Source organism: Rattus norvegicus, chromosome 2 (genome assembly GCF_036323735.1).
Source record: "Rattus norvegicus strain BN/NHsdMcwi chromosome 2, GRCr8, whole genome shotgun sequence".
Lineage (NCBI taxonomy): Eukaryota > Metazoa > Chordata > Mammalia > Rodentia > Muridae > Rattus > Rattus norvegicus.
In genome coordinates this window covers 150,891,878-150,963,966 of record NC_086020.1, presented here as the reverse complement: position 1 = coordinate 150,963,966, position 72,089 = coordinate 150,891,878, and the positions used below count along the sequence as shown (strand labels likewise).

At 38.5% G+C, this 72,089-nt stretch overlaps 1 protein-coding gene across 1 annotated transcript; it reads left to right on the top strand.

Moving 5' to 3' along the window:
• Positions 1-29,207: 29,207 nt before the first annotated feature.
• LOC120100835 (vomeronasal type-2 receptor 1-like) lies at positions 29,208-60,698 on the top strand. The gene is given in 6 exon segments (XM_039103698.2): positions 29,208-29,443; positions 41,268-41,559; positions 44,583-45,452; positions 48,939-49,169; positions 58,197-58,320; positions 59,680-60,698. Coding segments are annotated over 6 exon segments (2,772 nt in total).
• The last annotated feature ends 11,391 nt before the right edge of the window (positions 60,699-72,089 follow it).

Here is a 72,089-nt window from a genome sequence, read left to right as displayed (position 1 = left end):
TCTATTGGAATTAAGCTTTGAACAGGGCGATAACAATGGTTCGATTTGCATTCTTCTATATGCTGATCTCCAGTTGAACCAGCACCATTTGTTGAGAGTAATATCTTTTTTTTCCATTGGATGGTTTTAGCTCCTTTGCAAAGACCAAGCGACCATAGGTGTGTGGGTTCATTTCTGGGTCTTCAATTCTATTCCACTGATCTACCTGCCTGTCTCTGTACTAATACCATACAGTTTTTATCACTATTGCTCTATAATACTGCTTGAGGTCAGGGATGATGATTTCCCCAGAAGTTCTTTTGTTCGTGGTGGTAGATTTAGCTATACTGGGATTTTTTATTCCAAACGATTTTGCAAAATTCTCTTTCTAACTCTATGAAGAATTGAGTTGGATTTTGATGGGGATTGCATTGAATCTGTAGATTGCTTTGGCACGATGGCTGTTTTTACTACATTTATCCTGACATTCCATGAGCATCAGAGGTCTTTCCATCTTCAATTTCTTTCTTCAGAGACTTGTAGTTCTTGTCATACAGATCTTTCACTTGTTTGGTTAGAGTCACACTGAGGTATTTTATGTTATTTGGGGGTAATGTGAAGGGTGTCATTTCCCTAACTTCTTCCTCAGCCTGTTTATCCCTTGAGTAGAGGAAAGCTACTGATTTGTTTGAGTTAATTTTATACCCAGTCACTTTGCTGAAGTCGTTTATCAGGCTTAGTAGTTCTCTGGTGAAACTTTTGTGGTCACTTAAGTATAGTCTCATATCATCTGTAAATAGGGATATTTTGAATTATTCCTTTCCAATTTGTATCCCTTTGACCTTTTGTTGTCTGATTGCTCTGGCTAGTACTTTGAGTATTATACTGAATAAGTAGGGAGAAAGTGGGCAGCCTTGTCTAGTCCCTGATTTTAGTGGGATTCCTTCAAGTTTCTCTCCATTTAGTTTGATGTTAGCTACCAGTTTGTTGTATGTTGCTTTTACTATGTTTAGATATAGGCCTTGAATTCCTGATCTTTCCAGGACTTTTATCATGAAGGGGTGTTGAAATTTAGCAAATGATTTTGCAGCATCTAATGAAATGATCATGTGGTTTTTCTCTTTAAGTTTGTTTATATACTGAATTACTTCGTGGAATTTCCATATATTGAACCAATCTTACATTCCTGGATGAAGCTCACTTGATCAGGATGGATGATTGTTTTGTTGTGTTCTTGGATTCTGTTTGCAAGAATTTTATTGAGTATTTTGTGCCTATATTGATAAAGTTAATTGGTCTGAAGTTCTCTTTCTTTGTTGGGTCTTTGTGTGATTCAGGTATAAGTGTAATTGTGGCTTCATAGAATGAATTGGGTAATGCTCTGTCTGTTTCTATTTTACGGAATAGTTTGGAGAGTACTTGTATCAGATCTTCTATGAATGTCTGATGGAATTCTGCACTAAACCTCTCTGGTCTCTTTTGTTTGGGAGACTTTTAATAACTGCTTCAATTTCTTTAAGAGTTATGGGGTTGTTTAAATTGTTTATCTAATCCTTATTTAACTTTGGTACATGGTATTTGTCTAGAAAACTGTCCATTTCTTCCAGATTTTCCAGTTTTATTGAATATAGGGTTTTGTAGTAGGATTTGATGAATTTTTGAATTTCCTCAGACTTATTGTTATATTTCTTTTTTCCTTTCTTATTTTGTTACTATGGATTCTGTCTCTGTGCCCTCTGGTTAGTCTGGCTAAGGGTTTATCCTTCTTGATGGATTTCTCAAAGAACAAGGTAGATTCTTTGCATAGTCCTTTTTGCTTCTACTTAGTTGATTTCAGCCCTAAGTTTGATATTTCCTGCGTTCTACTCCTCTTGGGTGTATTTGCTCCTTTTTGTTCTAGAGCTTTTAAGTGTACTGTCAAGCTGCTAATGTATGCTCTCTCCTGTTTCTCTTTGGAGGCACTCAGAGCTATGATTTTTTTCCTCTTATCACTGCTTTCATTGTATTCCAAAAGTTTAGTATGTTTCGTCTTCATTTTCATTAAATTCTAAAAAGTCTTTAATTTCTTTCTTTATTTCTTAATGACCAAGGTATCAGAGTACAGAGTTGTTCAATTTCCACGTATATGTGTGATTTCTGTCATTTTTCTTGTTATTGAAGACCAATCTTAGTCCATGGTGATCTGATAGGATGCACAGGATTATTTCAAATGTCTTATATCTTTTGAGGCCTGTTTTGTGACTGATTATCTCATCAATTTTGGAGAAGGTACTACAAGGTGCAGAGAAAGGTATATTCTTTTTCTTTAGGATGAAATGTTCTATAAATATCTGTTAAATCTATTTGGTTCATAACTTCTGATACTTTCTCTATGCCTCTGTTTAGTTTCTGTTTCCATGATCTTTCTATTGTTGATAGTGTGGTGTTGAAATCTCCTACTATTATTGAGTGAGGTTCAATATGTGCTTTCAGCTTTAGTAAGGTTTCTTTTAGGAATGTAGGTGCCCTTGCCTTTGGAGCATAGATATTTTGGATTGAGAATTCATCTTGGTGGATTTTTCCTTTGATGAATATCAAGTGTACTTCTTTATCTTGTTTGATAACTTTTGGTTGAAAGTCTATTTTATTCAGTATTAGAATGGCTACTCCAGCTTTTTTTCTTTGTGCCATTTGCTTGAAAATTTGTTTTCCAGCCTTTTACTCTCAGATACTCTCTGTCTTTGTCTCTGAGGTGTGTTTCCTGTATGACCCAAAAAATGTTGGGTCCTCTTTATGCTCCCAGGTGTGTAGACACTGTTTCACAGTTTCAGCTCTTGATGCAGGCAGAAATCTAAGCATCCTGCCCCTGACTGATCCTATGTCCCTGTGTCCAGGGGGCACAGATGGCACTAGGCAATTTCCTCTTCAGTCAGGAATGTGGGCAGAAAGTATTTGTTTCCCCTGGGTTCTCAGGAGTGTCTGCACTTCTGAGTGTCCAGCTCTCTCCCCTACAGAATGTGGGTGCAGCGAGTGGTGATTCAGGTTCAGTTCAGTTCCGGGCACAGCCAGAAACCAGCTGGTTCCTGAGGCTGACTGTTCTTATATTCCTATATCCAGAGACACTTTGCAGTTTCCTCTTCGACCGGGAATGTGGGCAGAAGTGGGCAGAAGTGGCAGTCTGTCCCGAGGTCTCAGGATTGTCTGCATTTCTGGGAGTTCAGCTCTCTCTCCCAAGGGATTTGGGTACGGGGAACTGTGGGATAGGTTCAGTTCAGTTCCAGGCACAGCCAGAAACTGGAAGTGTCCTGTCCCAGAGGTCTTCTGCCTTTGTGTATCCTGGGTCCCCCAAGCAGGTCGCTTGGAGCAGAAAAGTTGGTCTTACCTCTGCTCTCAGGTGTGTCTTGGCTCCTGGTGACTGACTTTCAGCTTTTGGTGAAGACAGAAACCTGAAGGGTCCTGCCCCTGACTGCTCCTAGGTCCCTGTGCCCAGGGGGCACTGATGGCACTAGGCAATTTCCTCTTCGGTCAGGTATTTGGGCAGAAATTAGTTGTCTCCTCTGGGTTCTCAGGAGTTTCCATACTTCTGATGGTCCAACTTTCTCTCCCATGGGATTTTAGAAGTTTGTGTTTTAAAATCAGACAAAACTCTATAGCAAGTTCCATAGCAGACAAAAGTCCATATTAAAACCCTGTCTCAGAAACAAAAAGCAAACAAACAACAAATTTGGAAGACTTTGGAACTATGAAAGATCCTCCATGTTCATGAATCACAGAATCATCATTGTAAAAACTGCTATATTACTGAAAATAATCTATAGATTCAATGTAATCCCTTCAAAATTCCAGTGGGATTACTCCCATAATTTGGACAACTTTTAAAATTTACTACCATAAATGATGCCCAATAACCTATATAATGCTTATGAGAAAGATAAATGCTAAAGTTACTTTACTCTAAATGTTAAAACTTGTGTCAAAATCATTTCTAAAAAATGAATGTCACTAGCAGAAAACAGATGGAATTTAAGGGAGGATCCAGAATTAAAGCCTAACCGTTACAGCCACATAATTGTATACCAAGCTGTAAAAAGATGTATGTTGAGGAAAAGACAGACTGTTTAATAGTGGTGCTAAGAAACTTAATATTCACACGCCAAAGAAATCGGCATCAGTGTGTAGATGACTTACTAATATTGCTGCAATTCAGACAAATGTATTCTATATGAAAATACTATTCTAATTCTTCAAAATTTAGTGGCACATAGACATAAGATTTCTTCTTTAAAGGCCCAAATTTCTCAACACAAAGGCCAAGTTCTAAGTACTCATGTGAACCCCATGTGCATTCAACTGGACTAGTCAAGCTTCCAACTCAGGTGACCAGTAAAAATTTGAGAACCACCAAAAAGACCACTGAATCATTTCTCAAATGACAAAAGAAATTAACAAGTAAAACAATTGGCTAACTTCTACTTCAGTCTGCCTTCCTTCAAATTCCCACCCTCCGAAATCTCCACTACATCCCTGAGTGGACTTAACAGACTTTAAACCAGAAATTCACAGCAACATGGAGAGACGGTTTTATACCCCCCTCAAAAAAAACCAACCTGTTACTCCCAGCATCCACCCAATGGACAAGTATGCCATATTTTAAAGTTCAAGGCCATTTAAATATAAGTTTATACTTATACTAGTACCAGAGATCCTCATGTCCCATTTCCAACGGTTCCTCCTCAGAATTCATGTACAGAAAAATGGTTATTCATTCTTTAATATCTGACCCTGAGCCTACATATTTCTATCATTCTAGAACTTGTGAGAAAGGCAAAGTTCCAGGCTCCAACCTAGACTAATTCTGACATACTAGAGTTGGAGCCCATATTCTTCTTAATGATATATTCTGATGATTTTGATATTTGCCACACTTTGAGTATAAACATTGTTGATAGGCATCATGAATGAATTTGACCTGATGACCACATGCCCAAAAAACCAATCCACTGCTATGTTCAAAAGAAATGATTTTCCTTTTCCACTCAGTCGAATTTCACAGCCAGTAGTCAAAAATGGCCTACAGTTTGTTTGTTTATTTTTAAATAATTCTCATTGGAATTTTGCCATACTCAGTAATTTACACATCTATGACAGTTTCTTGCCACAGAGCGGCATTAGAGTTTCACCACAGATCACATGTTGTAGAAGGCTTAAAAGTATATATCAAACAAGACTATTGAACCCTGTTCTCTGCCCTTTATAGATACAGTCTACTTGATTTTTTACGACTAGAGGTTATGGACAAATTATAATTATAATATTATAGGAAATGAGAAACTTGCCTATTTTCTTTAGATATAAGTGATAGTGTCTTTGGAATCATCTTTTCTTTACTAACATATGCACATGGACATTTAGTACCCTAAACATGTAAACATGGACCTAACTGGGATCAGAAGTGTGATTTTGAAGTGCAGAAGCAGTATGTCCTTGGCCAGTTCAGGTCTGAGATCTTGTCAGTTAGTAGTTAACCATATAGGGACAAAGCAAATACATTTATGTACCAGTAATTACCTTAAATACTGTGGTATAGATAGATAGATAGATAGATAGATAGATAGATAGATAGATAATAGATAATAGATGGAGGGAGGGGGGAAAGAGAGAAAGAGAGAGATTTTTCAAATTTTCTTCTTTACTTTCAAAAAAGGTTCTCCCCAAATTTCAGAGAACTATTTTTTTCTATTTTTTATTTGATGGTATCTTCCGTATATTTATCACATGTAGACTTGAATAGGAAAAGATCAAGCAATGCTAATTCAAGAGACAATGGCCAAGCATGGGCCAGCTATGTTTCCAACACCAAATACTATAAAGTTCGTTAAATCATTAACTTTCTTCTCAAACACAGAATACTCTCAGATTATGTACTTCAAATTCTCTCTATAAATATTGAAAACTGATACTACAGGGGTGATTATCATCCTGTAGGGAAGTACTAATTTATGTATATAAAATCAACTATATTCCAATTTTTTTCACATTTATTACACACACCCACACCCACACCCACACCCACACACACACACACACACACACACACACACACACAAACAAACAAACAAACAAGAATTATTCTTAAAATGCCTTTGCTAACTCAATGACTGGGCATTCCCAATTCTTCCTCTCCTACTCCAGGCCACTTGAGGAAATAGCCAAAGGAACTTACCAGGAACTTACCCAGGAACTCACATGGCTGGTGGGCTTTATCTCCTACACTATTACATATCCTTCTCCTCTCTCAAGCCCTGATTCTTTCTGTGTGTCCTACCAACACAACTCTCACTGTCCTTCCCAGTGCTCAGCTATTGACTATTAACATCATTACTGACAAATCAAAATACTATTGGGAAGAAGTGCAGACAATCCTGAAAGCTCAGAGGAGACAACTACTTCTGCCCACATTCCTGACCCAAGAGGAACTGAAAAAGTGCCCTCTGTGCCTTCTGTGCCCTCTGGGCACAGAAACCTAGCAGCAGTCAGGGGCAGGACCCTTACAGTTTCTGCCTGCACTGAGAACAAAAAGCCAGTAGCCAGGAGCACCTACACACCTGAGAGCAGAGGTAAGACCAACTCTTCTGCTCCAAGCAACCCACCTTATGACCTCAGCACACACAAAGGCAGAAGTAATCTGGGACAGGACACTCTGGTGTCTGGCTGTTCCTGGGACTCACATAGAGTCCTCTGTACCCAAATCTCCTGGGGAGAGAGCTGGATTCTCAGAAGTGCAGAAAATCCTGAGAGCTCAGGGGAGACTGCCATTTCTGCTCACATTCTGGGCCCAATAGGAACAAGCCCAGTGGTATCTGGATAGAGGAACATAGGAAGAGTCAGCAGCAGGAATCCTCTAGTTTCTGCCTGACCAAGAACTGAATTGAACCAGTCACATAGCTCTCTGTACACAAATCCATTGGAGGAGAGAGCTTAACCCTCAGAAGTGCTGACAATCCTGAGAGTTCAAAGGAGACAACTACTTCTGCCCACATTCCTGACCCAAGAGGAACTGGAAAGAGCCTTCTGTGCCCTCTCAGCACAGGAACCTAGCAGCAGTCAGGAGTAGCACCCTTCATGTTTCTGCTCTCTCCTCCAATGGATTTGTGTACAGAGAGTACTACTCAGCTATCAAAACCAATGACTTTATGAAATTCATAGGCAAATGGATTGAACTATAAAATATCATCCTGAGTGAGGTAACCCAGTCACAAAAGAACACACATGATACGTACTCGCTGATAAGAGGATATTAGCCCCAAAGCTCGAATTACCCCACGATACAACTGAAACTGAAGAAGGATAACAAAAGTGCGGATGTTTCGCTCCTTCTTAAAGGGGGTTTTATATACATAGGAGAGGTATGGAGACAAAGTTTGGAGCAGAAACTGAAGCAAAGGCCATTAAGAACCTTCCCAACAAAGGATACAGCCCATATATGTACAGCCACAAAATCTAGATAATATTGATGAAGCCAAGATGTGCATGCTGAAAGGAGCCTGATATAGCTGTCTCCTGAGAAGCTCAGCCAGAGCATGGAAAATACAGAGGTGAATGCTAGCATCAAACTATTGAACTGAGAAAAGGGTCCCAGTGGGAGGAATTAGAGAAAGGATTGAAGGAGCTGAAGAGGCTTGCAGCCCCTTAAGAACAACAATACCAACTAACCAGAGATCCCAGGGACTAAACCACTACGCAAAGACTTCACACGAACAACCCATGGTTCCAGCTGCATATGTAACAAAGGATGAGTTTTTCTGGGCACCCATGGGAGGAAAAGCTCTTAGTCCTGCCAAGGCTGGACCTGCAGTGAAGGGGAATGTCAGGAGGGAGCTAAAAGGGAGGTTGGTTGTGGAAGGGGAACATTCTTATAGAAGAAGGGGGGAGGTGATAGGGGCATATGGCCAGGAAACAGGAGAGGGAATAACACTTAAAATGTAAATAAAAATATCCAAAAATAATATTAAAAATTAAAAAATTTAAAATATAGAAAAATTCTATTGGACACAGGAACCTTCAGGATCAATAAACACATATTCCAGATCAGAGCATTACAACCACCCTCTACATCAGGTGCCTTAGATTAGGGAATAACCACATATCAATCAGGTTCAACTTGCCCCATCACAGGTCCAGAGTGAGGGAAGGATGAAGTTGTCAGGTGTGTAGAGCACGGTAGCTGACACTGACAGACTAGGAAGCAGGAGCCACAGCGTTGCTAAGAAGTGCATAGAGAGGGGTAGCCCCAGCCTGGGTCAAGAGCAGATTTTGCCAGTTGAGACTAACCCTGGAGTTAATAACTTTCAGGCTGAGGTCTAAGGGTTTTCCAAACTGTATAGTAATCTATTTGTTCTCTGGGGCTGGAGGACTGAAGTTCCATTGGTATGTATAATACCCACATCTGCATGCTTGCAGAAGGGTTATTGCGAAGTTCTTGATGGTATGAAATCAAATCCTTCATCTGTATCAATCCCAGTAGTGTGGATGCTTCTCAAATTTGCTATACACATTGGGCACGTCTCAGTTCAGTATTTGCCACCCAGAGAATGCAGTATAGTCTCATGGAGGCTTGGGAGAAGGGCCAAAGAACACCTTCACAGTCTATGCCATGTAAAACTGAAAGCAGACAGCTGAGACACCTGTAAGCACACAAGTAATGACAGTGAGGTAAAAACAGTTCTTATGCCATATTACCTCAATTGTCCTGAATTGATCACAACAACATAAACTGTAGAAAAGAAAAAGAGTCTACATGTTTAAGAGACATTTTTGCACTATGCTTAGGGCTGGAATCCTCTAGAAGAAACTACTAACTTCCTCCCTCTGTCTCTCTCACTGTGTCCATTCTCTCTTGATTTTCTTCTTTCCTTTTTATTATACTTTTCTGTACAATACAATTTCATCATTTTTCTTACTTTATTATATTATTCAAATTTGCTCTTTATTATTTCCCTTCAAAATGAATTAAATGGTCTATAAATATTTTCATTCTTGGAAATGTTTGTTGTTTCTTTTCCTTCATGTCCCTTTGTGTATATTTGTATTATTTCTTTTTGGTTTTCTCTTTTCTTTTCTTCTTTGCTTTGTAGATTGGCTAGATGCTGAATTTTCTCATTGTTACTGCTTTTGCCACACCTTCTCTACCTTTAATATTTCCACTTTAACCGACTGTCTTGCAAATGACCTTAGTTTATTATATTCATATATTTAGACTCAATCATTCATTTATAGTATTTTTGAAGTCGTTCTATTATTGGGTTTTGTTGCTAAATTCTGTCTGTATTTTTTATTTTTATTCAAATTAATTCCTATTTCTCTTTTTCTTCTATACATTTTCAACATTTCCCTTTATTTCTTCTAACCTTATTTCTCTAATTGTCACTTTCTATGTCTAAATCTTTTTTTTTAATTTTTCAATTTTATTTTTCTTCAATATTTTAGGTAATTACATCTCAAATATTATCTCCTTTCCCACCTCTTCCATACCCTATCCCCCTCCCCCAGCATCTGTGAGGATGCTCTCTGGTTTTTGTTTGTTTGTTTGTTTTTGTTTTTTAATACAGTATTCTGCCTGCATGTATGCCTGGCAGTCAAAAGAGGCACGAAATTTCATATAAATGATTCTGAGCCACCATGTGTTTGCTAGGAATTGAACTCAGGAAATTTGGGAGAGCAGCAAGTATACTTAAACTCTCAGCTATCTCTCCATGCTCCTACTTATTTTATATAAACTAGCTAGTTACAATTTTTCATACATGCCCGAAATATTACTATTAATTTATAGCATACTTCTTAGTAGCTTTTCTGTATTAAGTTTATTCACTAGTGATGATAGATCAAGGGGCTGCAATCAATGTCATGCATTATCTCTAGACCCGTCCTGGGTTTATTTTATTGCTGTTACAACAGTGTGGATTCTCCTTACTGAGTGGTACTGGGCACAAAGCCTTCATCTGTAGCCCTGTCAATGAAAGGATTTTGAAATAAAATCAGAAGACACATTTGAAACATAACACAAAAACTATGTGAAAGGTCTGTTGGAAGTAGTATGGAATGCTGATGTCTGTGCTCTAAGTAACTACATTTTAACTCACATATTATTTGAACAAAGCTATACTATCCCCTACTTCATAAAAGGGAGAAATGTGCATGTACCCTAATCCCTCCCAGGGTTCTTTATGTAGTTGATGGTTACCAGGAAATGAGGCTTACTCTTCAGGAACGAATCAGTGGTAAGGTGTCCATGCTTCTGTAAAAAAACTCTCACACACGCATATCCTATAAACAGCCCAAATGACCTCTCTCTCTCTCTCTCTCTCTCTCTCTCTCTCTCTCTCTCTCTATCTCTCTCTCTCTCATACACAGAGAGACAGAAAAGATATCAAAATGGAAAGCAGAGAAGAGAGACAAGAGAAGATAAACAGGTAACTGTGATTGGACATGCATAAAAACGTCAAAGTGAAATGTATTATATGTACATAATAGGAACTATATCTGTTTAACTTAAATTGAATGAAATAAAATGTGGTGATACCATAATTTAAATTAACGGAAAAAAGAAATTTGCTGGGCATTGGTAAAACACCTCTTTATCATAATCACTCAGGAAAAGACAAGTGGAAAAATGGAGTATACCAGAAGAAGATTAGATAATACAGTTCACTGACCTACTTCCATGCAAGGGACTCAAATACCTTTCATTCTTTTGAACACCTTCAATGGGTGAGTAGACAAACTCCCCACAAAAATCAAAATACAATCATCAGCTGTACACAAAATATTGTGGTTCAATTTGGAATCCACAGTTACCAAAGTCATATAATAACCCAGTTTTCATTTCTCGCTATGCAGTCCTGACCCCAGAAAGGATTCAATTAGAGAAAAAAGCAAGATTTCCTTTCCAAAAACTGTTTGTGATCTTAGGACCACAAGACCCATCCTCACATCCTATGTACAGAAAAATAGTTATTCATTAATGGTCCTAAATGTGGACTGGGCATGTGGAAATCAAGTCAAATGTTTTCAGAATGCTTATTCAAAATGTTTGTACTGGGATATCAGAATTATCAGGGTATATCCTTAAACAGAATACAGGACTCAAGCTTTACTGTGAGACCCAATAGGTCTTCATTTGGGCCAGGACCTTTGCATTCCTTATAGGTTCTCTGATGAAAGAAAGCTGCAGGTTCAGGTCCAAAATAGCTCACTGTCTGTTCTTTCAAAGAATACTCATTGAAATATGGCCATACCTAATAATTTACACATCTACGGCAGTTTTTTGCCATGTGGTAGCATTAGAGATTCAACACAGACCACATGAGTTAGAAAGCTGAAAGTATACATCAAACAAGACTATTGATCCCTGTCCTTTGCCCCCTATAAATACAACTTAATTAGGAAAAGATACGTGACTTCTTACAAATGGAGTTTAGGGACAAATTATAATTATAATAACATACGTAATGAGCAAATTACCTAATTTTTCTAGTTATAAACAAAAGTGTCTTTGGGATCATCTTTTCCTTACAGACATAAGAACACAAGAATTTAATGCCCCAAGCATGTGAACAAAGTCCCAACAGGGATCAGAGTGTGATTTCAAGTATATAAGCAGTATTTCCCTGGTCAGTTTATGTATGACACTTATATAGTTAGTAAACTTTGCAGGTGCCTAGGAATAGATAGAGACATACTACAAACTAGATTTCCCCCACCCAATGTTATAGCTAGCAATCATAAGGATGGCCCAGTTTGCAGGCATAATGGTAAAGGACTTAACCTAACCTCAGTTTCATTCTATGCACATGTCTGTATGTCTGTCTTTTCGTTCTTCTCTCACCAACACTAGCCAGGGTTCCATGATTCAAGTCATGACAGACAACACACACCAGCCACTCCTTTCATAGACAAAACCCAACTGAGTTATTGTGTACCTAATATTCAATAAAGAAAGGAAAAATAAAATTTCTCCTGATTATATAAATACAGTAAAAAATGAACTATGATTAAAAAAAGACATGTATGAGGAAGGAGGAAGTCAGTTACTTAACTCTACAGGTTAAATCAGGAGCTGGTAAACCATTTAAACAACCCCATAACTCCTAAAGAAATAGAAGCTGTCATTAAAAGTCTCCCAACCAAAAAAAGGGAGGTCCAGATGGGTTAGTGCACAATTCATCAGACCTTCATAGAAGACCTCATACCAATACTATCCAAACTATTCCACAAAATTAAAACAAATGGAGTGCTACTGAATTCCTTCTATGAAGCCACAATTACTCTTATACCTAAACCACAAAAAGACCCAACAAAGAAAGAGAACCTCAGACCAATTTCCCTTATGAATATCGACACAAAAATACTCAATAAAATTCTGGGAAAACTGAATTCAAGAGCACATCGAAACAATTATCCATGATGATCAAGTAGGCTTCATTCCAGGCATGCAGGGATGGCTTAATATTCAGAAAACCATCAACATAATCCACTATACAAACTGAAAGATAAAAACCACATGATCATTTCATTAGATGCTGAGAAAGCATTTGACAATATTCAATACCCCTTCATGATAAAAGTCGTGGACAAAACAAGAATTCAAGGCCCATACCTAAACATAGTAAAAGCCATATTCAGAAAACTAGTAGCTAACATTAAACTGAATGGAGAGTAACTTGAAGCAATCCCACTAAAACCAGGGACTAGACAAAGCTGCCCACTTTCTCCCTACTTATACAAAGTTCTCAAAGTCCTAGCCAGAGATCAAAGGGATACAGATTGGAAAGAGATCAAAGGAGATCAAACGGATACAGATTGGAAAGGAAGAAGTCAAAATATCACTATTTGCAGATGATATGATAGTATATTTAAGTGATCCCAAAAGTTCCACCGGAGGACTACTAAAGCTGATAAACATCTTCAGCAAAGTGGCTGGGTATAAAGTTAACTGAAATAAATCAGTAGCCTTCCTCTACATAAAAGAGAAAAAAGCTGAGAAAGAAATTAGGGAAAAGACACCCTTCATAAAAGTCCCAAATAATATAAAATACCTTGGTGTGACTTTAACCAAGGAAGTGAAAGATATGTATGATAAGAACTTCAAGCCTCTGAAGAAAGAAATTAAGGATCTAAGAAGATGGAAAGATCTCCAATGCTCATGGATTGGCAGGATTAATATAGTAAAAATGTCCATTTTACCAAAAGCGATCCACAGATTCAATGCAATCCCCATCAAAATACCAGTCCAATTCTTCATAGAGTTACACAGAACAATTTGCAAATTCATCTGGAATAACAAAAAACCCGGGATAGCTAAAACTATCCTCAACAATAAAAGGACTTCCAGGGGAATCACTATCTCTGAACTCAAGCAGTATTACAGAGCAATAGTCATAAAAATGTATGGTATTGGTACAGAGACAGGCAGATAGACTAGTGGAATAGAATTGAAGACCAGAAATGAACCCACACACTTATGGTCACTTGATTTTTGACAAAGGAGCCAAAACCATCCAATGGAAAAAAGATAGCATTTTCAGCAAATGGTGCTGGTTCAACTGGAGGTCAACATGTAGAAGAATGCAGATCGATCCATGCTTATCACCCTGTACAAAGCTTAAGTCCAAGTGGATCAAGGACCTGCACATCAAACCAAATACACTCAAACTAATAGAAGAAAAGGTGGGGAAGAATCTCGAACAAATGGGCACTAGAGAAAATTTCCTGTACAAAGCACCAATGACTTATGCTCTAAGATCAAGAATCAACAAATGGGATCTCATAAAACTACAAAGCTTCTGTAAGGCAAAGGACACTTTTGTTAGTTCAAAACGGCAACCAACAGATTAGGAAAAGATCTTTACCATTCCTACAACTGATAGAGGTCTTATATCCAAAATATACCAAGAACTCAAGAAGTTCGACTGCAGGGAGACAAATAACCCTATTTATGAAATGGGATTCAGAGTTAACAAAACGTTCTCAGCTGAGGATTATTGAATGGACACAAAGCACCTAAAGACAGGTTCAACATCCTTAGTACTCAGGGAAATGCAAATGAAAACACTGAGATTCCTGAGATTCCACCTCACACCAGTCAGAATGGCTAAGATCAAAACTCCAGTGACAGCAGATGCTGGCGAGGATGTGGAGAAAGAGGAACACTCCTCCATTGTTGGTGGGATTGCAGACTGGTACAACCACTATGGAAATCAGTCTGGAGGTTCCTCAGAAAATTGGTATACCTGAGGACTCAGCTATACCTCTCTTGGGCCTATACCCAAAAGATGCTCCAACATACACCAAAGACACATGCTCCACTATGTTCATAGCAGCCTTATTTATAATAGCCAGAAGCTGGAAAGATCCCAGATGCCCTTCAACAGAGGAATGGATACAGAAAATGTGGTACATCTACACAATGGAATATTACTCAGCTATCAAAAACAACGAGTTTATGAAATTCGTAGGCAAATGGTTGGAACTGGAAAATATCATCCTGAGTGAGCTAACCCAATCACAGAAAGACATACATGGTATGCACTCATTGATAAGTGGCTATTAGCCCAAATGCTTGAATTACCCTAGATGCACAGAACACATGAAACTCAAGAATGATGACCAAAATGCAGATGTTTCACTCCTTCTTTAAACAAGAATACCCTTAGGAGGGGGTACGGAGTCAAAGTTTAGAACAGAGACTGAAGGAACACCCATGCAGAGCCTGCCCCACATGTGGCCCATAAATATACAGCCACCAAACTAGGTAAGAGGGATGAAGCAAAGAAGTGCAGGCTGACAAGATCTAGATGTAGATCTTTACTGAGAGACACAGCCAGAATGCAGCAAATACATAGGCAAATGCCAGCTGTAAACCACCAAACTGAGAATGGGACCCCCATTGAAGGAATCAGAGAAAGGACTGAAAGAGCTGAAGGGGCTTGACACCACATATGAAAAATAATTCCATCCAACCAGAGCTTCCAGGGAATAAGTCACTACCCAAATATTATACATGGACTGGCCCTGGGCTCCAACTGCATAGGTAGCAATGAATAGCCTAGTAAGGGCACCAGTGGAAGGGGAAGCCCTTGGTCCAGCCAAGACTGGACTCCCAGTTAACGGGATTCTTGGGGGAAGGGCGGTAATTGGGGAATGAAGGGGAGGGGAACACCCATTTAGAAGGGGAGCGAGAGGGGTTTGGGGGATCTTGGCCTAGAAACTGGGAAGGGGAATCGCATTTGAAATGTAAATAAGAAATACCCAGTTTAATAAAGATGGAAAATTTTTAAAAAAAGAAGACTATCACCATCTAGGGAAGTAGTACTTGTGTGTATATAAATAAACATTCCAATCTTGTTCAAATTTATTATTTAAACTGTAAAAACCTTTAAGGGATAAAGAAATTGTGTATCTGTTGGACATCAACTTGTTTTGTGATGATCTTTCTCACATACAGTTTAAATGAGTGAAACAGCGAAGAAAATAATGAAGTACAATTTTAATTACTATGGTTTTCTCACCAACTTTATTATGATGATAAAACTACTTTACATTGGATTTCTTTCCAAAAGGAGTGTTTGGTTGAAGATAATCGTTACACAACATTGTTTAATTCAACACACCCATTGAAGAAACATAAGCATGACTTTGAGATAGACTTCACAGTATAAGAATAGCTTTTTAAGGTAAATGAAGCTGTGCTCTTGAAGATAAGTTCACAGCTTCCACAGTGGCCAGCATCAGAGCTGAATCCTGCAAAACTGAACCATTGGATGAAGTATGAGAATGGACATCTGAGCCTTCCAGAACCAGGAATATTTTTTAATGCTTAATGGCCATGGTTGAAACACAGGTTAGAAGTCACATCTGGAACAAAGAGTATACACCTCTTTCTCCTACATTGTACTAGTGACAGCAAGTATGTGCAATTCCAAAAGCCAAATTAGATGAGAAATAATGATCAGAAAACCCACCCTGACATTATAAATTCCTTCTGAGCCTTGGATTCCTATCAACCAATGATTTCTTGACATCTTTTTCCCTGTAATGAAGATAAGGAATGCCATTACTAGATCCAACTATCAATTCATATACTTTGAGCTCACAGAGGAACACTGATGTGTATAGTTTAACCCCAAACAAATTTTTGTATGTGATTTTGAGACTTACTATATATCATTCTTTTTAAATACATGCTATTCAACAGAATACTTGATCACATATCATCTCCATTCCAGTAGTTTTATTTATTTATTTATTTTTATTTTTAACACCTACGTGATCATTTGGGGGTAAAAACTGCATCTGAGAACAAACAAAATGATACTCTACCAGAGATTCTAATATGATATAAAAACTAGTTCAAGTACTGCGAAAAGGTGAAAAGGGGATGCATATTCAGACAAGTAAAAACACAAGAAAGTCCTTGAAAAGCTGATGAATTAATAATTCATCCTATACTGTGTTCAAAGAATTTAGAGAGAAGTCACTCCTATCGAGTTCTTACAACCCTCAAGCCTTTCTGGGTCATGATGATCCATTATTATTTTTTATTACTTTTTATGCCATTTCTCATTTACTTCCCTAAAATAGCATATCTTTAAGATCATGAAACTGAATAAATATTAGTTTTAAGGTATTTCATTTCCATGATGTACTTTTCTGACTTGGCAAGTGCCTACAAATAAAATTCATACATACTTTTTTAAGGAAAAGAGCAGACACCTTTCTTTCCAGCACTCAGAAGGCAGAAGTGGGAGAATCTGTGAGTTTGTTTTACCAAGTGAGTTCCAGGATAGTCATAGTATACATTGAGACCCAGATTTTAAATGAAAGAGAAGGGGAGGCGTAGCTCAAGGCCAGCCTGAGCCACAGAGTGAGTTCCCGGACACCCAGGACTACACAAAGAAATTCTGTCACAAATACTAAATGGGACCAAACAAACAAAAGGAAAAAAAGGAAAGCAAAAATAAGAAAAGAGTTTGATCAGCAATCATATCCTTGAAACATTTATAATTATCTTCTACTTCAGAATTTCTAGGTTATTTGAGCACTATATTATCATTTTAGGCCATTTGCCATTCATTACTGCCTTATTGATTGCCACTGTAAAACCTTTCATATTTACTTTCTATTTACTTCCTCTGTTATAAATTTAAAAAGCGTAAGTGTATCTCAGCTCCACTGACTTAAGGCAAACCTGCTAGTTGAGCTGTACCCTAGAAGCACTGAGGATTTGCCTCTTTGGCACTTAGTGGCTGGAATCCAAAAAACGACTCATTTCTGCTCATTTAGGTTATGTCCTGTGAAGTAGCCCCACTGCTTTTTTTACCTTGGAATTCAGTCACGTTATTATTTTTATTGGAAATTTTTTTATTTATATTTCAAGTGTTAATCCCTATTCTGATTTCTGAGCCATAGCTCCCTATGAAATCCCCCTGCCCTTCTAATTTCCATAAAAGAATAATTTAGATATTGGTATTTGTACAAAAGATACTGAAATGGAATATAAAAGGAAGCTGGGGGGATTAAAACTGGGTCCACTGCAAGATTAGCCAAATGATTCATTCAATCCACCATACCATGTTGTCCTGTTCTAATTTGGTTCCCTGTTTTAGTAGGGACAGTATGACAAAGGGCAAATGACAGAAAACCATATATTTGGCTTACATGTTACTGGTTGTCATTGAGATAAGCCAAAGTAGCAATATGAAGATACAGAATAAATTAGAAACCACAGGGAATGGCTCCTATTAGTTTGCTCTCCCTAAATTTCTCAGCTACCTATCTTAATCACCCCACATGCACTTGTACAAGGATTGCATCTTCCATGATGTGCTGGACTCTCCTATGTAGATTAACCATTAAGATATGGTCACAAAAAATCTTATGAAGGCAATTTCTTGATTGTAATTCCCTCTTCCAAGGTGAAAATAGTTTGTGGCAAGATAGCAAACATTGCCCAGGATACACCCTGTCTGTTGTGCCCATCATTCTTTTACTGCAAGTATTCCTTGTAGTGAAGCTCTTCCCTTGCTTTTAAAAGGAAGTGTCTCTTTACCTGTAAGGCCTTATTATTATGTCTCAAGCAAAAATTCTCAGTGTGTATTGTTCTTTTCCATCAAGGCCTGATTTGGCAACCAATGATGCAGGACCCTCTCTCTATGCTAAGGGCTTTCTAATTGATAAATTCCTGTTACTTATATTTGCAAATACCAATGGCATACCCTCTTTTTTCTAGCAAAATCAACCCAGGCACATAAACATTTTCCACTGTCAAAAAAAGAATGAAAAGCTGGTGAGGAAGAGAGCGGACCACCCAGGAGTGCAGACATTCTGAGACTGCAGGACACACTGCCACCTCTGCACACCTCTGCCCACATCCCTGGTCCAAGGGAAAACTGCACAGTGCCTTTGGACAGAGGGATATAGGAACAGACAGCCACCAGTACCCGCAGTTCTGGTCTGCACCCAGGACTGAACTGAACAGGCCAAACAGCTCCCTGCATCCACCTCCCATGGGGGAGAGAGCTGGACCCTCAAAAGTGTGGATACTCCTGAGAAGTTAGAGAAGACTACCCTCTTCCCACAGTCCAGACCCAAGGGGGATTCACATAGTGCCAATTGTGCCTGCTGGGTGCAAGGACCTACAAGCAATCAGTGGCAGGACCCTTTGATTCCTGCCCATTCCTAGAGTTGGAAGACAGTCTCGAGAAGTGCTGCCACATCTGAGAGCAGAGGTAAGACCCACTTTTCTGATACCAAGTGACCTTGCTGGTGAATTCAGGATACACAGAGGCAGAAGTCCTCTGGGTCAGGGCACTTCCTGTTACTGACTCTGCCCAGAAGTGAGCTGATACCATTTCATAGTTCCCTGTACCCAAATCCCATGGGGAGAGAGCTGACCACTCAGGAGTGCAGACATCAGGGACCGCAGGACAGACTGCCACTGCTGCACACCTCTGCCCACATCCTGGTCCAAGGGGAAAATACACAGTGTCTCTGGACACAGAGATATAGAAACAGACAGCCACCAGTACCCGTGGTTCTGGTCTGCACCTAGGACTGAACTGAACCGGCCAAACATCTCCCTGCATCCAAATCCCATGGGAGAAAGACCTGGACCCTCAGAAGTGTGGATACTCCTGAGAAGTCAGAGGAGACTACCCTCTGCCCACAGTCCAGTCCCAAGAGGGAATCGCATAGTGCCACCTGTGCCCACTGGGTACAAGGACTTACAAGCAATCAGGGACAGGACCCTTTGATTCCTGCCCATGTCTAGAGCTGGAAGACAGTCTTCAGGAGCACATACACACCTCAAATCAAAGCACCTGTTCTCAGGAAAGACTGAAGGAAAACAGGAAAACAGTTCTACAGGAATGCTGACACACAGGCCCATAGAAGTGTTAAGCCACCATCAGAAACAACAAAACAAGCAAACAACAGAGACAACCCAATGGCTAGAGGCAAGCAGTGGAACTTAAGTAACAGAAACCAAGACTACTTAGCATCATCAAAGCCCAGTTCTCCCGCCAAAGAAAATACTGGATATCGAAACACTCCAAAAAAGCAAGATTTAGATTGAAAATCACATTTTTTTGATAATGGAGGACATTAAGAAAGACATAAAGAAATACCTTAAAGAAATGCAGGAAAACACAAGCAAATAAGTAGAAGTCCTTAGAGAGGAAACACAAAAATCCCCGATAGAATTACAGGAAAACACAACGAAACAGGTAAAGAAATTGAAAATGGAAATAGAAACAATAAAGAAAGCACAAAGGAAGACAACACTAGATATAGAAAACATAAGGAAGACACAAGGAGCTGTAGATACAGGCATCACCAACAGAATACAACAGATAGAAGAGAGAATCTGAAGGGCAGAAGATACCATAGAAAACATTGACACAACTGTCAACAATAATGTAAAACACGAAAAGCTCCTAGCTTAAATGATCCAAGAAATGCAAGACACAATGAGAAGATCAAACCTAAGGATAATAGGTATAGAAGAAAGTAAAGACTCCAAATTAAAGGGCCAGTAACTATATTGAACAACATTATAGAAGAAAACTTCCCTAACCTAAAGAAAGAGATTCCCATAAACATACAAAAAGCCTACAGAACTCTAAATAGATTGGACAAGAAGAGAAATTCATCCTGTCACATAATAGTTAAAAACACCAAATGCACAAAACAAAGAAAGAATATTAAAAGCAGTAAGGGGAAAAGGTCAAGTGACATATAAAGGCAGACCTAAAAGAATTACACCAGACTTTTCACCAAAGACTATGAAAGCGAGAAGATCCTGGACAGATGCCATACAGACAATAAAAGAACACAAATGCCAGCCCAAGTTACTATATCCAGCAAAACTCTCAATTAGCATAGATGGAGAAAATAAGATATTCCATGATAAAACCAAATTTACACAATATCTTTCTACAAATCTAGTTGTACAAAGGATAATAGATGGAAAACTCAAACACAAGGGCAGAAACTATACCACACAGAAAACAAGAAGATAATTTCCTTGCAATGAAACCAAAAGAGAGACAAACAAAAATAATTCCACTTTTACCAACGAAAATAACAGGAAGCGACAATCACTATTCCTTAACATGTCTCAACATCAATGGACTCAATTCCCCAATAAAAAGACATTGACTAACAGACTGGATATGTAAAGAGGACCCAGAATTTTGCTGCATACAGAAAACTCACCTCAGAGACATAGACAGACACTACCTCAGAGTAAAAGGCTGAAAAACAACTTTCCAAGCAAATGGTCAGAAGAAGCAAGCTGGAGGAGCCATTCTAATATCTAATAAAATTGACTTTTCAACCAAAAGTCATCAAAAAAGATAAGGAAGGACACTTCATATTCATCAAAGGAAAAATCCACCAAGACAGACTCTCAATCCTAAATATCTATGCTCCAAATACAAGGGCACCTACATACATAAAAGAAACCTTACTAAAGCTCAAAGCACACATTGCACCTCACACAATAGTAGGAGATTTCAACACCCCACTCTTATCAATGGACAGATCATGGAAACAGAAATTAAAAAAGACATTGAGAAACTGTCAGAAGTTATGAACCAAATGCATTTAACCAATATTTGTAGAACATTCCATCCTAAATCAAAAGGATATACTTTTTTCTCAGCACCTCATGGAACCTTCTCCAAAACTGACCATATAATGAGTCACAAAACAGACCTCAGCAGATACAGGAAGAAAGAAATAATCCCATGCGTACTATCAGACCACCACGTACTAAGACTGGTCTTCAATAACAATAATAATGACGGAAAGCCCATGTACACATGTAAGTTGAACAATACTCTACTCAATGCCAACTTAGTCAAGGAAGAAATAAAGAAAGAAATTAAAGACTTCTTAGAATTTAATGAAAATGAAGATGCAACATTCCCAAACTTATGGGACACAATGAAATCAGTACTGAGGAAAACCCCATAGCTCTGAGTGCCTACAAAAAGAAACAGGAGAGAGCCTATGTCAGCAGCTTGACAGCACACCTAAAACTCTAGAATAAAAAGAATTATATAATCGCAAGAGGAGTAGAATGCAGGAAATAATCAAACTCGGGGCTGAAAGCTACCAAGTAGAGACAAAAAGGACTATACAAAGAATCAACAAAACCAGGAGCTGGTTCTTAGAGAAAATCAACAAGATAGATCAACCCCTAGCCAGACTAACCAGATGTCACAGAGAGTATATCTAAATTAACAAAATCAGAAATGAAAAGGGAGACATAACAATAGAATCTGAAGAAATTAAAAAATCATCAGATAGTACTACAAAAGCCTATATTCAACAAAACTGGAAAATCTGGAGGAAATGGACAATTTTCTAGACAGATACCAGGTACCAAAATTAATTCAGGAACAAATAAACCATCTAAACAACTCTATAACTCCTAAAGAAATTGAAGCAGGTATTAAAAGACTCAAAAACCAAAAAGAGCACAACTCCAGCTGGGTTCAGTGCAGAATTCTATCAAACCTTCATAGAAGACCTCCTACCAATATTATCCAAACTATTCCACAAAATTGAAACAGATGGAGCACTACCAAATTCCTTCTATGAAGCCACAATTACTTTTATACCAGAAGCACACAAAGACCCAACAAAGAAAGAGAACTTGAGACCAATTTCCCTTATGAATATCGATGCAAAAATATTCAATAAAATCCTTGCAGACCAAATCCAAGAACACATCAAAATGATCATCCATCATGATCAAGTAGGCTTCATCTCAAGGATGCAGGGATGATTTAATATATGAAAATCCATCAATGTAATCCACTATATAAACAAACTCAAAGGTGAGAACCACTTGATCATTTCATTAGATGCTGAGAAAGCATTTGACAAAATTCAACACCCCTTCATGATAAAAGTCCTGGAAAAATCAGGAATTCAAGGCCCATATCTAAACATAGTAAAAGCAGTATACAGCAAACCAGTAGCTTATATCAAACTAAATGGAGAGAAACTAGAAGCGATCCCACTAAACTCAGGGACTAGAAAAGGCTGCCCACTCTCTCCCTACTTATTCAATATAGTACTTGAAATCCTAGCCAGAGCAATCGTACAGCAAAAGGAGCTCAAAGGGATATAAATTGGAAGAGAAGAAATCAAAATATCACTATTTGCAGATGATATGATAGTGTACTTAGGTGAGCCCAAAAGTTTCACCAGAGAACTATTTAAACTGATAAACAACTTCAGCAAAGTATCAAGGTATAAAATTAACTCAAACAAATTAGTAACCTTCCTCTACTCAAAGGTAACAGGCTGAGAAAGAAATTAAGGAATTGACACCCTTCACAGTAGTCCCAAATAATACAAAATATCTTGTTGTGACTTTAACCAAGCAAGTGAAACATCTACATGACAAGAACTTCAAGTCTCTGAAGAAAGAAATTGAGGAAGATCTCAAAAGATGGAAAGGTCTTCCATGCTCATAGATTGGCAGGATCAATATAGTAAAGATGTCCATTTTTTCCAAAAGCAATCTACAGATTCAGTGCAATCCCCATCAAAATTCCTACTCAATTCTTTAAAGAGATAGAAAGAACAATTTGTAAACTCATTTGGAATAATAAAAAACCCAGGATAGCTAAAACTATACTCAATAATAAAAGAACTTCTGGGGGAATCACCATCCCTGACTTCAAAGAGTATTACAGAGCAATAGTCATACAAACTGTATGGTATTGGTACAGACAGGCAGATAGATCAGTGGAACAGAATTGAAGACCCAGAAATGAACCCACACAACTATGGTCATTTGATCTTTGACATAGAAGCTAAAATCATCCAATGGAAGAAAGCATGTTCAACACATGGTACTGGTTCAACTGGAGGTCAGCATGTAGAAGAATGCAAATTGATCAATTCTTATAACCATGTACAAAACTTAAGTCCAAGTGGATCAAGGACCTCCATATCAAACCAGATACACTCAAATTAGTTGAAGAAAAAGTCGAAAAGAGTCTTGAACACATGGGCACTGGGGAAATTTTCCTGAACATAATACCAATGGCTTATGCTCTAAGATCAAGAATCAACAAATGGGACCTCATAAAACTGCAAAGTTTCTGTAAGGCAAAAGACATTGTCATTAGGACAAAACGACAACCAACAGATTGGGAAAAGATCTTTACCAATCCTACATCTGATAGAGGGCTAATGTCCAAAATATGCAAAGATCTCAAGAAGTTAGACTCCAGAGACTCAAATAACGTGATTAAAATATGGCGAACAGAGATAAACAAAACATTCTCAGCTGAGGATTATCGAATGGTCAAAAAGCACCTAAAGAAATGTTCAACATCCTTAGTCATCAGGAAAATGCAAATCAAAACAACCCTGAGATTCCACCTCACACCAGTCAGAATGGCTAAGATAAAAAACTAAGATGACAGCAGATGTTGGCAAGGATGTGGAGAAAGAGGAACACTCCTCCATTGTTGGTGGGATTGCAAACTGGTACAACCACTATGGAAATCAGTCTGGACGTTCCTCAGAAAATTGGACATTGCACTACCTGAAGACCCAGCTATACCTTTCCTGGGCATATACCCAAAAGATGTTCCAACATACAACAAAGACACATGCTACACTATGTTCATAGAAGCCTTATTTATAATAGCCAGAAGCTGGAAAGAACCCAGATGTCCTGCAACAGGGTAAAACAGGCAAAAACTGTGGTACATCTACACAATGGAGTATTACTCAACATCAAAAACAATGACTTCATGAAATTCATAGGCAAATGGATGGAACTAGAAAATATAATTCTGAGTGAGGTAACTTAATCACAGAAAAACACACTTGATATGCACTCATTGATATATGGATATTAGCCAAAAAGCTCAAATTACCCAAGATTCAATCCACAGACCACAGGAAGATCAAGAAGGATGAACAAAATATGGATGTTCCAACTCTTTCTTAAAAGGGGAAAAATATCTATAGCAGGGAATATGGAAGCATAGCTTAGAGGAGCAACTCAAAGAATGGCCATTCAGAGCCTGCCCTACATGTGGCCCATGTATATACAGCCACCAAACCTAGATAAGATTGATGAAGCTAAAAATGAATGCTGAAAGGGACCGGATATAGAGCTCTCCTGAGAGACACATCCAGAGCATGTCCAATATAGAGGTCAATGCTAGCAGCAAACCACTGAACTGAGAACAGGACCCCCTTAAGGGAAATTAGAAGAATTGAAAGAGTTGACGGAGCTTACAACCCCACAAAAACAACAATGCCAACTACCCAGAGCTTCCGGGAACTAAACCACTACCAAAAAAACTATACATGGACTGACCCAGGGCTACAACTGCATATGTAGCAGAGAAGAGACCTGTTGGAACACCAGTGGAAGGGAAGCACTTGGTCCTGCCAAGGTTGGACCCCCAGTGCAGTGGAATATAGGGGGGAGTAAGGGAGATGTATGTGGGGGTAATACCCTATGGGGTAAGGGGATGGGAGGGGTTGGCAGTTTATGGATGGGAAATCAGGAAGGGGAATAACATTTGAAATTTAAGTAAATGTATCTAATAATTTTTTTAAAATGAAAAGCTGCTTCTAAAAGGAAGCACCATGCAGGGCACAGCAAAGTCTGAAAGAACATTCTTTTACCGAGTATGGAGTGACTTAGAGCAAAAGGTAACCTGATCTCAAAATCTTCCTAAATAAAAGAGCACCAAGGATACATGAAACCAAGTGCAGTGTTGACTTCCTTTTCAATACAGAAAGTTCTGCATAAAAAAACAAGGCAGTATTTACTGTGTCCATGCATATACTGTCAAAGCACAAGCATTACAACTATTCAAAAATTAACTGGGATTCAAACTGGTTAAAAACCTGCAGAAATTCTATTGGGAAATATAACAGGCATGCGATGTTTGATGACCTGTGGCTGGCCAAAGGCTGTGATGCACAAAGAGTTTACCATGGCAGATGTGATGCTCTGTCTTCTCAGAATCCGAACACCATTCATCAGCAATATACATGGGTTATGATCTTTCACTAAATTCATAAAACCTTTAAATACTCTTTGTATATATTGAGGAGACTATAGTAGGCTCAGGTGTTCTCTATGCTTATTGGCAAAGACAAGTCTGAACAGAATCTCTCCCTATTTATAGAGGACTGACTGATTATTGCCAGAGCTCTTAGAAATATGCAAGGATGAAACCCAGCAAGGGACACTGGAGGAACACACAGTCACATCTCAGACCCAGGAGGCTATGAGTGTTTTTACACAATTAATCACGATGGTTACTTGTATCAACATCCCTATGGCATCATTTGTCTGAGTTCAGGGATTCTTAAAGCTAAGTTCAAAATACTTTGAGAGAAACAATGTCATCTTAATAGGCAATAAAACAAGTTTCTTACTGATAACTCTGAGAGCATTTATGGTAGTACGGCATTGAGTTTGATTCTGGAAAATATACACCCACAGACAGAGATTTTCTGTCACTCAGAGTAAAAACTTGGGAGTGCTGGGATATTGAAGGGAATAAAGAGACAACTAGTGAAGAGACTAGAGCTAGACTCTAAGCTCTCAGATTTCACTCATGCTCTTTCCTTTTATGGGACTAAAAGAGATCACAGGCTTTTGTATCCCTATCCTAGCTTGCATTTGGCAAGGAAACACTTGTCTTCTCATTTATGAAAAGAAAACCAAAACAATCAGCTGTCATGATGTACTTAAAAATGAAGTATTGAGTTCCAATAGTTGGGCATTTCACAAAACTACTCCCAAAGAGAGTAGAGAGGTGGCCTTTTGTCAACTTAGTTGACCTTTGTTGAATTCCATGGCATTAGGATGAAATTACTGTTCCTCTGATAGAAATAAACCAGTATTCTGAAGGGTTTCAAATTGGACACTAAATGCTGCTAAACAAATCAGAAGCCTCTTCAATCTGAATCTAATTCATGATTTGAGAAAGACGAAGTCACGAGGAAACCATTTTAAAGTATAAAATATTCATTTAAAAAACAATATAACTTAATAACATTTCTTAATAATATTATCAACTCAAGAACACCATTTCCTGTGAGGATTAGGACAAGTCACTGTGGGTGATAAACATAATTTGCCAAGAGGTATCCTTGGCAACCAAATGATAATTGTCTCAACACATCTGCCCTCTGTGAAGAAAGAGAGGCCAAGCTTGAGTGAGGCATCCTTCTGAGGTATTCTGGTTAGGTTATGGACTGATCCCAGAAGCTCAGTAAAGATTCTCATATTGGTAACACTGAGGAACTACTGGATAGTGGTTCCCTATCCAGTAAGACATTTGATTAGATGAAGACAAACTCTGAAGAGCATATAGATAGAGAGCCCCTGAGAATCAGGCTATTCACTATATCTGGTCAGCAATACCTTGAAAGTATAAAGGATATTTTGTGAGGCCCACAAACTTTGAAAAATGAAGACTCTAGACATGGCATTCAGATAGCACTTGGTCAAGGCAAAAGCGTCACTGCAGGGTGACTTTTGAGAATTGAGCCAGCATTAGGGAAGCACAGACTCCTAGTAACCTGTAGGTTAGAAAAAAGATCCCCTTTTTGGGAAACTCTGGAGTCAGTGGAAGATGAACTATGCTTAAGCCACAATTAATAAATCTTTCATTGAGGATCAGGTAGAGGTAGTCATGTACTTCATAGTGAGCTATAGCTAGGATGACTGATAATTCTAATGATATCATGTGAAAAACAAATGCATGTTAAGGTTACAGTAAGAAAAGTACTTGTGAAAAAATTGTTTTTAAAATGAGAAAAGATTTCTTTCACTGCTATATTTTTATTCATTGTAGAAATAAAAGTCATATTCTCATATTCAATGAGATAATATAGAGAAATATGAAAAGGTTAAAACTTGCATAACATATATCCCTCTAGTGTGTTGTGTAAGCATTGATTATCATTGAAATGAATATGGAAACACTAAGGTAACTGGTTGTAAAACCATAAGAGAGAGGAAAGCCCAGCTTTTGACTTCTTACTCACAGGGACTGCTTTTTACGAAAGGACTGGAGAAATGGATCAGCAGTGAAGAGGACTGACTGCTCTTCCAAAGGTTCTGAGTTAAATTTTCAGCAACCACCTTGTGGCTCACAACCATCTGTATGGGATCAGATGCCCTCTTATGCTCTATAGGAAACCAGCTACAGTGTACTCACATAAAATAAATAAATCTTCTTTAAAAAAGATATGAGAGAGGAGAAGAAGTAAAAAAGTGTGGGTAAATTTTAGAAATTGGGAGTTTAATTTTAAGTGTTACTTTGCTATCTTTTTTTTTCTTTTACTGTGTTGGGCTTTGCTTTGGTCAGTGAATACATTCAGAAGTAAGATACAGGACCATTATATCCTAGTGTGTAACTAGATTATAGCTGATTTTAATTTCTCTGTGTAGTACTTTCAGTTTAATATTAATTTTAATATTAAAGTAAAACTTATACAACAAGGATTTTTAAAAAAAATTATTCATTCATTTTACATACTAACATCAGCCCCTGCTTCTCATCCCAGTGCCCCCCCCCAACACTGATCTTCCAATTCCCTGCTCCCTTTTTAGAGGAGAAGGGGAAGAACACCCAATATCATCTTCTTATCAGGTTCCTCCCAGGTCCCTTTGCCTCACCCCATTCCCACAATCACACATCAAGTCACTGCAGGATTAGGCATATCCTTTACCACAGAAGCCAGACAAGGTTGTCCAGTTAGGGAAACAAGGTGCAGAGGCTGGTAACAGATTCAAGATCAGACCCAATTCAGATATTGGCTGACTCACTTGAAGACCAAGCTGCACTGGGGCTACATGTGTGCAGGCAACATAGGTCCAAGTCACACTCTCTCTGTAGTTGGTGGTTTAGACTCTGCGAGACCCCACTATTGCCCACAAATATTCCACAAGACTCCCTGAGCTCCATATGATACAGTGCATAAATTCAACCTTCTAAGTAAAATTTATACATCAAGGTTTTTTTTTCTTAGATTTCTACTGGCTCTTTAAAATGTTGTTGGGAGAAAAACCATGTGATCAAATGTTCCACACATTTTTCATGATCCAAAACTTGTACTGAATTTCATTTTGATAACATTCTATGAATTTTATTCTAAGAAGGAGAAGGGAAATGTTTGAAAATGAGCAGAGAGGAAGACTGGGAGACTTGGAATCATGGTACGTTGACCTGGAAACAAGAAATTTGCCTCTGAGTGAGGAAATAGCAAGCAAGGGAGCAGAAATGGCTGGAGATGTGGCTCCACACCGGATTGCCTGCCTAGCATAAGATCATGGAGTTGGCTGCAGTGAGACTTGATGAGGCTGACAAAACCATACAAGTGGGAACAGTCTCTACCACTTAAAGTAACATTCAAACTCAATCCCATGAGTCCGTCCCTACCATTGCAAAGCATACAGGATAACCAGGTAGCTCCTCCCAGAGGATTGCTCAGCTCCTATTCCAGATCCATAAATTGCAACTGATTGTGACATCTGTGTCTACAACATGAAATGATTTCCTCAGGAGCAGCAAGCAGGTCACTAGGTTAGGCACACGCACACTCCAACACTCCGTTACGGTGCTTCCTTAGAACCTGCGTCACTTCAACACTTTCATTATCCTCAGGGTCACCAGATTAAGATGGCTAGCAGAAAGAAGTGCTTGATTCTGGGATTAACTGTATTTTTGTGGCTTGGATTGTATGCTCAAAATGAAAACCAGAATGAGACATGCAGGTTGCTGCGCAAATTTAATTTGACTGGATACGTAGAAGCTGAAAACCATACTGTTGTTATTGGAGGGCTATTTCCTGTTCACTATAGGACCATGCCAACAAGTGACTCTGATGAGGAATTAGAATCACCCATGTGTGAGGGGTAAGTCAATGATAATATTTTTTATTCACATAATTTTTATGGCCAGAAAAGAATGGATAGCTTGAAGTCTATATTTCAGTTTAAGTTCTAACTTTGGCACTACCTGCCTTTATCTCACTTTATATGGGGAGTGGTTTGCTGTGGTTGTTTCTCAGAAATTCGCTCCTTAGAGTTTCTCTTGGACCAGCAGTAGCAGTATCTAAAAGCTTGTTAGACGTATAGAACCAGGAATTGCATACCTCCTTAGCAGAAGAAAAGGTACACATTCAGACCTCTGCTGCTGTGTGTGAACACTGAGATCTGAGGAGCAGAGGTGCTGCAGCTTCACTATTCATTGTTACAAGATAAAGTTCAAGTGCGCAGTCAGGAACTCTGCCTTGTGTCTGAGGAAAGGTTCATGATAGGATTCTGACTTTAGGAAAATCTGTCCCTACTGCTGTGTCGTGAGAGATATCATAACAAAAAACTAGAATTACTAATACTGAAATATAGCAATTACTGTCAGAAAAAGAAAGGTGAGACAGTCCATACGTCTGTTTTATATGTATCTTACAAACATACAAACATACACAGATTAGACATAAAAATAATGCCAGAAATTAAAAGCAAACAAAAGTAATAATATCTGATTCCATGGCCATCACAAAGCATTTTTATTTTTATATCCATTTTTGAGTCTTTTGAGAATAAGTTTATGATTATCAATAGTATGAGGGGACCAGGGGAAGTAATTATATTCAACATTGGACATTATACAGCAGAATTTCCATGATGCTGTGTGATCATTATAGCTGTCACAGTTTCTTACATTGTTATATCTATTTCAGTCACAACTCCCTTACTGTCATACATGTTTCAAATCCAAGTTATTATTGGATGGAGCTATCTTCAATACCACTACTAAAAAATGAGATGTGTGATGAGTCCCTAATGATACTTTGTTAATCTCACTAAAAGATTTCCATTTTACAGTGAAAGAAAGTAGGAGTGAGAGATGATTCTGATATCACAGCAGCAGATCATCCCTTAATCACAGCTGTCTCCTCTTTATCATAATGTCCAACACTAAATTTCCAAGATTTGAATTACTTGGTTTAGTCTCCAATTTTAATAGAACTTTGGAAGATTATTTTCAACAAAAGGTCACATGTGAAATGTAATAATACCTTTTTATTGATATTATTTTTCTTTTTGGTTTGCAGAGATAGATCTTTTTTTTTTATTAACTTGAGTATTTCTTATATACATTTCGAGTGTTATTCCCTTTCCCAGTTTCCGGGCAAACATCCCCCTCCCCCATCCCCTTTCTTATCGGTGTTCCCCTCCCCACCCTCCCCCCATTGTCCCCCTCCCCCCAACAGTCTAGTTCACTGGGGGTTCAATCTTAGCAGGACCCAGGGCTTCCCCTTCCACTGGTGCTCTTACTAGGATATTCATTGCTACCTATGAGGTCAGAGTCCAGGGTCAGTCCATGTATAGTCTTTAGGTAGTGGCTTAGTCCCTGGAAGCTCTGGTTGCTTGGGATTGTTGTACATATGGGGTCTCGAGCCCCTTCAAGCTCTTCCAGTGCAGAGATAGATCTTATCATTAACCCTAGTGTGCCAGTAAATTACAATGTAGGCTAGGCTCGTTTAGAAATTATAAAATTCCTTCTAATTCTACCTTATGCTGTGATTACAAGTATGTACATCATATTCTAGGTTTTCGAGTATTTCAATATAAATTCTTTGCCTATTACAAAGAAATTTATGAATCTGGATAGATGATGGATCAGTAGTTAAGATGACTGGTTGCTCTGCCAGAGGACAAGAGTTCAATTCCCAGTACCCACATGGCAGCTCACAACGCTCTGTAACATCATTATACAGACATAGAGGAAGGCAAAACACCAATGCAAATAAAATAAATCAATTATAAAAAAGAATTAATTCAGCATATTATGAGCGAAATGATGTGAGAATTAAAAATATTCTTTGGAAAAAGTAATTTCATCACTATGGTTTTTAAATATCTGTTTAATATTTAAAATTATGACTTGAGTGGATATTCTTTAGTTTTATATTTTTAACATATATCTTTAAAATTAGTTCCACATAATTCATTTTCACCATTAACATTCCACAGCTCCCCTATTCACACTCAGTTCCAATGTTCTCCAAATATTTTATATATTTTTCATGTAACAAAAAAATCTCCTAATGTAAGAACTCCTGTACATGATTCATTTTATGTAGAATTCAGAAGCTAGAGTGGATCAAAAATACTGCTAATTTCATTGTGTCATCATTTATTTAACAGTAACTGACTGCTTCATAAATACAAGATTGGTTTTGTAGATGTTTGATATGGAAACCAAAACTATTGTAAGAAACGAGTTTCAGGAGACCATAGGTTAAATTATATAAAAAAGGAAGATTTTTATTATTCTGCAAATATTACAACAAAATGATGCAAAGAAGAGGGTTCATATATCTTGCTTTGGTTTAGGCATACACACATTAAATTTATGAAATGTTTGAAGAAAAATGACACATAGTATGTAGTAGTACTGTGGCAATCATAATAGAAACCAAGGAATGAAGAAATCTCCCCCCAAACCTCACCTATTTACTTTGAGATGTTTTCCTTGTTAATCTTTAAGGATGCCCCATCCTTTCTATGTAGTTTTAATCATTGTAGGATAGCTATTGCCTATTTCAATGCCTTTAAGTTCACACTACTGTATCATCTCTCTATTGAAGAATTATTTCAAAGTAGAAAATATTCCCATACAGCTGAGAAGCCACCACACCACTGGATGTTGAAGATTATTCCAGTTTTTCCAATATTGTAAATAACCCATTTTGGGACAGATAGCTTTTTTCATTCTGAAAAAAATAACTTTGACTAATTTAAAGATACAATTATAAGCTCAGGCAGGTGGATATTTTGTAGACCTTGAAATGAAATTAATGTTAATTTTGTGTGTTTGTTATCTATCTATCATCTATCATCTATATATTTATCTATCTATCATCTCTGTATTGACATTACAGGCTGACCACCACACCTCCTTTTCTCACAGAATTCCCCTCATAAAATATCTCCCAACATTAGTAGTAAGATAAGTACTTTTTCACCTGTGAGAATGAGGATGTCACTCCACCTCCTGGGTATTAACCCACCCTGGCACATCAATTCACTGCAGGACTAAAAATATTCTCTTCCCCTGAGGTCAGACAGTACAATCCATTTAAGGGAACTGGACCCACAGGCAGTCAACAGAGTCAGGGTCAGCCCCTAGTCCAAGTCTTGAGAGACTGTCATGAAATCTAAACTATGTCTGCAACATTGTGCAGGAACCCAGGTCTAGACCTCATATGCACTTTGTTTGGGAGTTCAGTCTATAGGACCATCCAAGAGTCAAGATTGGCTGATTAGTTTTAGTGTGAGATGTGACAACCTTTTTGGTTTGGAAAGCATTTAAGAGACATCTGGAATTGTTTCAACTTCTAAATGAATCCAGGAACCTCAAATCACTACAGGACTGTGTACATCCTCTCACACTGAAGCCAGCAGAGAGGAGGCTTTGGTCACATGTCTTGAAGACTGTAAGAGATCACAAATACCAGCACAGACTACTATAACAAGCAAAACTTTCATCATCATAGATGGTGAAATCAAGATATTCTGTGACAAAATCAAATTTAAGCAACGTACATCCTAAAACTCAGCCCTTAATAAGCACTAAAATTGAACTTCACTACAATGAGACTAACTACACACAAGAAATAATTTCACACAAGTAAAACCAAGAGAAGAGAAACCAACACATGCTATGATAACACCAACATCAAAATAACAGAAATTTCTGATTGTTGTTCATTATTATCTCTAAACATCAATGAGCTCAATTCCCCTATTAAAAAAACACTGGCTAACAGAATGCATGTGTAAAGAGGAAAAAACATTCTGCTATATTCATGAAACACACATCAACAAAAAATGGATATTATCTCATAGTAAAAGGTGGAAAAAGTTTTCTAAGCAATGAGAAACAATAACACACTGGAGTAGACATTCTATATTTCTTTTAAAATGTACTGAGCTGGAGCCCAAACCTCGCTGATCCCGGCCCACATCTCCCTGCTCCCAAACCCCATGCGATAGGGAGCTCACAGCCAGGAAAGGTGGGCACTCCTGAGACTGTAAAGCACGAGAGACCACCAATACTGCCCACCCCTGCCCACATCCCTGGCCCAAGAGGAAACTGTATAGGGCCTCTGGAAACAAGAAGATAGGGGCACTCAAGCTGCAGGTCCCCTGCAGTCCAAAGACCGCCCAGATCTGAAGGGACCTAGTCAACAGCTCCCTGGACCCAAATCCCAAGGGAGAGAGAGCTAAACCTTCAGAGGGGCAGATATGCCTGAGAAGCCAGTAGAGACTACACTCTGCCCACATTTCTGATTCCAGAGGAAAACACCTAACGCCATCTGGGACCCCTGTGCACAAGGGCCCAGGAAAAAGCAGGGCAGGCCTTTCTGGTTGCTGCCCTCACAGAGAGCTCAAACGCAGCCCGCCAGGAGCAACTTCAGCCACAGGAACAGAGGTAAGACCAACTTTTCTGCTCCAAGTGACATGCCTGGTAGACTCAGGACACATGCCCATTGGAATAGGTGAAGACCAGTAGACAGGAAAGACGACACGCCTGAGAGAAGAAAACTCTGTTCCCATAACTGGCTGAAAGAAAACAGGAAAACAGGTCTACAGCACTCCTGACACACAGGCCTATAGGACGGTCTAGCCACTGTCAGAAATAACAGAACAAGGTAACACCAGAGACAACCTGATGGCAAGAGGCCAGTGCAGGAACCCAAACAACAGAAACCAAGAATACATGGTATCATCGGAGCCCAATTCTCCCACCAAGGCAAACACTGAATATCCAACCACGACAGAAAAGCAAGATCTTGACTTTAAAACACAAATGACCATGATAATGGAGGACTTCAAGAAAGACATAAAGAACTCACTTAGAGAAACACAGGAAAACATAAATAAAAAAATAGAGGCCTATAGAGAGGAATCACAAAAAAACCTGAAAGAATTACAATAAAAAATAATTAAACAAGTGAAGGAATTAAAAATGGAAATATAAGCAATAAATAAAGCAAAAAGGGAGACAACCCTGAATATAGAAAACCAAAAGAAGACACAAGGAACCGTAGACACAAGCATCACCAACAAAATACAAGAGATAGAAGAGAGAATCTCAGGAGCAGAAGATTCCATAGAAATCATCGACACAAAGGTCAAAGATAATATAAAACAAAAAAGCTACTGGTCCAATCCATACAGGAAATCCAGGATTCAATGAGAAGATCAAACCTGAGGATAATAGGTATAGATGAGAGTGAAGACTCCCAGCTCAAAGGACCAGTAAATATCTTCAACAAAATCATAGAAGAAAACTTCCCTAACCTAAAGAAAGAGATGCCCATAAACATACAAGAAGCCTACAGAAATCCAAAGAGATTGGACCAGAAAAGAAACTCCTCCCATCACATAGTAGTCTAAACACCAAATGCACAAAACAAAGAAAGAATATTGAAAGCAGTAAGGGAAAAATGTCAAGTAACATATAAAGGCAGACCTATCAGAATTATACCAGACTTCTCATCAGAGACTATGAAAGACAGAAGGTCCTGGACAGATGTCTGTCATACGCACCATAGGAGAACATAAATGCCAGCCCAGGATACTTTATCCAGCAAAACTCTCAATTAACATAGATTGGGAAACCAAGATATTACATGACAAAACCAAATTTACACAATATTTTTCTACAAATCCACCCCTACAAAGGATAATAAATGGTAAAGCCCAATAAAAGGAGGCAAACTACACCTTAGAATAAGCAAGAAACTAATCACCTGGGCAACAAAACAAAGAGAGGAAAACCACACAAACATGATCTCACATCCAAATACAAATATAACAGGAAGCAACAATCACTGTTCCTTTTTTTTTTTTAATAACTTGAGTATTTCTTATATACATTTCGAGTGTTATTCCCTTTCCCGGTTTCCGGGCAAACATCCCCGTCCCCCCTCCCCTTCCTTATGGGTGTTCCCCTCCCAACCCTCCCCCCATTGCCGCCCTCCCCCATTGACTAGTTCACCAGAACTAGTAGTTCACCAGGAAGACCTGTGCCGCCCCTTCCGGGAGCTTCAGTGCACCAGGGTTCCAGATGGTCTTTGGCTTTTTCCTCTGGCGTCCGAGATGTGTGTGCAGGGAGCAGTCTCTTCTGGTTTCCCAGGCTTGTATGCCTCTCTGAAGGTTTAGCTCTCCCTCCCACGGGATTTGGGTGCAGAGAACTGTTTATCCGGTCTGTTTCTTTCAGGTTCCAGCGGTGTCTCAGGCAGGGGTCCTGCCGCTCCTGGGCCCTCCCCCATGGGAGCCCAGAGGCCTTATACAGTTTCCTCTTGGGCCAGGGATGTGGGCAGGGGTGAGCAGTGTTGGTGGTCTCTTCTGCTCTGCAGCCTCAGGAGTGCCCACCTGACCAGGCGGTTGGGTCTCTCTCTCACCCGGTCTGGGGGCAGAGCACAATCACTGTTCCTTAATGTCTCTCAACATTAATGAACTCAATTCCCCAATAAGAATACATAGATTAAAAAACTGCATACACAATGAGGACCCTGCATTCTGCTGCCTACAGGAAACACACCTCAGAGACAAAGACAGACACTACCTAAGAGTGAAAGGCTGGAAAACAAATTTCCAAGCAAATGGTCAGAAGAAACAAGCTGGAGTAGCCATTCTAATAGCAACTAAAATCGATTTTCAACCAAAAGTCATCAAAAAAGATAAGGAAAGACACTTCATATTCATCAACAGAAAAATCCACCAAGATGAACTCTCAATCCTAAATATCTATGCTCCAAATACAAGGGCACCTACATATATTAAAGAAAGCTTGTTAAAGCTCAAAGCACACATTGCACCTCACACAATAATAGTAGGAGATTTCAACAACCCCACTCTTATCAATGGACAGATCATGGAAAAAGAAATTAAACAGAGACGTAAACAGACTAAGAGAAGTCATGAACCAAATGGACTTAAGAGATATTTACAGAAGATTCTATCCTAAAACAAAAGGATATTCATTCTTCTCACCACCTCATGATACTTTCTCCAAAATTGACCATATAATTGGTCATAAAACAGGCCTCAACAGACACAAAAAGATAGAAATAATGCCATCAATCCTATCAGACCACCATGGGCAAAAACTGGTATACAATAACAATAAGGGAAGAACACCCATATATACATGGAAGTTGAACAATGCTCTAATCAATGAAAACCTGGTCAAGGAAGAAATAAAGAAAAAAATTAAAGACTGCTAAGAATTTAATGAAAATGAAGGTACAACATACCCAAACTTATGGGACACAATGAAAGCTGTGCAAAGAGGAAAACTCATAGCTCTGAGTGCCTGCAGAGAGAAACAGGAGAGAGCATATATCAGTAGCTTGACATCACACCTAAAAGCTCTAGAAAAAAAGAAGCAGATACACCCAGGAGGAGTAGAAGGCAGGAAATAATCAAACTCAGAAGCTGAAATCAACCAAGTAGAAACAAAAAGGACCATAGAAAGAATCAACAGAACCAAAAGTTGGTTCTTTGAGAAAATCAACAAGATAGATAAACTCTTAGCCAGATTAACGAGAGGACACAGAGAGTGTGTCCAAATTAATAAAATCAGAAATGAAAAGGGAGACATAACTACAGAATCAGAGGAAATTCAAAAAATCATCAGATCCTACTACAAAGGCAATACTCAACAAAACTTGAAAATCTGGAGGAAATGGACAATTTCCTAGACAAATACCAGGTACTGAAGTTAAAACAGGAACAAATAAACCATTTAAACAACCCCATAACTCCTAACGAAATAGAAGCAGTCATTAAAGGTCTCCCAACCAAAAAGAGCCCAGGTCCAGTGGGTTCAGTGCAGAATTCTCACAGACCTTCATAGAAGACCTCATATCAATACTATCCAAACTATTCCACAAAATTGAAACAGACGGAGGGCTACCAAATTCCTTTTATGAAGCCAAATTCACTCTTACACCCAAACCACACAAAGACCCAACAAAGAAAGAGAACTTCAGACCAATTTCCCTTCTGAATATCAACACACAGATACTCAATAAAATTCTTGCAAACCGAATCCAAGACCACATCAAAAAAATCATCCACCATGATTAAGTAGGCTTCATCCCAGGCATGCAGGGATGTTTAATATATGGAAAACCATTAACATAATCCACTATATAAACAAACTGAAAGATTAAAAACGACATGGCCATATCATTGGATGCTGAGAAAGCTTTTGACAAAATTCAACACCCCTTCATGATAAAAGTCCTGGAAAGAACAGGAATTCAAGGCCCATATCTAAACATAGTAAAAGCCACATACGGCAAACCAGTAGCTAATATTAAACCAAATGGGGAGAAACTTGAAGCAATTCCACTAAAATCAGGGACTAGACAAGGCTGCCCACTCTCTCTCTACTTATTCAATATAGTTCTTGAAGTTCTAGCCAGAGCAATCAAACAACAAAAGGAGATGAAAGGGATACAGATTGGAAAGGAAGAAGTCAAAATATAACTATTTGCAGATGATATGATAGTATATTTAAGTGATCCCAAAAGTTCCACCAGAGAACTACTAAAGCTGATAAACAACTTCAGCAAAGTGGCTGGGTATAAAATTAACTCAAATAAATCAATAGCCTTCCTCTACAAAAAAAAGAGAAACAAGCTGAGAAATTAGGGAAACGACACCCTTCATAATAGTCCTAAATAATATAAAATACCTCGGTGTGACTTTAACCAAGCAAGTAGAAGATCTGTATGATAAGAACTTAAAGCCTCTGAGGAAAGAAATTGAGATCTCAGAAGATGGAAACACTCCTCCATTGTTGGTGGAACTGCAGACTGGTAAAACCATTCTGGAAATCAGTCTGGAGGTTCCTCAGAAAATTGGACATTGAACTACCTGAGGATCCAGCTATACCTCTCTTGGGCATATACCCAAAAGATGCCTCAACATATAAAAAAGACTCGTGCACCACTATGTTCATAGCAGCCTTATTTATAATAGCCAGAAGCTGGAAAGAACCCAGATGCCCTTCAATAGAAGAATGGATACAGAAAATGTGGTACATCTACACAATGGAATATTACTCAGCTATAAAAAACAATGACTTTATGAAATTCGTAGGCAAATGGTTGGAACTGGAAAATATCATCCTGAGTGAGGTAACCCAATCACAGAAAAACACACATGGAATGCACTCATTGATAAGTGGATATTAGCCCAAATGCTTGAATTACCCTAGATGCACAGAACACATGAAACTCAAGAAGGATGACCAAAATGTGAATGCTTCACTCCTTCTTTAAAAGGGGAACAAGAATACCCTTGGCAGGGAATAGGGAGGCAAAGTTTAGATCAGAGGCTGAAGGAACACCCATTCAGACCCTGCCCCATATGTGGCCCATACATATACAGCCACCAAACTAGATAAGATGGATGAAGCAAAGAAATGCAGGCTGACAGGAACCGGATGCAGATCTCTCCTGAGAGACACAGCCAGAATACAGCAAACACATAGGCGAATGCCAGCAGCAAGCCACTGAAGTGAGAGCAGGACCCCCGTTGAAGGAATTAGAGAAAGGACTGGAAGAGCTTGAAGGGGCTCGAGACCCCATATGTACAACAATGCCAACCAAACAGAGCTTTCAAGGACTAAGCCACTACCCAAAGACTATACATGGACTGACCCCGTGCTCCAACCTCAAAGGTAGCAATGAATATCCTAGTAAGAGCACCAGTGGAAGGGGAAGCCCTCGGTCCTGCCAAGACTGAACCCACAGTGAATGTGATTGTTGTGGGGAGGGCGGTAATGGGAGGAGGATGAGGAGGAAAACACACATAAAGAAAGGGAGGGAGAAGGGTTAGTAGTGGTATGTTGGCCCAGAAACCGGGAAAGGAATAACAATCGAAATGTAAGTAAGAAATACCCAAGTTAATAAAGATGAAAAATAAAATAAAATAAAATAAAATAAAATGTACTGCAGTACTTATTTAGAAGATGTACAATGTTATCAGTGTGAAGTTGGAAATTAAGTAACAAGATGGTAGAAAATGTTCTGTTCTAGTCTCTTCTGCTTTCTGCTTCTCCTTTATCCTGTTACATCCCTACCTCTGTCTTAAAATTACTGATTTTTTTCTATGCTTGACTGCTTTTTCTACTTGTAGTCTGTCTCTGGTTGTAGTAACTTCTCACCCCTGTCTGCAGTGCTCTCCCAGCTCTCTATCATCCTTCAAGCTCTGTGTAACTGTTATAGTCTAAGATACATGGCTTTTAAATTTCTTTGCTCATACATCTATTCACATCCCAGTTTTGTTTGAGATAAATGCATGCACATATATATACATATATATATATATGTATATATATATATATATATATATATTGATTCTTCTTCCTTAAAGAGATCAACATTTTCTGGATAAAGAGGCAGAGAATAGCTTCTTGGTTACTGTATTTATAGTACACAGCACCAAAGGATCTCAACAGCTGAACACTAAATGAAAACAAAATCTGTACCAAAATAGAAATTCAATAGAAGGGCCTGGGGAGAAGCCTCATCTTGTAAAGATCTTGCCTTGCAATGAAGAGAACCTGAGTTAAAGTCCCACCCGAAACCAGCTTGGCATGGTGGCAATCTGCTACCCAAAGACTCAGTAAGCAGAATCAGGAAGACCACTAGGGCTTCCTGCAAGCCTGGGCTAGCCATGTCAGGATCCAGAATCAGTGAGGAACACTGTCTCCTACATTAAGGTGGAGAGTAATTGAGAAAGACATTTATCATTGCCATCTCTTCTCCACACATAACAGAATATGCACTCACATAGACAGGAAGAAAAATACAAGTTAATAGTAAATATCTGAATTACTTTGATGTATTTAAATTACAGGATGATTTAAAGTAAAGATATAAAATTAAATGGTACAGCTAGCTACAGAGCATAGCAAAAAATCAGTTATTCACATGATTGCTATGTGTTTTTGCTAAATTACGGTTAGAATACAGCTGAGAAGAGGACATGAAGAGAAGGTTTTGGTGTTGTTTCATGTTGAAGGCCTTGAAAGCAATGTGGTGATGAGATGCAGGGGCAGTATGTCCCTTTGTAAAAGACGCCAAACAATAAATCGGAAGCTGATATCTACATTTTTACATGAGAGTAACAGGAAGACAACTTCAGTTAAACATACGTCAGCAGCAAGTTGTATTTTGTAATTGAAGCATAGACTACAGAAATTTAAATTACGACTTTAGTAACGTCTGCTGTAAGGATTTAATGAATTATAATTATTTTATTGATATAATTACTATTCGGAAGGAAAAAGGCCCAAAATGAGAAAATCATTGTTTCCAGTGACAGGCAGTGAAGTGAGGAAGCCTGTTCTGAGAGATTAAGTTTGTTTGCTTAAGAGAATTGTCAATAAAAGAATAATTTTGAAAAGAAATAAGAACAAATTTCAAAATGTAGTAGCATAAAAGAGATATATAAGCCAAGAAAATGTAAGCCAATCACTTATAAAGAATTAAAACTTTGATGTGTACAGAAAATTGAGACACCTGTTGTTCCTTCAGCAAATGCTATAATCACTCACTCAACTGAAGCTTCTTCCGTGACCTGCTTTCTCTTTTCTAGGCCCATTAGTGGTCACTGACTCACCAAGGCTTTTCGTTTCCAGGTTTAATTTCCGGGGTTTCCGCTGGATGAAAACCATGCTCCACACCATCAAGGAGATTAATGAGAGAAAGGACATTTTACCTGAACACACTCTGGGCTACCAGATATTTGACAACTGTTTCTCCACCACCAAAGCAATGGAGTCAGCTTTGGTGTTTCTAACAGGTCAGGAAGAATACAAGCCTAACCTTAGGAACAGCACTGGAAAATACCTCGTTGGAATTATTGGAGCAGGAGGATCAACAATGTCAATTGCAGTTTCGAGAATTCTAGGAGATTATTACATACCTCAGGTATCTTGAAATAGTGTGCTTAAAAAGAAATACAAACACTTACCAGGAGGGGGCTGCACATGCCTTTAATTCAAGAACTTAGGAGGTAGAGTCAGCCTGTTTAACAAAGTGAGTGCCACAAAATTCAGGGATGTTGTACAAGGAAATGCTGTCAAGAAAGAAAGAAAGAAAGAAAGAAAGAAAGAAAGAAAGAAAGAAAGAAAGAAAGAGAGAGAGAGAGAGAGAGGGAGGGAGGGAGGGAGGGAGGGAGGGAGGGAGGGAGGGAGGGAGGGAGGGAGGGAGGGAGAAAGAGAAATACAAAGAGTATATAGAAATTATTGCACATATCTATGAGTCCTTAGATGCTGCCAAAAGATACAGAGAAAAGATTGAATCAGTCCGGGTTCTCCAAGTTACTCTGTTCACCCAAGCTCTGGCAGTGTGAATCACAACCTATTTAGAAGGAGATTGCTCAAACTGCTATAGTATCATGCTCAACTGACAAACATATTGACTGAGATCACTGTGTGGAGCAGGTTAGAGGTCATCCATAAATACTTGGTAGTTGGATGGTGATTGGAATAAAGCACATGGTTTCCTTTGGGTCTCTATTGATGCTTGAAGTCATAAGCAAAATCATACTGACATGCTAAAATGAGATTGGGATTTGACATTAATAGGATATTTTAAACCCAGAGAGATTGATATAAGTAAATACAAGAATAAGTAATGGCAAAGAATTAATTATTAGGAAAATAAAAGTATCTAGAATTATTACAAAGCCTGGGTCAGTAAAGTGTCGGGATGTGTTGACCTGATTGTTGAGCAAAATGATTGGTGAACCTGAAGTTATGGAAGATTCTACACTAACTTTTCCTTCCTCTATCCTACATTCCCTCCTCTTCTCTTCTTCTTTCTTCTTTGTTTCTGTCTTCCTTTATCTCTTTCATTCTTTCTTCGTCCTTCCAATCCCTCATTCCTAATTTCCATTATTCCTTTCTTTCCCTTTTCTTTTGTTACACTCCAGATAAAACCCAGGGACGGTTCCTTGTAGACAAGTGCTGAGTTAATGACCCATAATGTCCATCAACTACAGTATTTAATTTAGAGAACTTGAAATGTGAGTGAGAAGAAGAGAAAACAAAGTACAGTGGAAAAGAATGCAAGGAAAGGCGGGCAACTTGGCACATATCTTTGGGCTGAGTTTCATGCAGCTCATTCAAACTGCAGCTGCTATTGAGTTCTATCTGCCCTAAACTCTAATGAATTCATATATAGACTGGAAACCTTTAGTATATTTCTTCATAATGACTTTTAATCATTCTCAGAAATAAGAAAGTAATAAAACATATGTTTAAAATGTATATATTTAGAAACAAAAATTTTAGGTTATCAAGATATTTTCTTGTGAAAGAAACAAAGACTGAGTTGATCCAAGTAACAAGATTTTATATGATAAATAATTCACTAAACTTCAGAAATCTGATAGCACTCCTTCTTACTGGCATTCATTCCTAAAATATAGCTTCAACAAACCTGCTGTTTGTGTGGTTAGAAAGGAAACTACAAATATCAGAAGGCGGAATAAGAGGATACAAATGACAAGAGAAAAACAACACAGCAGGATTACAGTGTAAATGAACAGATCAATTGGACCTGGGGAGTTATAGAACATCACAATGAAAGTAATATTGTAAGAGAATGAGATTGGATGGTGAGAAGGTAAAATATGTAGGGTACTTGTCCGCACTTATAAGATTTGCTACGCAAAGATACCTGAAGGATTGTCAGGAATGCCTGCTCACCTGATCTCCATACTGAGGTCTCCTTAAATACAAAGAGCAAAGGAGGACTACTGAGGAAATGAGGAAGGCATGCCTTTCGTTTCTCTGACAACGTGCACTAAAAAGATAGTTTCTGGTAACTTTGTAGGACAAGGTGTTCACTCTTCTGATTGGAGTAGTCCATTCTTTCATGTCGCTCAAAACAAGTGTTAGGACCTACATATACAGGAGTCCTGAAAGCAGAAAACTAAACGACAAAAGAAAAAAACAGCATAATTAAGAGATCAAAAGTAAAACAAGAAGAATACCCAGGGACAAAGTCATGTAAGTGTGCAGATTGAAACTTGGAATCAGGCCATCATCTCTGCACAAGAGATGCTACAGATGATGAAGAGATTGGATATCCTGACTCAGTAAGTGAAAAATATCCAGCATGATGGAGGAAACTGCAAGAGAGCATTTTGAAACTGCTGGAGTCCCACCTATGTAAACTAGTGATACTAAGGGTTTTTATCTTTTTTTTTTTCTTTTTTTTTCGGAGCTGGGGACCGAACCCAGGGCCTTGCGCTTGCTAGACAAGCGCTCTACCACTGAGCTAAGTCCCCAACCCCAAGGGTTTTTATCTTAACAATTGGTAGTCCTGAAATCTTTTTGTTGAAGAGATGCCAAAGTGTATTTTTTTCAATTTTTTTTTAATTTATTTAATACTTAATAATAATTCTTTGGTTTCCGGGCAAACATCCCCTCCCCCCTCCCCTTCCTTATGGGTGTTCCCCTCCCAACCCTCCCCCCATTGCCGCCCTCCCCCCAACAGTCTAGTTCACTGGGGGTTCAGTCTTACCGGGACCCAGGGCTTCCCCTTCCACTGGTGCTCTTACTAGGATATTCATTGCTACCTATGAAGTCAGAGTCCAGGGTCAGTCCATGTATAGTCTTTAGGTAGTGGCTTAGTCCCTGGAAGCTCTGGTTGCTTGGCATTGTTGTACATATGGGGTCTCGAGCCCCTTCAAGCTCTTCCAGTTCTTTCTCTGATTCCTTTAACGGGGGTCCTATTCTCAGTTCAGTGGTTTGCTGCTGAAGCCAAAGTGTTATCAGAATTGTCCCCATCCCTACCCAGTAAGTAGAAGATCCAGTAGAAAGTTATTGTCTACATAAGGATATGAGCACAAAGGGATCACTGTTTAGCCCTCTCTCAGATTGTTGTTTTCATTTACTTTTTAGCTCCTGCTTTCCAGTAACTATAAATATTTCCAATTTTAGGTGGGCTATGCTTCATCTTCCCCAATTCTCAGTGACAGGATTCAATTTCCAAACATTTTTCGCACAATACCCAGTGATAAGTTCCAGTCCGAGGCAATCGTGAATCTGATAAGACATTTTGGCTGGGTCTGGGTAGGTGCTATTGCAACTGATGATGATTATGGTAAACACGGAGTAAAATCACTTAGGAAAAAAATGGAGTTGTCCAACCTCTGCATTGCTTTCTCTGAAACTATTCCAAAAGTCTACTCCAATGAGAAAATGCAAATAGCTGTTAATGAAGTAAAGAAATCCACTGCCAAAGTCATTGTGCTTTATGCAACTGACATTCATCTCAGCCCCTTTGTGCTGGAAGTGGTTCATCATAATATAACAGACAGGACATGGATAGCCAGTGAAGCCTGGATTACCTCAGCTCTCATTGCAAAGCCTGGGTATTTTCCCTATTTTGGTGGAACCATTGGATTTGCAATCCCCAGAAGTGTTATACCAGGATTAAAAGAATTTCTTTATGATGTACACCCTAGCAAGGATCCAAATGATATCTTGACCATTGAATTCTGGCAAACTGCTTTTAACTGTACCTGGCCCAACAGCAGTGTGCCTTACAATGTGGACCACAGAGTAAATATGACTGGAAAAGAAGACAGATTGTATGCCATGTCTGATCAGCTCTGCACTGGAGAGGAGAAACTGGAGGATCTGAAAAATACCTATCTGGACACATCTCAGCTGAGAATTACAAACAATGTCAAACAAGCTGTGTATCTTATAGCTTATGCCATGGATCTTTTAAGCAGAGCTGGCATAACAGAAGATTATAGGGAAAATGTAGCATGTCCAATTATACCTGACTTTGAGTCCGGGAAGGTATGTTATTTGATCCTATGATGTAGCATGATGTACAATCAAGACTTTACTCCCATGCTCATACCATTGAAATTGCTGACTTGCTTCCATATGATTTTATACCATCACAACTTATCTGGGTGACTTGATTGCTCAAGTCCACATTTTCTACCAAATTGCTAGGTTTGTTTTCAATGATAACAAACCTGTCTCACAAAAAAATTAATAATGCATTTTACAAAATAATCTGTTATTCTTCACAAAAATGAAATGTAAATGTGTCTAGGAGTAAAGCATGTGGTAGTGACTCTGGTTTCTTCCTTTGGTCTTTTTCCTGTTTCCAGCATGCATCTTGTAATCTAAGATCCCTACTTGGATTCCAAAACATCAGCTTCATGTGAGGCAAAGACTTTTATGTCCCTCCAGGTTAGGATGAGTCCTGGATATTTTACACAATTTTCCTTACACTTCAGAACTTTGTTTTAACAATTTGTCTTATCTATCTAAAAGAAAGACTAGAGAATGAGGTCTTAATACAATATAACATGATCTAGAAAAAAAAGAATGGATATCAGGGGATAAAGAGTATAGCTGGTATCTATGACATCCACATCTACTCTGTCTTCCTCAATCATCTGTCAAACAATTTATGTTGGTAAAACATGAGCAGTCTTGCAAAGACTTGTATCATCCATTTAATTCTTGCTTGTTTGTGTCCATCTCCACCCTCCATACACAAACACACACACACACACACACACACACACACACACACACACACACACATATTTAGAAAAGAAAGGGAACTTGAGCATCCCTGCTTTGTTCTTGCCAGCCCCACAAGAGGCCCACTTAACATCACTAATGTGTTACTTCTTATTCACCTGATCATTACCCCTTTACACTTATATAAAACACTGTTAATTTGCCAGAGGCTGGGACCCTTGCATTTCCATTTAACCTTCATTTTCAGGTTGGCCTGCACTGCATTCAGTGTTGGATGTTCTTAGTCACCCAGGTAACTCTTCATTCTGTGAATCTAAAAAGCTGGTAAATGTATCAATATAGAGTAGTTTTTAACGAAACCAAAGCTTTACGCAGTATTTACTTATGTTTTAAGATTATCCTACCAATAGTCAAGACTAGAAAACCATTGAAATTCTGTTCTTTACTTGAACATTTCTAAATTACACTGTTTTTGTCTCCTTCTTATTTTAACTCTCCTGTTCTTTCTCATCATTCCCCTCACGAGACTAGTTTACACTGTGTGCCCTGAATCAGTCTGGGGGACTAGAGCTATGCCCAATAGCCACCTGGCATTTCTAAATTCTTGAAAATTATTATTATGTTAGAGAAATATGTATGTGCCACTACCCAAAAAATCAAGCCAGTGAAACTGAAGGAAGGCTGATTAAGGCATGGTTCAGACTGTGGAAATCTTTGAACATGTATTTGCTTGATTGTTGATAAGGAGAAGGGAGGACATTTCATGGACTTAGAATATGTGTTTAATTTTCATGATTTTTGACATTGATTTCATACACATTGAGAAAGACAGGAAAACAGATAGAAGGAAACAAGAGGCCAGGTACACAAAGTAGTAAATGGTAACTAAAACACTTTCTTAATATATCCAGTTAGTAAATTTTTTCAGGATATAGCCTTAATCACTAGTATAAAGGTCAGGAAAAATAATAATACTCTTTTTAAAACAAAGGTAAATAATGTTTCATAAATGTATGCCTTGCTGTGGTCACAATATTTAACAGAACCAAAACACTCCAGATCCCAGTCTTGCTGGTCTATGGAGAGGTTTTGACCACAATAAGTCCTTTTTTTTAAAAAAAGAAATCCAAGTACAGCAGGTAGGTTAGATGAAGATCAAGCATATGTCTTGTGTAATTTATTTCCTTTATGCTAAACAAGTATACTCTCACTTACCTAATATTAATGAGGAGAAGAGCTAGTTGGATAGAGTTTGTTTTCTCATTGAGAAGAAAGAATTCTTCTCAAAGTCTCTTTGATCATATAGATTAAATGTCAGTCCCATGAACTATTGTACCTCTCACCAAGGCCATAATGGAAACTAACAATTCAGAAGCATGTTCTCAAGGAAATATTCTGCTAATCTCTTTTATTCCAGCTAAAGTGGAATTTTTCTGAGAAATAAAGAATTTCCAGTTTCCAAAGTCAGTCAACCATTACCTGCTCTGTGCCCTTTTCAACATTCTTTCTACAAAAGCAACTGTGATGTGATACAACTTTTCCTATGGAGATGCAACACACACATCTACTCACCCACATAGGGAGCCCTAAACACACCACAATCAGACACCACCGAAGGCCAACTCACTCAACCAATGAATTTTATTGGGGTAACCTAAAGGAATATGGGTGAAGAGTTAGGTACAGGAACAGAAATGACTCTAAGACAGGTGCAACACCTAGGCCTACCTAGCATGGGTGACAGCTCACAAATCAATCTTTGAACCTTGAGAATAGCTTTCAGGCCGCTCAATGGTGTGTCCTTCCCTAGTTGGTCTAAATAACTTCCAGGTACCTCAGCTGGCTTCTTTTTCTCCCAGCAGATGGACTGATCTCAAAAGTCTTCTCTGCACCTTGTCTTGTCTGATTCTTCTTTGCAATTTAACAGAGGCTGAGAAGGACTTTCAGCTTTCCTTGCTTACTCTGTCAGGAAGCTACCTAGTGAAAGTACTCAGTAACATGGACTTCCTAAAGCTATTTTGAGATGTTTGCCTTACTACTTAAAGAGGCTCCCTGAAAAGATGATATGGTTGAATTTAGGAGGAAACTATGACAAGACAACAACTTAACTTTATTGAATTTAACTTTTAGAGTCTGATTTCCCAGTCTCTCTACTTGACTGAGAGTTTCAAAAGAACAAATCAGTTGTAGACCTTTGCATCTTTACACAAGGAAAGTGGAGTAAGGGAATGAAATTATTCTAAACATTCTCTTGTTCCTTGTCTCTTGATACAGAGATATTATACTGTAAAACTGTCATATACGCTTATTTTCCTCTAGCAAATACATACAATTTTAGTATACATCAGTGGCATATTAAAATTGTCCAGAGACCAAAAGCAAGGAAATATAGGTAAAATTAAATTTCACAAATTGTTTAATCTAGTATGTCTAAAATACTATTTGTTGTGTTGTAATAATTTAATATATTGTGATGGTAATAAAGTATAATGTAAAATTATTTATGAGATAGATTCCATCATTTTTAAAACTTTATAACCCAGTATGCATGCTACATGCACAGTATGTCTCAATTTATCAAATCATTCTGTTTTAATTGTCACCTGTGGCTAAAGAATATCAGAGTGTGTGAACAAAAACGGCATTAGAAAAAAAGAAAATAGTATGAATTATATATGAAATCAATCTACCTTCTTCACAAATCTTTATTTAAGTATTTAAATGTTTACAAATTACTTGTATTTTTACTTTTTTAACTCTTCTCTTACTCCTCATTATTAGCTATGGAATTACTTTAGGAAAATCAAATTCACTACACATGATGAAAGCAAAATAGAGACTGATTTATACGGAGACATAGAAAGTGCATATTATGAGATACTCAGTTGGCACATGGATAATGCTGGAGAAGTTGCCTTTGTCAAGGTTGGAGAATACAAATTCACACCTTCAAAATATGAACTTGTTCTACCAACGAACTCAACACTATTTTGGAAGACTGAATCTTACAGGGTTAGTTGGTCTGACAAATTTTTGTTTTTATATATATAGAAAAGTATTTTTCAGGCACTAAATAAATGCAAAACACCTGAAGCTTTTACCATATTCCAAATCTTTTTACTTAATGTAGCATATGGGTTTTCTGTTTTGTTCTCTGTCTATTTATAATGTAAAGAGTCCATGTTAAACCCAAAAACATAAGAACTTTAACATAATTTAGTAGTATTTTGATATTTTGAGAATGTTTCGATGGAACATCATAATTTTATTTTCTTTTGAAATTGAAAGAGGGTCATATTTTCCTAATATTTACTTTTACTATATTAATATGTATTTATTTAACATATTTGTTTCCTTTTTGTGGTTTTTTTACATCCCAACTGTGGTGTCCCTTCATCCTTCCCCTACCCTAACTCCATCTTGTTTCTACCCCATCCACATCCGCTCCTCCTTTCTTTCTCATCAGAAAAGGACAGGCCTCCCATGTCTATCAACTAAACATGGCATATCAAAGGACAGTCAATGTAGACACCTCCACTTGTATTTTTGCTGGAAAGGCAACTCAGTATGAGACAAAGAATCTTAAAAAGCAACAAAAGATTTAGACTGACCCTGATCCCACCATTAGGACTCCCACAATAAGAGCAAGCAGTACAACTCTTAGATATGTTGAGAGGGCCTAGGTCAGTCCCAGGAAGGCTCCCTGGTTGTTGGTTCAGACTGTTGGAGTTCCTAAGAACCCAGGTTACTCGATTCTTTGAGTTTCATGTGTTGTTCTTGACCCCTCTGGCTCCTAGAATCCTTACTTTCTTCCTCTTCTGCAGGATTCCCTGAGCTCCGCCTAATGTTTGGCTTTTGATTCAAGTGTCTACACCAGTTTCTATCAGTTGCTAGATGCAACCACTCTAATGAAAACTGAACTAGGCACCAACGAGAGTATAGCAGAAGACCAGTACACATCATTTCATTTACCTTTTTATTGTTTATTTTATTTATTTACATTTCAAATGTTATCCTCTTTGCCAGTTTACCCACCACAAATCTGCTATACCACTGCCACAGGCCCTGTTCCTCTTAGGGTCCTCACCCACTCTCATGCCCACCCACTCCTACCTCACAACTCTAGAATTCCCCCACGCTGGAGCATTGAGCATCTACAGGACCAAGTGCCTCACCTACCATTGATGCCAGATAAGACAATCCTCTGCTATATATGCCATATACGGCTGGAGCCATGGGTTCCTCCATGTATACTCTTTTATTGGTGGTTTAGTCCCTGGAAGCTCTGAAGGGTCTGACTGGTTGATATTTTTCTTCTTCCTATGTTCTTCAGTTCCTTCAGTATTTCCCCTAATTCCTCCTATGGGGTCCCTCTTCTCAGTCTGAGGTTGGTTGCAAACATCCACATCTGTATTGGTCTGGCTCTGGCAGTGCCTCTCAGGGGACAACTCTGTCAGGCTCCTGTTAGCATCCACTTGTTGGCATCAACAATAATGTCGGGGATTGGTGTCTGTAGGTGGGATAAAACCCTAGGAAGGGCAGTCTCTGGATGGCCTTCAGTCTCTAGTCTACTCTTTGCCCCTGCATCCTTAAGACAAGAGCAATTCCAGGTTAATATTTTTGAGATGGTTGAGTGGCCCCATCCTTCAAACAGAGGTCATGCCTAACCTCTGGATATGGTCTCTACAGGTTCTTTCTCCCCTGTGTTGGGTATTTCAGCTAATGTCATCCCTGTTGGGTCCTGGGAGCCTCTTAATTTCCTGGAATCTGGAACTTTTTAGTTGCTGCCCCCAGTGCACCATCCCCCACTACTACATACCTCAATTCAATTTCCTGATCCTCTGTATTTCTTCCCCCATTCTCTCCTCCCATACCTGAACCTGCCCCCTTTCCCTCTCCCTCATCTCTCCATCCCAGATCCCTCTCTTACTCTACCTCCTGCGATTACTTTGTTCCCCCTTCTAAGTATAACTGAAGCATCGACACTTTGGTCTTAATTTTCTTCAGTTTCATATGGTCTATGAGTTGTATCATAGTTATTCTGAGATTTTTGTCTGATATCTAATTATTAGTGAGTACATACAATGTGTGGGCTTTTGTGACTAAGTTACTTAATTCAGGATGATATTTTCTAGTTCCATCCATTTGCCTGCAAATTTCATGAAGTCGTTGTTTTTTGTTTTTTGTTTTCAATCATTAACCTACAGCTTTATTTAAAATTGCCGACAGGGTAGTTTTCATTTTGGCACCATTCACCAAATGCAAGGTCAGGTGAGTGAAAGTAGGGCCTGTAGCTTAGACTATGACTAACACATACTTACCACAAAAGAAGTAGGCAGTGTTTTCAAAGCACATTCAAAAATGGCCTATAGGTTTCAAAAAAATTTGGAGAATTTCAAGTGTTAACAAGCAACGGTTATATTGGACAAAGCGTAAAGCTAAGAAATCAGTTTCCCTCACATGTCTCTCCTCTGCAGACCAACTAAACCCCTGGCCTTTTAGTCTTGACCCCTTTAGTGGCCTCCCTGACTTAGACTCATGGTCCCTTGTGAGCTCCTTTGCTGACTATAGCTCATTCTTGATACTATATGAAAAAGAAGGGCCTACTATGTGTCTTCAAGACCACTTTAAATCATTTGAAAGCTAAGTGCCTATCATATGTCTTCAAGTATGAGCTCTTAATAGAGTCATGGCAGATGTGCCTCAATGTGGCCTTGCAGATTAATGTCCCAAATAGGATTTCATTCTGTTTTGATTTTTTTTCTTTTTTTTTGTTTTGTTTTTTTTTTTCATCTTTATTAACTTGGGTACTTATTATTTACATTACAATTGTTATTCCCTTTCCCGGTTTCCAGGCCAACATCCCCCTAACCCCTCACCCGCAACCAGGAGGGCCTGTGCCACCTTTTCTCAAGGCCCCAATGCACTGGGGTCCCAGATGGCCTTAGGTGTTTTCCTCTGGAGTCAGAAATGTGAGCAGAGTGTAGTCTCTTCTGGCCTCCCAGGCATGTCTGCCCCTCTGAAGGTTTAGCTCTCCCTCCCACGGGATTTGGGTGCAGGGAACTGTTGACTGGGTCCCTTCAGGTCCCTTCTGGACCGCAAGGAACCTGATGCTTGAGTGCCCCTATCTTCCGATTCCCAGAGCGAAGTCATTGTTTTTAACAGCTGAGTAGTACTCCATTTCGTAAATGTACCACATTTCCTGTATCCATTCCTCTGTTGAGGAACACCTGGGTTCTTTCCAGCTTCTGGTTAATATAAATAAGGCTGCTATGAATATAGTGGAATATGTGTCCCTGTTGTATATTGAAGCATCTTTTGGGTATATGCCCAGGAGTGGTATAGCTGGGTCCTCGGATAGTACTATGTCTAATTTTCTGAGGAGCTGCCAGACTGATTTCCAGAATGCTTGAACCAGCTTTCTCTCCCACCAGCAATGGAGGAGTGATCCTTGTGAGCATCTTTTCTAATCTAGGTTTTCGATCTAAGACATTGTGATTGGTATGAGATGCACTTTCATGGTCATTTTGAATTGCCTTTCCCTAATGACTAAGAATGTTTAATATTTCTTTAGGTGCTTCTCATTCATTTGAGATTTCTCAGATGAGAATATTTTGTTTAGCTCTGAACTCCATTTTAATAGGGTTATTTGGTTCTCCAGAGGCTAAATTCTTTATTTGTTTCTGTATATTTTATATTTAGCCCTTTAGCAGACATAGGGTTGGTAAAGATCTTTTCCCAAACTGTAGGTTGCTGTTTGTCCTAGTGACAGTATCCTTTGCCTTACGGAAGCTTTGCAATTTTAGGCGATCCAATTTGTCTTAGTTTATCTTAGAACCTGAGCAATTTTTTGGTGTTCTGTTCAGAAATTTTCCTGTGAGCCAATGTGTTTGAGCATCTTTACAGCTTTCTCCTCAATTAAATTTAGAGTATCTGGTTTTATATGGAGGTTCATGATACACTTAGACTTGAGCTTTGTACAAGGAGATCAGAATAGATCAATTTGCATTCTTGTACATTTTTTCAACTAGATGGTATTGGCTTATTTGTCAGAGATCAAGTGACTTTAGGTGTGTGGATTTAATTATGGGTCTTCAGATCTATTCCATGGATCTACCTGTCTATCCTGTTTCAATACTATGTGGCTTTTATCACTACTGCTCTGCAGTATAGCTTTAGGTCAGGGATGGTGTTTTCACTGTTGTAGGTTTTTTGTTATTGCAGATGAATTTGTGAATTCTTCTTTCAGTCTCTATGAGGAAATGAGTTGGAATTTTGATGGTGATTGCATGGAATCTGCATATTGCCCTTGGTAAAATTACCATTTTTACTATGTTAATCCTGCCAATCCATGAGCATAGGAGATCTTTCCAGATTCAGAGGTCTACTTCAATTTCATTCTTCACAGACTTGAAGTTCTCATTGTACAGATCTTTTACTTCCTTGGATAGAGTGACACCAAGATACTTTATATTATTTGTGCCTAGTGTGAAGGGTATCTTTCCTCTAATTTCTTTCTCAGCCTATTTATCCTTTGAGTATTGGAAGGCTGCTGAATTCTTTGTGTTAATTTTATATGAAGCCATTCACTGAAGTTGTTTATCAGCTGTAGGAGTTCATTGGTGGAATACGGGGATCACATAAGTATACTATCATTTCATCTGTAAATAGCTATATCTTGAATCATTCCATTCCAATTTATATCGCTTTGACCTCCTTGTGTTGTCTAATTGCCCTGTCTAGAACTTTCAAGTAGTATAAGGACTTGAAAAGATACAACATATTTTCAAGTGAAAAGTCTTAAAAATCAGGAATTCAAGGCCCATTCCTTAACATTACAAAAGCAATAAACAGCAAACAAAAAGCCAGCATCAAACAAAATGGAGAGAAACTTGAAGCAACCCCTCTAAAATTAGAGAGTAGACAAGGCTGCCCACTCTTTCCCTATCTACTCAATATAGTACTCAAAGTTCTAGCCAGAGCAATTAGACAACAAAGTAGTTCAAAGGGATACAAACGAGAAAGGAAAAAAAATCAAGACTTTTAGGTGGTCAGATGGCAGTCCTTTTGGTTTTTTTCTGGGTTCTATTCTATTCTCTTGGCTATCCACACTCTAGATCCTGGCATTTCAGGCATTATCATGTGTAGGATTCCATTGTGGTATGTGTCTCAGTCGGCACCAGCAATTGGTGGCCACTCCCATTATTTCTGGGCAGCCTTTAATACAGAACATCTTATAGGTAGGACAAATTGTAGGTTGAAGATTATATATCTAGATCAGTGCCCAAATACCTTCACTAATGGCCTCTCCTGATTAAAGGAGGTTGCTAGTTAAGGCTTCACAATCCCAATCTATAGGAGTTCTGGCTATAGTCACTTCTTAGATTTCCAGGAGTTTCCATTGCACTGGGTTTCTAGCTTTTTCCTAAAATAGCACACAATTCCATTTATTTGTCCCTGTATTTTCTCCCTCCTTCCTCACCCAACATAAACAATCAGGTTCCAATTCCCTAGTCTCTTCCACACATCAGGCAGGGGTCTTTTCTATTTCTTCTTCCCACAGAGATTCATAGGGACCCCTTTGAACTATCCTTATGTGGCCTCTCTGTTTCTTTGGATAGTAACATGGTTATCATTTACTTGAAAGCTAACATTCACTAATAAGTGAGTACATAAAATCAGTGTCTTTGGGGCTTGGTTTATCACATTCAGGATTATTTCTTAGAGTTCAACTCATTTGCAAATCTTATTATGTCATTGTATTTTTATTAAATTATTTTATATATTTACATTCCAAATATTGCCCCTTTTATGGTCTGCCCTCCCTGAGTACTTCACCCAATCTCCTATCTATTTTGCTTCTGAAAGAGTTTGCCCATCCATGTAGCAACCCCTACTTCACACCTGTCAGCATCCTCCTTTCCTGGGACATCAAGTTTCTACAGGGTTAACTGTATGCTCTCTCATTCAGACAAGGCAGTCCTCTGCTACAAATGTGCCATAGTTGACCAATACTCACATTATACAGAATTATCACATTTTTAATACATCCTTTGGTTTAGGAATATCTATGTTCTTTCCTGTTTCTGGCTATTTCAAATAAAGCTACTATAAACATAATTGAGCAACGTTCTAGTGTTATGTAGGATTGGAGAATGCCTTTGTAAGGCCATTTTTGCCATATTGATCATCTTCTGATAACTTCTTGTATTTCTTTTTGCACAGACGTCAAATTCTTCTCATATATCTCTTTCATTTGCTTCGTTAGAGTTCTGTGAAAAAATATTACATTATTGTGGCTACTATAAAGGGTATTTTTTCCTGATTTCTTCTTCAGCCCTTTGTCTTTTGTATACAGGAAGGTTACTGATTTTGTTTTTAAGTTAGCCTTCTATCCAGACATTTTGGACAAGCTGTTTATCAGCCTTAGGAGTTCTCTGGGAGAATTTTTCGAGTTACTTAAATATACTATCACATCATCTCCAAAAAAGAATATTTTGACTTCTTTTGAACTTGTGTTCCATTGATCTCTTTTAGTTCTAGTATTGCTTAGGGTAGAACTTTGACTACGACATTAAATACACATGGGCAGACTGTGCAGTCTTGTCTGGCGCCTCATTTTAGAAGAATTGTTTTGAGAATTTTCCATTTAATTTGAGGCTAGGTATCAGTTTCCTGGAGGTATGTCCCTGTATCCTGGATCTCTCCAAGACTTTTATCACGAATGTGTGTTGGACACTTTCAAAGGCGTCTTCAGCATCTAATGAAATGATTGTGTTGTTTTTCCTTTTGTTTGTTTACATGGTGGTTTACATTAAAAGATTTTCACATGTTAAAACATACCTCCGTCCCTGGGATAAAACCTACTTGATCATGTTGAAGGATATATTTGACATACTCTTAAATTTGGTTTGCAAATATTTTAATACATATTTTGGCATGTGTACATGAGGAATATTGATGTGTATTTCTTCGTTGAAGCTTTCTTTGTTTTTTGGTATCAGGGTGATTGTGGCTTCTATTTTTTGTTTTGGGAAACAATTTCAGGAGTAAACATTAGCTCTTTGAAACTCACATAGGATTCTGTGCAAAAACATTTCTATATTGAGGTCATATTCATTCATTTCTCATACTTGGTTGTGTTTTTCTAGATTTCTTTTGATTTATTCACTTATGTACATATTTATTTATTCATTTATTTATTCATTCACTTTACATCCAATTCATAGCATGTCCTCATCTCTTATTCACCCCTTCCTTTAAACACTCCCATTATCCCCCGTTCCTTTCTCTTTTGAAAAGAGGTAACTAAGTACAAACCAACATCTACATCAAGTTTCTACAGAACTATGCACATCCTCACTCACTGAAGCCAGATAAGACAGCCCAGTTAGGGGAATAGAATCCAGAGGCAATCAACAGAGTCAGGGAAATCCCATACTCCAGTCTTGGTGGACCTGCATAAAGAACAACCTACACATCTTTCATATATGTGAAGGGGTTCTAGGTCTAGCCTATATATGCTATTGCCTAATGGTTGAGTTTCTTGTAGCCCAAAAGAGTTTTCTCTTTTCCTGGGTTTCCCTAAGGGATTTGTTTGTTTCCTATTTAAGACGTTGTATCATCTTCATAAGGTATTTTCCTTGAGCTTCAGCTGTGTTACTAATACCTAGAGTTTGCGGGAGAAGAATAGATGGGCTCTGGTTATACCATAATGCCCTGGGTGCTTTTGTTTGTTACTTACACTGACATATAGTCATATGGGTTTGGGGATTGCGTAGGGTTAAGTGCTAATTTTGGCTTTATCTTGGTGGGAGGATGATTTCCCCTTGCTTTGTTACTTCTGTAATCTTCGGCCTTGAAGAGCCTGTGTTTGTGGTTATCAGAGAGTCCTTAGCTCTAGTGGCATCTCTCCACTGGGGTACTTGGGACCTACGTAACTTCTGGATTTTGTGGTTTTGGTTCCCGTTGCATCTGGGGTTCTGGAAAATGGCATGGTCTTAGGAATTCTGAATACTGGTTTAGTTTATGGGATTCCCTGGACCTCTGGTTCCTGAGGTTTCTAATACCTGCATAGCCTCAGCTAGAGGAAGAGTCTTTTTCTATCATTGGTTTCAGACTATGGAATTCAGGAGAGGCCTAAATTGACGTTATATTCATATAAGGAAGGTGCTTTAAATGGAATTCACACAAATTTAAAATTCCTAAATAGCACAAAAATGTGTATTATGTCTTAAACAGTTTATTGTGTTGTAAGCTTCACTGTTCTAGGTTTTTATTTTGCTTTTGGATTGAGATTCTTTGGTTTCGTTTTCTGAGCTGAGATCTTAATAGTTTGTATAAGGTATCACTAAGCATTGGTCACAAAACCTATTTTATCTGCTTGTAAATATTTATCTCCCTAGATTAATATGTAAGTGCCTAATTTATTCTGAATTTCAGGTGCACATCCATGTAGAGTATAAAACAAAAAAGGCCTGTACTTGCTATTGAAATTTCTATATGTAGTGAGCAACAAACATGCCAAGCTAAGCTTGCTCTACATTAATTGTTTACATTAATAGTTCACATTGAACAGTTCATTCATTTTTTCATTTTCTGCCAACCACTGAGAATAGATGTCTAAATACAATAAAAAATATTTTGGGATGCAGGTATGGAAGAAAATATCCTTCGGGAGCTGAAGAGAGTTATGATGTCACAGCTCTCATCAAACCATAAACAGTCTTAGAAAGCTGACACATCTAAGGTAACAGATGTGATAGTAGTTTGGCCTTGATCACCAAGGTGATGAAGAACTGTCATTAGAGATTGTTTGACATTTCCAGAGTCAAACACAAGACTCTCCTTTAGATGAAGTTCTCCATATGAGGGTCTCCTTATTATCGTGCTTTCTATGCTATGTTTGCTTAGTATCCTGGGTTCATCGTCTTTATAAACGGGACACATGTCTCCATGGATATGCAAATCAAATGTTCTCCATTTCAAAGGTGTAACTGTTTCAAGGTCTTGTTATGTCCCCTTCTATGTCTCCTCTAGCTTCCAGAATCATTCTGCACAAAAGTGTGTTCTCCAGGGACCCGGAGGAAAAATCGCCCAGGACAACCCCTATGCTGCTTTGATTGCATCCCGTGTGAGGATGGATATGTGTCAGAGAAACCAGGTAGAGATGGTCACTTTTCCATGAATAGTAATGCAATTAGATTAAACATATCCTGAAAAAGAAATCCTGAAATCATTTTTATAAAATATATAAGAAATATATGGCAATATAATTAACATTTATTAAATTACAAAATATTCTGTGCAGCATGAATGAAGGATAATATTGTTTTCACTATTACAGTTGGAAAAGACTTACAAACATGTACATAAGGAAACACCAAAAAATATAAGATATGAAATATGACTAAAGTCATAAAATCTTGTAAGTATTTATTTTTGAACTAGACTGAACACTAGCAGTAGTTAGAGAAAAGTCTTCAAATTGTCCTAAGGTACTAAGCACTGAAGGCACGTGCATTGCACAGTGATTGATTGAGACTTGGACTGATGTAACAAGGAGCTCAGTTGCTTCTCAGAGGAGGGGACATAGAGAGGTTTCATCTCTAGAAATATGTTAGAGCAAATTTCTTTATATGTGTATTTATTTTTTGGTGAAGAAACTAAAATTCACTTGTCTTTTGTCATATAACCCCTAAGAGTAATCATGTAAAATGATAAAACAGACTGGATGGAATAAAGTACCCTGAGCCTTGCACAATTCCCTTGCTAAAGGTCCCACACACTCCACAAAGAATTCCATCCAGAACTGTACAAACCAGAGGTGTTTAAAGCAAATGTTTGTTTTCTTCTAAACTTTAAATTAACACTGAATTGACCCATTCTATCATCTGTCATAATCTCACCTCAGCTAACTTTTCCTTGTTCAACAATACTTGCTTTTAGAGCCTCCCTTGAGAATTACCCTTTTGAAGCTCAGGGACCAGGATTGGTGGTTCTGATTTCCTTTCCATCATCATCCTCAGTACTCAATGATGAAGCATTTAATGTTGGGCACTTTTCAGTAGACAAGTACATAATACTCATCCATTAGGGAATAATACATGACGGAATGAAAATGATAGGATTTTAACCTGTTGCGTGCTAGTTGTTTCGATTGTTTCATATTAGAGGAAGTGTTTCTCATTACGTGGCTATTCTCGAGTTGATGAAGACAGAGGCATCTTTATTCAATATACTCAGGAGAAAGAAAGGAGCTTACCAATGGAAAAAACAAATATGAACAGCTCAATTTGAGATGTGATCACTTCCTGATATTGAAAACAACTCACAATCTGTCACAGCATCTGCACCAAGGTCACGTTTATAATTGTAAATTTAAGATATTATATAAATTGTATATTAGATTTCCAGTAAACCTTATTCAGGTCTCTAACTGCACCAGACTGTTCACTGTTAAATATGACAAATTTATTGAAGCTAATCATCAATTATCTACTTTTTATTCTTTTGTTAATAGGCCAAAGACTCTGTGACCCGTGTGGTGAAGATAACTGGTCCAATCCACAGAAGAACAAGTGTGTGCCAAAACTTGTGGAATTCCTCACTTATGAGGAGGCTCTGGGCTATGCACTTGTCATCCTTTCAATATTTGGAGCACTTGTGGTCTTGGCTGTCACTGTTATCTATATAACCCATAGGCATACTCCATTGGCAAAAGCCAATGACCAGGAGCTGAGCTTCCTCATTCAGATGTCTCTGGTTATCACGGTGCTCTCATCCATGCTGTTCATAGGCAAGCCATGCAATTGGACCTGTGTGGCCCGCCAGGTCACTCTGGCACTGGGATTTTGCCTTTGTCTGTCTTCCATTCTTGGAAAGACTATTTCACTCTTTTTTGCCTATAGAATTTCAAAATCCAAAACCCGGCTTATATCTATGCATCCTATTTTTCGTAAACTCATTGTGCTGATGTGTATTGTAGGGGAGATTGGTGTATGCACAGCTTACTTGATGTTGAAGCCTCCAAAGATGGTCAAGAACATTGAACCTCAGAATGTAAAGATCATCTTTGAATGTAATGAAGGTTCTATAGAGTTTCTTTGCTCTATATTTGCCTTTGATATCCTTCTGGCTCTGCTGTGTTTCCTTACAACCTTTGTGGCTCGCAAGCTGCCAGATAACTATTACGAAGGGAAATGTATCACTTTTGGGATGCTTGTCTTTTTCATTGTCTGGATCTCTTTTGTCCCTGCTTACTTGAGCACCAAAGGGAAATTCAAAGTGGCTGTGGAAATATTTGCCATTTTGGCATCCAGCTATGGTTTGTAAGGCTGTCTATTTCTTCCCAAGTGTTTCATTATCTTGCTGAGGCCAAAGAGGAACACTGATGAAACTGTTGGTGGAAGAGTACTCGCTGTTGACAGGAGCATCCAAATGACCTCAACCTCTGTGAGTAGTGAGCTTAACAACAACACAGTGTCTACTGTTCTGGATGAGGAGAACTGTGAGCTCCAAGGGACATGCAAAGATGGATAATGACCTAGATAAATTTTCTCTTAATGTCGTTTTTAAGCAGCTACTAATGCTCAGGGATAATTTTGGGATTTTGGTCCTTTATAAAATAATCTTAGCATGGTAAATAAATTCTTATTCTATTAAATGCCAAATGGCAAGGATGATAATATGACATCATTGAAATTGAATACAATTTCATTAGAACATTTTATAGTGATTTTTGAGTAGAAGATATAACAGATATTAATATCTAAAATAATAAGAAAAAGCTCAAGAAGATATTTTTAGAATTTATTTTCTTCTTTAATAGGTTATCGGAAAAGAAAAACTTCTCAAAGGGATACTGTCTGCTCTGGGATGTTCTAGGAAATCCTACGTGTCCCATTTTTTCTATAACTAGGAAAATGTCAGTTTTAAAACATTATTCTAAGAAAGAAAAACAAGTGGAATTAAGATGACAGCATAGCACTTAAGTCTCTTCTCTAGAAAAGATCTTGATTTCAAAGTTCACTAACCATTACCCAGAACAAGGAAAATGAAAGTATGGAGGAAAAAAGGTCAGGGATATTTGGCGGGAAATTTTGCAGAGTAAAGTAGGATCTAATCATACTGTAGAATGTTATAAAATGTTTTCAATGACCTATTCTAGAAGAATGCCATATAGATATAGATAGATTATAGATGGTAGATAGGTAGGTAGATAGATAGATAGATAGATAGATAGATAGATACATAGATAGATACATAGATAGATACATAGATACATAGATACATACATAGATACATACATAGATACATACATAGATACATACATAGATAGATCCATTGATAGATAGATCCATAGATAAATAGATGGATAAAGGAACTGATAGATGTTTGATAGAAGAGGCTAAAAATACAATTTCTATAAATAATAACCAACCAAAACTACAGAAGGAACACCCATTCAGAGCCTATCCCACATGTGGCCCATACATATACAGCCATCCAATTAGACAAGATGGATGAAGCAAAGAAGTGCAGGCCGACAGGAGCCGGATGTAGATCGCTCCTGAGAGACACAGCCAGAATACAGCAAATACAGAAGCGAATCCCAGCAGCAAACCACTGAACTGAGAATAGGACCCCCGTTGAAGGAATCAGAGAAAGAACTGGAAGAGCTTGAAGGGGCTTGAGACCCCATATGTACAACAATGCCAAGCAACCAGAGCTTCCAGGGACTAAGCCACTACCTAAAGACTATACATGGACTGACGCTGGACTCTGACCTCACAGGTAGCAATGAATGTCCTAGTAAGATCACCAGTGGAAGGGGAAGCCCTTGGTCGTGCTAAGACTGAACCCCCAGTGAACGTGATTGTTGGGGGGAGGGCGGCAATGGGGGGAGGATTGGGAGGGGAACACCCATAAAAAAGGGGAGGGGGAGGGGTTAGAGGGATGTTGGCCCGGAAACTGGGAAAGGGAATAACACTCGAAATGTAAATAAGAAATACTCAAGTTAATAAAAAAAATTAAAAAAAGTTTTCTATTATTTTTATATATTACTTTAAAATTTATAACACGATTGTTATGATGAAAAAATATTGTTTTAAATTTAAATGCATGTTAAAGCCCTAAAAATGTAAATTATTCTGGGGAAAGGAAGCATTCGTTCTTCTCTTTAAAAATAAAATAATTCATTCACTAAAAAAAAAAAAGGCTGAAAACACAATTTCATAAATAATAACCAATCAAAACTACAGGGGAATATTTGAGCTTATAATTTCAAGATTAAAAGATTATCATTTATACACCCACAAGTAATGGAACTATTTTCATGTGTAACTTTAGAGTCTTAGAGTAAAATTTTTATGAAATTTTCAGTCAATCTAACTTTTGTTTATTAAAGATAATGCATTCCTATAAAACTGTCTAATTACTGCTAAAATAAAAATATCTTTCTGTAAAGATGATAATACCCTAGTATTATTTAATTTCTGTAATCTATGACTTACAATGTATTATAATACTTATTACAGCATTGAAATATATATTCCTTTAGGGAAACATTCTAAGTAAGTTTTCTTGTAAAAAGAATCTCAAAAATTGGGGGTGAGATTTCTTTCTGTGGGTGGGCATCTGTGTAGACCTTGACTAGGCATTGGGGATCAGATTAAAATTAATTTCATCAGGTTGAATCATAATTATGTGATTGTTGTCTTGAGAATTAATGTGAAGATTAATCACATGGCAAACAAAATTGCAAAACATCTTTCCTAGGGCTGAAAAATGTATGCAGGATAAATATCCATTCTATTCAGTTTTGATTATTAGAGCTATATAAACCCACAGAAGACATATCCACATTAATTAAACCTCTTGGCTCATTATATGGTAGTTAATTCTTTCAAGAAAATACTCAATATGAGAAAATATGCCAACAAAACAGGTGATAAATCTCAGCTGAAGCTCCTTAAACCAGCTGTAGTCACATCTTTTGTCTGCTTTTCACTTCCCCATGACTCTCCATCATCAATGGAAATATCAGCTGATACAGCCAGATATTAAACACTCTCCAAACAGCTTCCTGATTTCAACAGTTGCCCTTTCATACTCACAAGCATGTTACATAACTCGGGTCAATTTCTACAACTCCCAAACATTCCTGTCACTTGTTGGCTAGTTTGCTTCTCTATTGTGGTTTAAAAAATGACCAAAAACAACTTAGGGGACAGGATTTATTTTATCTAACACCTCTCAGGTAGCACTCCATCACTCTGGTATCTTAAGGCAGTAGCACACAACAGGAATCTAGAGTCAGGAAGGAATATAGAGAACATGAAGGAATTCTTGTTGGCCTCCTCCAGGCAGTGACTGGGGATGCTGTTTTCTATTAGACTATTCTCTATCTCCTCACTCTACCCTATGAACTACGACTTCAGAAGCTTTATAGTGGTTTGTGTTCTCAGACTGACAGAATATGCTCAACTCTGAGCATACCTCTAAAAGATTGTTCTCACTCCATCCGCACCCAGCGCTTGGCTATCCTGTAGCCCTAAGGCCCAAAACCTGCCTGCAGAGAGTTGGTCTGCCAAGAACATTCTTACTCCTAAGTCCACAGATAGGATTCCACTTTCCCTAACTGACTGTTAAAGGACACAACTGCGGAGAGTGCACAGGACATGGGAGCCACAGGGTGACCTGCAACAAGACCCTTCCAGTCCCCATCAGTACCAACATGTCCAGAGAGTTCTCCCAGGAATGCTCTCACTCCTAAGATCACAGGGTCACAGGCCCACAGGCTCATAGGGTAACAAGAAGGACAAGCTCCAACCAGACCAACTAATATCAGAGATACCAGATGGAGTGAGGAAAGCACAAGAACCTGAGCAACAGGAATCAAGACTACTTGGAATAATCAGAACACAGTTTTCCCACAGCAAATACTGGATATCTGAAAGACACTCTTCACAATAGCCACAGACAATATAAAATAACTCGGTGTGACTTTAACCAAGCAAGCGAAAGATCTGTATGACAAGAACTTCAAGTCTCTGAAGAAAGAAATTGAGGAAGATCACAGAAGATGGAAAGGTCTTCCATGCTCATGGATTGGCAGGACTAATATAGTAAAGATGGCCATTTTACCAAAAACAATCTATAGGATCAAGGCAATCCTCATCAAAATTCCAACTCAATTCCTCATAGAGTTAGAAACAGCAATTTGCAAATTCATTTAGAATAACAAAAATCCAAGGATAGTGAATAATATCCCCAACAATAAAAGAACTTCTGGAGAATCACCATCTGCAACCTCAAGTGGAATTGCAGAGAAATAGTAATTAAAAAACTGTGTGGTATTGGTACAAGAACAGGCAGGTAGATCAAAGGAATAGAACTAAAGTCCCAGAAATGAACCCACACACCTATGGTCACTTGATCTCTTAAAAAGGGGCTAAAACTATCCAATGGAAAAATGACAACATTTTCAACAAATGGTGCTGATTCAACTGCAGCTCGGCATTTAGAAGAATGCAAATCAACCCATTCTTATCTTTATGTACAAAGCAAAGTTCATGCAGATTGAAGACTTCCACTAAAACCAGATACTCTTAAACTAATAGAAGAAAAAGTGGGGAAGAGCCTCAAACACATAGGCACAGGAGAAATGTTCCTGAAGGGAACATCAATTGCTAATGCTCTAAGATCAAGAATTGACAAATAGGACCTCATAAAATTGCAAAGCTTCTGTAAGGCAAAGGACACTGTAAATAAGACAATACAGCAACCAACAGATTGGGAAAAGATCTTAGCCAACCCTACATCTGATACAGGGCTAATATCAAGTATATACAAAGAACTCAAGAAGTCAGCCTCCAGAAAATGAAATAATCTATTTAGAAATGGGGTACGGAGATAATCAAAGAACTTTGAACTGAGAAATATCAAATGGCTGAGGAGCACCTAAAGAAATATTCGATATCCTTAGTCATCAGGGAAATACAAATCAAAACAACACAGAGATTCCACCTCACACCAGTCAGAATGGCTAAGATAAAATGACAGCAGATGCTGGTGAGGATGTAGAGGAAGCAAACACTCCTCCGTTGTTGGTGGGATTGCAAGCTGGTACAACCACTCTGGAAATCAGTCTGGAGGTTCCTCAGAAAATTGGACTTTGCACTTCCTGCACTGCACCTATACCACTCCTGGGCATAAACCCAAAAGATGCTCCACATATAATAAGAACACATACTCTACTATGTTCATAGCAGCTTTATTTATAATAGCCAGCAGCTGGAAAGAACACAGATGTCCTTCAACAGAGGAATGGATACAGAAAATGTGATACATTTACACAACTGAATATTACTTGGCTATTAAAAACAATGACTACATGAACTTCTTAGGCAGTTGGATGGAACTAGAAAATATCATCCTGAGGGAGGTAACCCAGTCACAAAAGAACACACATGACATGTATTCAGTGGTAAGTAGGTATTAGCCCAAAAGCTTCAAACACCTAAGAAAAAAATCCACAGATCATATAAAGCTCAAGAAGAAAGAAGACAACCTGGGCCCAGAGTAGAACCAGTTCGAAAGCTCTCTATACCCAAATATACCCATGGAGCAGAGAGACAGACTATCAGAAGTGCAGACAATCCTGAGTGCTCAGGGAAGACTGCCAATTCTGCTCACATTCCTGGACCAAGAGTAACCTTCCTACTGCCCTCTGCACACTCTGAGCACAAGAACCTAGGAATAGTAAGGGACAGGACCCTTCTGGTTTCTTCCTATGCCCAGAGCTGAAAGCCAGGTGCCAGGAGAACTGAAACATCAGAGACCATAGGTAAGATCAACTCTTCTGCTTTAAGTGAACCGCCTGAAAGTTTCAAGACACACAAACCCAGGAGCAGTCTGGGACAGGACCTTTCCAGTATCTACCTGCACCTGCAGTTGACCGGGTCCCACGGCTCTCTGTTCCCAAATACAGTTGAAAGAAAACTGGTCTACAGGAGTGCTGACACACAGGCTTACAGGAGGGTCAAGCCACTGTCAGAGACAGCAAGACAAGCTAATACTAGAGACAACCTGATGGCAAGATGCAAGACAGGAACCTAAGCAACAGAAACCAAGACTACTTGGCATCATCAGAGCCCAGTTCTCCCACCAAAGTAAATACTGGATATTCAAACACACAAGAAAAGCAAGATGTGGACGTAAAATCACATCTCATGATGATGATAGAGTATATTAAGGACATAAAAGAAATACAGGACAACATTTAAAGAAATATAGGACAACACAGGTAAACAAGTAGAAGACCTTAAAGAGAAAGCACAAATATCTCTAAAAGAATTACAGGAAAAGACAAACAGGTGAAGAAATTAAACAAAACCATTCTGGATTTTAAAATGGGAATAGAAACATTAAAGAAAGCACAAAAGGAGACACCCCTGGAGAGAGAAAACTGAGGAAACAGATCAGGAGTTATAGATGCAAGTATCACCAACAGAATACAAGAGATAAAAGAGAGAATATCAGGGGCAGAAGATACTATAAAAATCATTGACGTAACAGTCAAACAAAATGTACAATGCCAAAAGCTCCTAGCCCCAAACATCCAGGAAATCCAGGGCACAAAGAGAAGATCAAATGTAAGAATAATACATACAGAAGAGACTGAAGACTCCCAACTTAAAGGTCCAGTAAATATCTTCAACAAAATATAGAAGAAAACCTCTAACCTAAAAAAAATAGATAACCATAAATATAAAAGAAGCCTACAGAACTGCAAGTATATTCGACCAGAAGAGAAATGCCTCCATAATATAATAGTCCAAACACCAAACACACAAAACAAAGAAAGATTATTAAAAACAGAAAGGGAAAAGGGCTAAGTAACATATAAAGGCAGAACTATCAGAATTATACCATACTTTTCACAAGAGAGAGCCGTAAGATCCTGGGCAGATATCATACAGACACTAAGAGAACATTAATAACATGTCAGTCTACTATATCAAGCAAAACTCTCAACATAGATGGAGAAACAAGATATTCCATGACAAAACAAAATGTACACAATATCTTTCCACAAATTCAGCCTTACAAAGGATAATAGATGGAAAATCCAACACAAGGAGGAAGACCACACCCTAGAAAAATCAAGAAAGTAATCTCCTTGTAATGAAACCAACAGAAGAGAGACAAGCAAAATTCCACCTCTGACAACAAAAATTAAGGAAATGAAACCTTTCATGATATAAATACATCCGGAGTGAATCTAACCAGCCAAGTGAAAGATCTGTATGATAAGAACTTCACACCTCTGAAGAAAGAAATTGAGGAAGATCTCAAAAGATGGAAAGATCCCCCATGCTCATTGGTAGGATTAATACAGTAAAAATGGCCAGTTTGCCAAAAGCAACCTACAGATTAAATGCAATCCCCATCAAAATTCCAACTCAATTCTTCATAGAGTTAGAAAGAGCTATTTGAAAATTCATTTGGAATAGCAAAATGCCAGGAGAGCAAAAACTAAACTCAACAATAAAAGAACTTCTGGGGGAATCACCATCCCTGATCTCAAGCAGTATTACAGAGCAATAGTGATAAAAACTCTATAGAATTGGTAAAGAGACAAGCAGGTAGGTGAGTGGAATAGAATCAAACTTGGGTTCTCTACAAGAGCAGTATACAGTATAACCACTGATCCATCTCTATAGCCCTGAACTAAATTTTTATATTGATCTGAAATGTTATTAGTTAAGACTCTTTAGGTGAGAAAAGGTTTGAACTATGACACATGTACCAGGTATTATCTTACCCAGGATTCATACTGTCTGTTGTGCCCATCATTCTTTTACTGAAGTATTCCTTATAGTGAAGCTCCTCCCTTGTTTTTAAAAGGAAGAGTCTCTACCTCATCATGATGTCTCAAGCATGACATTCTCCCTGTGTACTGTTCTTACCCATCAAGGCCTGATTTGGCTCCCAAGGATGCAAGACCCTCTCTTCTAAGGTAATGGCTTTCAAAAGGGTAAATTCCTGTTAACTATATTTGCAAACAAACCAATTATATACCCTCTTTTTTCTAGCAAAATTAACCCAGGCACACAAACATTATCCACTGTCAAAAAAAGTGAAAAGCTGCTTCTGTAAGGAAACACCATGAGGAACAGCAAAGTCTGAAAGAACATTCTTTTACAGAGTATGGAGTGACTTAGAGCAGGAGAAAACCTGATCTCAACATCTTCCTAAATAAAAAGAGCACCCAGGATACATGAAACTAAGTGCAGTGTTGACTTCCTAACCAATACAGAAAGTTCTGCACAGGAAACAAGGTAATAATTACTGTGTCCATGCATATATTGTAAAATCACAAGCATTACCAGGTATTCAAAAGTTAACTGGGAATCAAACTGGTCAAAAACCTGCAGAAATTCTATTGAGAAATGTAATAGGCATGCTATGTTTGATGACCTGTGGCTGGCCAAAGGCTGTGATGCACAAAGAGTTTACCATGGCAGATGTGATGCTCTGTCTTCTCAGAATCCAAACACCATTCATCAGCAGTATACATGGGTTATGATCTTTTGCTAAATTCATACAACCTTTAAACACTCTTTCTAGATATTGAGGAGTCTACAGTACGCTCAGGTGTTCTTTGTGCTTACTGGCAAAGACAAGTCTGAACAGAATCTCTCCCTACTTTTAGAGGACAGACTGATTATTGCTAGGGCTCTCAGAAATATGCCAGGGTGAAACCCAGCAGGGGACACTGGAGGAACACACAGTCACATCTCAGACTCAGGAGGCTTTGAGTGTTTTTACACAATTAATCAGTATGGTTACTTGTATCAACATCTATATGTCATCATTTGCCGAGTCAGGGATTCTTTTTTTTTTTTTTTAAATGAAGGAATTGTAGGCACTTTATTTTTCATTTATTTTTTTTTATTTTTTTCTTCCATCTTTATTAACTTGGGTATTTCTTATTTACATTTCAATTGTTATTCCCTTTCCAGGTTTCCAGGCCAACATCCCCCTAACCCCTTCCCCTCCCCTTCTACATGGGAGTTCCTCTCACCATCCTTCCCCCCATTACCGCCCTCTCCCTGTAGATGATGTCACAGGTGAGGCAGGTACAGGATAGAAGGAGGCCTGTCATTGGAGGAGAAGGAAGGATGGGCGGGAGAAGTTTGAAGGAAGACGAGGAGACTAGGAGAGAGAGGAGGAGACAGGGCGGAGGGCAGGAGCGGAGAAGCCGTGGCAGGACAAGATAGCAGGTGATGTTAAGATTCTGCTCTGTGCACCAGTGGAAGGGGAAGCCCTGGGTCCTGCTAAGACTGAACCCACAGTGAACTAGTCTATGGGGGGAGGGCGGCAATGGGGGGAGGGTTGGGAGGGGAACACCCATAAGGAAGGGGAGGGGGGAGGGGGATGTTTGCCCGGAAACCGGGAAAGGGAATAACACTCGAAATGTATATAAGAAATACTCAAGTTAATAAAAAAAAAATAAAATAAAAAAAAAAAAAAAAAAAAAAAAAAAAAGATTCTGCTCTGTGTATTTACAGGTTGTTATTAACGTTCTCAATGGATGGATAGTACCGGGCTTTGTATGTTTAAGTGGGCAATTATATCTTACCAATTGGATCTAAGATTACTTGCTGTGTGTTCTTTTATGTGAGGGTTTGAGTGTAGGAAAGTGTGCGGCTGGGCTGTGTTTCCGCCAAGCTATCTAGCAGATATCTTGGGACACCGCGGTGCGGACCTAGCCGAGTAAAAGACACCGTTACTTATTATTATTATTATTATTATTATTATTATTATTATTATTATTATATTTTTACAACAACATCCCCCCAACAATCACGTTCACTGGGGGTTCAGTCTTGACAGAACCAAGGGCTTCCCTTTCCACTGGTGCTCTTACTAGGATATTCATTGCTACCTATGAGGTTAGAGTCCAGGGTCAGTCCATGTATAGTCTTTGGGTAGTGGCTTAGTCCCTGGAAGCTCTGGTTGCTTGGCATTGTTGTTCATATGGGGTCTCAAGCCTCTTCAAGCTCTTCCAGTCCTTTCTCTGAATCCTTCAACGTGGCTCCCGTTCTCAGTTCAGTGGTTTGCTGCTGCCATTCGCCTATGTATTTGCTGTATTCTGGCTGTGTCTCTCAGGAGATATCTGCATCCGGTTCCTGTCAGTTTGCACTTCTTTGATTCATCCATCTTGTCTAGTTTGGTGGCTGTATATGTATGGGCCACATGTGGCGCAGGCTCAGAATGGGACTTCCTTCAGCCTCGAGTCAGGGATTCTTAAAGTTAAGTTCAAAATACTCTGAGAGAAACAGTGTAATTGTAATAGGTGGTAAAACAAGTTTCCTACTGATAACTCTGGCAGCATTTGTGGTAGTATGGCATTGAGTTTGACTCTTGAAAATATACACCCACAGAGAATTTATGACACTCAGATTAAAAAACTGGAGAGTGCTAGGATACTGAAAGGAAGAGAGAGACAACTAGTGAAGAGACTAGAGCTAGATTCTAAGTACTCGGAATTCACTCACATCCTTTATTTTTATTGGACTAAAAGAGGATACAGCTTTTGTATCCCTATCCTAGCTTGCATTTGCCATAGGAATACATGTCTTCTCATTTATGAAAAAAAGACCCAAACAGTTAGCTGAGTTGGTGTACTTGGATATGAGGCATTAAGCTCCGATAAATGGGGATTTCACAAGACTCCTCCCAATGAGAGTACAGAGGTAGCCTTTTGTCAACTTGTGGTGACCTTTATTGACTTCTATGGCATTAGGATGAAATTACTATTCCTCTGATAGAAGTAAACAGTATTCTGAAGGGTTTCAAATTAGATACTAAATGCTGCTACACAAATCAGAAGCCTCTTCAACCTGAATCTATTTCACAATGCAATAAATTCTAAGTCATGAGGATACCGTTTTAAAGTATAAAATAGTCATTTCAAAATAACAATATAACTAAAATAGCATGTCTTCATAATATTATAGTCTCTAAAACACCATTTCCTGTGAGGATTCAGACATGTCACTGTGAGTGATAAACATAATTTGCCAAGAGGTATCCTTGGCAACCAAATGATAATTGTCCGAACACAGCTGCCCTCTGTGAAAAAGAGAGGCCAAGCTTGAGTGAAGCATCCTTCTGAGGCATTCTGGTTAGGTTATGGACTGATCCCAGAAGCTCAGTAGAGATTCTCATGCTGTTAGCACTGAGGAGTGGTCCCTAACCCATGAGACATTTGATTAGATGAGACCGAACTCTGAAGAGCATATAGAGAGAGAGCCCCAGAGAATCAGGCTATTCACTCTGTCTGGTCAGCAATACCATGGAAGTATAAGGGAGACTATGCGAGGCCCATAAGTTTTGAAAAATGAAGACACTGGAGACACATGGCACACCTATATCACTTGGTCAAAGGAAGACTGTCATTGCAGGGTGATTAAGAGGATTGAGCCAGCTCTGGGGAAATGAGCACAGACTCCTCTTCACCAGTAAGTAAGAAAGAAGATCCTCTCTTGCCAAACTCTGGAGTCAGTGGTAGATGAACTATGCTTAACCTGCAACTAATAAACCTTTCAACAAGGATAGTGGAGGAAGTAAATGTACTACATAGTGAGGTAAAGCTAGGGTGACTGATGATTCTGATGATATCATGTGAAAAACAAATGCATATTAGTGTTACAGTAAGAAAAGTCCTGTCTCTGCTCCCAGACCCCGTGAGAGAGAGACCCAACCGCCTGGTCAGGTGGGCACTCCTGAGGCTGCAGAGCTGAAGAGACCACCAACACTGCCCACCCCTGCCCACATCCCTGGCCCAAGAGGAAACTGTATAAGGCCTCTGGGCTCCCGTGGGGGAGGGCCCAGGAGCGGCAGGACCCCTGCCTGAGA